The sequence below is a fragment of the Culex quinquefasciatus genome, chromosome 3 (genome assembly GCF_015732765.1).
Source record: "Culex quinquefasciatus strain JHB chromosome 3, VPISU_Cqui_1.0_pri_paternal, whole genome shotgun sequence".
Taxonomy (NCBI): Eukaryota; Metazoa; Arthropoda; class Insecta; order Diptera; family Culicidae; genus Culex; species Culex quinquefasciatus.
Window position 1 is genome coordinate 148,724,179 of NC_051863.1, and position 72,089 is coordinate 148,796,267.

The 72,089-nt window shown below is 37.8% G+C and overlaps 1 protein-coding gene and 1 long non-coding RNA gene across 2 annotated transcripts; one reads left to right on the forward strand and one right to left on the reverse strand.

Annotated features, from left to right (window-relative positions):
• Positions 1-21,426: 21,426 nt before the first annotated feature.
• Positions 21,427-22,450, reverse strand: LOC119770267. Its single transcript, XR_005278738.1, has 3 exons — positions 22,276-22,450; positions 21,940-22,219; positions 21,427-21,883 (listed from the first exon to the last, which is right to left on the reverse strand). It is a non-coding gene; the product is annotated as an uncharacterized LOC119770267 (long non-coding RNA).
• Positions 22,451-44,419: 21,969 nt separating this feature from the next.
• On the forward strand, positions 44,420-49,993 carry LOC119769297. The gene is made up of 6 exons (XM_038261272.1): positions 44,420-45,716; positions 45,816-46,006; positions 46,064-47,941; positions 48,041-49,709; positions 49,782-49,803; positions 49,891-49,993. The coding sequence occupies exons 1-6, from the start codon at positions 44,420-44,422 to the stop codon at positions 49,991-49,993; spliced, it is 5,160 nt and encodes a 1,719-aa protein (XP_038117200.1).
• The last annotated feature ends 22,096 nt before the right edge of the window (positions 49,994-72,089 follow it).

Consider the following 72,089-nt stretch of genomic DNA (forward strand, 5'->3'; position numbering starts at 1 on the left):
ATCTCGAGATATCGTGGCACCCGTAAATCAACTTGGTGTTCAGAGAAAAACGCTCAGAAAGTTAGACAGTTGGCTTTGCGCATGGCAAAATTCTGAACTTAAATCGTCTCTAACTCAGTTAAATCATGGAATATCTTTATGAAACTTTCAGGAGTGATTGAAAATCATCTTTTAAGTGGATTTAATAAATTTTCTATAATATGAAATTGTGTGATTTTCTACATGTATGTACCTCCTTAATCTAAACAATTAACAATTTCTAAGCCGTATTATCAAGTTTCAGAATTATTTTTTTACAATTATTGTCGCTCACTTATTTACTTCGTTTATGATGTTTCAGATGTAACCAACAATCCGTAATTGAAATCACCAAATGTAGTGCGGTGACCAGTTATGCGCGGTGTACCGCCGTAAATATTAATGTCCATCGATTAGTCCGCACGCCGCCCGGTCGGCACAACTTAAACCGCGGCACCTGTCATCCTCGGAGACCTACCGACAGCCCTGTCACCACCACTATCCATCCATGCATCCTTCCTAATATTTACTACCAGCTCCAGCACGGTAAAATATTTCTAATTTGAGTTGATCTTTAGTTAGGTTATTGATAAATTCACAAAACTATAATGATTTATTCGAAAAAAAACAATCTCAAAACATTTTTTTTGTGTTTCTTAAGTTCTATCCAAATTTATAATCTTGAAAATAACTAATTTGACATGATTTTTTAAACTTTTTTGCTGTGTTGCACCCTGATGTCAAAACTATCGCAGTGCGTGCGTGAATGCTGCTGCTTCCACACTATCGCGAGCGGTCCACAGGCCGGTTGGTTACATGAATGCCAGCTGCTTGTTTATTTATGAGAATGTTATGTAAATATTTGACGAGCTGCAGATAGCTCATCAAACAAGCAATAATAACAATAACAATAATCATCGTTCCGATCCGCCCAAACAGGCACCGACCATTGGTTTATGTCCACGCACTGGATGAAACTAGCACAACTTCACTATCATCAGCAACTCTCCCACATCATTCTGGCGATTGTTTGCATCAGTAATTGTGCGTGAGTTGGTGTAGTTGTTGTACAGTGACTTAATTGTTTATTTGCTGAAATATTTTGTTTAACCATTCATAAGTTGAGATATTTTGAGCACCTTTTTATAATAAAACTTTAAATACAATTATGCAAATATTCCTTTAAGTCTTTAATTCATCTTGTTTACATTCAAATGCAAAAGTGACATACGACAAGATAGCACGATCACGTCGAGCTCAAGTCAGACCTCTACTAGACTCAAATCAACAGCATCATCATCGTTGCAGTTTTACAGCTTCCCGATGCTGCTGATGATAGTTTGAATAGATGTTCAAGCTAGTTCCAGGACCACGCTTGGACAACTTTTGGTAAACAATTTCTAGCTCGATAGGATCCGTGTCCAGAAGACTGTCTGCATCCAGCCTAGTGGAATTAATTTGAAATATACTGTAAGAATCGCTGGTTGCATCAAAATATAGACTGCAGTGAGATTTGGCACCCCTTGTTTAAAAACAATTGTTCAATTTCTGGATCAATTCAACCATACAACAATATTTCTCAGATATTTTTTTATATAAATATCTTTGAAAACACGCAGCCTCATCGCCATTACATGGCGATACGTTCCCTCACTCCTAACCATTACCAGCGGTAGGTTATTTTTTGTCCTATACTCAAAACGGTTTCAAATGGTTTCGCCATTAAAATTTACACTCCACCAGCGATAATTATTCATTCCCGGTTTGACACAATGAGCCGTTCCCAGTGAAATATAACCGTGCTGAATAGAACGGAGCAAAAAAAAAAAAAATAATTGTAAAACCCACTTGAGGAACAAAGTGCCATTCCGATTTCTGGATTCTGTCATTCTTGGTTAATATTGAGTAGAAAAAAGCATCGCACGCTTCATTTAACGCAATTCAAAGCCAGCTCAAAACAGCTACGAACCTTCAATCACGAGGGAAACAAAATGATTGATTGACACCAACCACCGCACACTGAGAAACTGATCGCGAGAGAGAGAGGGAGACTGTTGGGGCTAACGACGAAAGTGGACCTCTAGGGCCCTTGACACTGCTGCCGATGAGGTGGGGTCCATTAATGCGCGATTCTATTGAGTTTCATTTTTTCAGTGGGTCAGCCGTGAAGTCCACATGCAAGTTGTGTTGAGAGAGTGCAAAATAATAATTCTTAGTTCATCAATTTTGACCTGGCAGGAATGAACAAAATTGTAGGAGCAAATGTACTTACAAATGTAAGATCCAAAGGCTTTATTTTTATGGTTGTTTAACTTGGTTTATTTACTTTAATTGAAATGTATATACAAAATTATTCATTTAAGATTAAGTAAACCTCTTAATACTCCAAGGAACCTTCCACCCCAGGGCTCGAACTGACGACCTTTGGATTGCGAGTCCAACCGCCGCCAGCGATTCCACCGGAGCAAGCTTGGTTTAGTGTGTTATTTGTCATTTTATAGCAGGGAGACGACTCCCACAACTGGAATGATTTAACGGCCTAACAACAACCAAGGTTGGACCCAACGTTTTACTTCTCCATCCGATGGAAGGTTGCAGCAGATGGGAATCGAACCCATGATAATCCGCTTACAAAACGAGCAGCCACGCCTCCTCCTGTGCGTGTGTTTGCTCTTGTAACAGGGTTCTATGAAATTTCAATAATTAATTTTTGCCTGTAAAAATTGCGGCTCTACAAATAAATTACAGGCTCAATTATAACGAGCTTCGAAAAAAAAAAACTTCACTCGACAGTTTATCGACAGCAACCGGGCCTAGGGGGTACATTAATTGCAACTGCCACTTTCGACAGCATTTCACCAGGAAATGCAAATTGAGCAGAAAATCTTGTCATAAACACGTACACAAATACACGCACGTATCATGATTGCAAACACTCTTGCTTAGAATGCAATTAGTGAGCGCACACACCTAACACACAAACACACAGCCACTCATAAAGCTCACCCCAAACTGGACAGACTCTGATGGAGTGATCAATTTGTTGAGGAGATATTTACGTTGCATCGTGCGCACACTTACTCACAAACACGTGGCCTACGGCGGTGGTGGCGGTTGAAGAGCAGGAATTTAATTTAGCTTTCTTTACAGAGTAAACATGTCTGGCTGAACGCCCTGCTGCAACGATGCGTTGAATGTCAGTAAGTATCATTTTCATGACATGATTTTCATTAAAAAAAATCTATTTTTCAAAAACGTGTGTAATTTTGAATGTACAAAACATTTTTTTTCGTATTCAAAGCTAAGAAAAAAAATTTCCATCATCCACTTTTTTCCAAATTTACTATAAAACCCTAAAAGATAGGTTCATTTCTTTAACCTATCACCAAGTGAGACTTTTGGATAATCACACACTCACACCCTTCAAAATAGGGTGAGCTTTTCGACACTTTATAGGATGTCAATCAATCAGATCTAATGCATTATTTATTATCCTTATCCCTTCCGTCCGGCGGGTGTGTGCTCTCCGGGCATGTGTTTGTGTGTACCATTCGATAATGGTGCCCGAGTGAGAGGACGTGTGAGTGTGTTTGTGTGCTTTGTGCACCTTGGAGTAGGAAAAGGAAGCATTTTCTTTCTTTTCGTCTTGTTTTCTTTTTCATTGGCATTTAGGACACCTGAGAAAGCATTTTGGCTGTTGTTCATTTTTACACCTTGCAGCTGTCGAGTTTTGGAATGCATCAAATAACTAAATTAATAACAAATAGTTTAAAAAAAAAACTTATGGCTAGGGGGTGACAAAACTCGAGAAATTCAATTGCCCAGGAATCGAAAGTTGAGTTTTGCGATTTCCGATTTGCGAAATTATTAACAAATTATAAACAAATTTTGCATAAATTAAATATCATATATGTGCATAAATTTAATATCATTAAATCATAGTAATTCAACACAATAAATTGTTTGTGGAATGCTTTTTATAGTTGAAAAAACATTCAAAATCTGCTATTACAAGTTAACAAAAATTGTTCGTTGGAACTTAACGCTGAATCATTATTTTATAGATTATCCAAACTCTCATTCAATGATTTTTCCTGAGTTTAATGAATCTATCTGTGTCGTAGTTGGTCGCAGTAGGGGAAAGTGGGGCAAGTGTAACAAGCTAAGGAAATGCTCGTTAAAACCCGTCAAAAACGTTAAAAATCTGTCGGATTCTTTAATAATCATCTTATTCCAGTTCTTGACTAAGACTTTGATAGAATGAGTTTTTAAAAAATCCTGTTTTTTAATGTAAAAAATTGATTTTAGAAATTTTGATTTTCCGTACGTTCTACTCAACTAGTGGGGCAAGATGAACAACCCGTTGGGGCAAGAGGAACAATGCATGAAACAACATGTTAATTTGCTAACAATGGAACTGTTATCACTTGGATACATCAGATTAGAATGTATTCGAAACGTTTCTTTCATTTTTAGATCAAATAATAATATTTTGCTAAAAATTAAATCGTTTTCACGAAAAAAAATTTTGTTTTATTGAAAAAAGGAAATTTTCATAATATCACTGTATTTTGCATGGACAATTTTTTTTACAATTGTTTATCAGTTTTTAAATACTGTTATGTATTTACTTCTCAATAAAATATGTTGTTGCAGCGATTCGTATTTTTTCCATACTAAAAATCCATATGGTACACTTGCCCCACCTGAACAAGATTTTTTAAAAGCTCTCAACAAATTAACCAAAAGTTAAATTATACTTTATAATAGGTTGAAATCATTACTAGGGGCACTACTGATCTAGGAAAAATAGCAGTTTGATAAAATAAGCCTTAAAACGAACCCTAAGCCTTATTTTGTACATTCTAAATATTATAAGAAAACAAAGGTTTTGAAAAAAAACTTCATTAAATCTTATGTCCCGTGGCGTTTACGTCGGTTTGGTAGTTATGTGTAAGTAGAATCAGTTGATTGCAATGCTGGCAACAATTCCTCATACTGGAAATAATCAATATTGTAAAAATTACGGCCGTACGAGCGATTGTTCCCCTTGTCCCATATGGTCGTCTTGCCCCACCTTCCCCTATTTGCATTATGACCGATTTAGAACAGAACAACAAAGTGATTGCAGCAGGTTGAGATAATTTTATACAATATAATTCAGACTTTGGTGAAGGGATAATTGGCTGCCTATTAAAGTTTTTTAAGTTAAGCAGTTCTCTGAGATTTCGGTCATTTGTTTTTTTTTTTTTGTATTTTTTTAATCCGGCTGAAACTTTCTTGGTGCCTTCGGTATGGCCAAAGAAGCCATTTGGCATAATTAGTTTGTCGATATAATTTTTCATACAAATTCAGCAGCAGTCCACACAAAAATATATATGAAAATTAAAAAAAAAACTGTATCTTTTGAAGAAATTTTTTGATCGATTCGGTGTCTTCGGCAAAGTTGTAGATATTGATATGGATTACACTGAAAAAATAATACATGGTATTTTTTTGATGATTTTTATTTCACTTTTTGTTACTAAGACTTGATTTGCAAAAAACATTTTTTTTGTATTTTTTTTATTTTTTTATATGTTTGAGAGGACATCAAATGCCATCGTTTCAGAAATTTTCAGAATATACAAACAATCTTTGACCGACTTATGATTTTTTGAATTAAAACTTGTTTTCAAATAAGCGAAATATCGGTCGCAAACATTTTTCAACTGATTTTTTGCTGTTAAATTGAATTTGCAATTAGAAAATGTTGCAGTGAAATTTTGATGAAGTGCACCGTTTTAAAGTTAAAGCCATTTTAATGCAACTTTTTTTGAAAATAGTCGTAGCTGAGAAAATTCTCTATATTTTGCATTTTTGTGCTCTGTTGATACGACCGTTAGTTGCTGAGATATTGCCATGCAAAGATTTAAAAACTAGAAAATTGTTGTTTCCTAAGTCTCACCCAAACAACCCACAATTTTCTAATGTCGATATCTCAACAACTAATGGACTGATTTTCAATGTTAAAATATGAAACACCGTGAAATTTTCCAATCATTTTGAATACAATATTTATTTCTTTTTTCAGTCAAGACTATCATTTGAAAAAGTCCAAACATTGAAAATGTTGTTTTCGGTAAGATCGGAAAATTTGTTAAATGTTTCATATTTTAACATTGAAAATCAGACTATTAGTTGCTGAGTATAAAAAAAATGTACCGGATTAAAAAAAACTAAAATTAAATAAAAATAAAGATCGATTTCGTAAAGAATTTATCAAATGTGAAAATAAGCTTTTCCTCTGTGTTGCCTAATCAGCTCCGATTTATGAACTGATGATATCTAAGCAACTTGTTATGATTTTCATTATCATTAAAACATTAATGAAATTTTCTGCTCTCTTCGTTTGAAGTATTAAAAAAATAAAATAAAAATTGATTTGTTATGTTTGTCAAGCTTTAAATCATAGAATCACTGTATACCATGAATTGGTGATAATCTAAACTTTTATCCAAAAAAGGACGTTAGGTTTTAGATAGGTAGCTGAAAAGATTTTTTTGCTCTGTGGTTTGACTTGGATTTATAATGATTTATAATTTATAATAATTTAAAATGGATTTATAATGATTATAATGTAATCCAATGTGATTCAAATTTAATAAGTCTTTTATGTTAATATTTTTTGCTTTATTAATTTTGTTTTATATTACTTGACCAGAAAAACTTAAAAAAAAATGAAAATGCAGAAAAAAAAACAAAAAAAATGATAACAAATAAAATGATACCAGTCAATGTAATATTATATGAATGGTAAAGGAGATTTTAGAGCAATAAATTTTCAAATCGGAGTACTGATTTTGATGTCCTGTTCATGATTTAACCGAAATCAATGAAATAATGAAATAATGAAAAAAAGCGCTAAGCATTTTGTGGATGTGCAAACTAAAATTTTAACAATTTTCCCAAGTATCCAAATCCCTAGTCCAAATTATACTGCTTTAAACTCTTATCAATTACTTACTTCAGCTTCAGAAAACTCCAGCTGTTTATGTATTTCCCCAACCAAATCTGAATTTTCAGACCAGAATTTGATTATTTTTTTTTTAATTTCGGGAATTCCCGGGATAAAATAGAAAAAAAATGTGGGTAAAATTCTTGATCGATTTGGCGCCTACAGCAGATTGTATGTTCTGATGAGGACAGTACAGAAAAAAGTAGAATGATAAAACATCCGATTTTGTGTTAGTTAGTGCGTCCATCCCGCGAATTCCCGAGTCCCGGGATTTTTTTAATTATTTTATCCCGCGAATTCCAAAACACAAAATCGGACTTCTACTTTCTTTTTTTCTGTACTGTCCTCATCAGAACATAAATTCTGCGCCAAATCGATCAAGAATTTTACCCACAATTTTGAATATTCACAAACCGATATTTTTTTAAACAAATAATGTTTCAATAAAAAAAAGAAAATGATAGGTTGTAACATAGCAAAAAATTAAAAAAATCTAGAAAATTACTAAGATTTTTTTACAAAAATTTATGCTATTACACTGACCTACAAAAATGTGCAAATCGTCGCCGTCGTGCTGACTTGTCGTACGTGCATTTTGGGCCAAAATGAGCAAAGAATGCCATTTTGTGCAGCTCACAATGTCTCATCTTTTGACCTTCACAGATCCCCAAAATTCGATTTCAATCCTGAGATATTCAACGAAATCCGAAAAAACTCCGTGCATTTTTGTCACTTTACTTATGGAAATAGTTCAATCTTGTCGTGCTATCTTGTCACTCCCCGAAAATTGATGTAAATGCGACAACTGGTCAAAGGGATTGCAGGACAGAATGCGTTTGACGCACGTACAATTTAGAATACCGTGAACATTTGTAATTATAACTCGGGACTCCAGCAACCAACTTCAACCAAACTTTGGGACAATGCACAGAATGGTCAGCCAAACAAAACGTGTTTGTTATTGTTTACATTGCGTGCTTTCGTTTTTGTTGATTCAAGGTCAAACATTAAAACGCGTTTTCCTCGGAACGTCAAAATGGCGGGTGCGACAAGATAGCACGACGACGTCGAAATATGACTGCGTAAGCTCAACTCAAGTGAAGCATAAACTTTGGGGTCCCCAGAAATATGTGCTCTTTGAATGTTTCAAAACATTTAGACAAGACTGAATGGCTTTTCTCCAAAGTTTGTACAATCTAGAATTTGCATTCAATATGTAGGAGAGCTGAAAAGCACTAATTCTCCATACAAACTTTTTAGAAAAGCCATTCAGCCTGGTCTATATATTTTTGAAAAATTCAAAGTATTTCCGGGACCTCAAAGTGCATGGTTCCCCTCGAGTTTGGCCTCTGCAGATATTTTGTTGGTCGGTGTTATTTTTAACCAGAAATGAAGAAAAAACAGCAGTTATGGACAATGTCTTATATTTTTTTCTTTTTAAATTTGACTTGTAGAATGGACATATTTTCAATGAGAACAGAAATACAGTTTTCTTTATATTTGCCTGCTCGGGACATTCCAGTCTGTTGCAGCTACACTTTTCCGCACCAACTTCAAATGGTCATCCATATTGTGAGGAAACTCTATGAACATACGACCTACCACCCTCGCTGCACACCTCTTTGGCACTTTGGCGGCGAACGAATATCCCGACATCCCCGTCGTGTAGAGAGGTGTGTTTACTCCCGGGTAGAGTTTCGCAGGGATTGAAAATCGTCGCGGCGCGTCACTCCAACCTGGTGCCTCGCACACCACATCGTCATCGATATCCAGCCGTCGTTTTTATGAAGTGAGAAAGGTCAACGTGCTGACCTGGCCGGGGCAGCGTTATCGATTTCCGAGACTTGCGTTGGTCCTGGCGGAAAATGCAACGGTGAACATTATTACCCGCTGCATTTGGCCACACGGACTGTGTGCATTCTTTGAAAGCTTGGGTTGGGTGCGAAGGGGGTGGAGAAATGTGCGCTTGCTGCGTGGGGTTTTGTAGATGCAGTCCTTTTCAGCGGAGCAGGGAGTCTGCAACCAAATAACTTAAAAAAATGAAAAACGTACAGAACTTTGAAGATATAAGCAACGGCCTTAGTACTTAGCTCATAAAATGTTCTTTATGTGGGTAATGGGGTTGAACAAAATTAATGGTTTCATTTAATTTGTTGTATGAATATGTAAATTATTTCTTATTTAAATATTTTTCATACATTTTTCTTCTTGAACAAATATTTGTGAATTTTGAAAATGTTGTTCCGATAGTCCTGCTAGAATATCCTTTCCATCCTTTGCAGACAGTATAGTGCTAGACCACTTCCACCCATCGCTATCCTTGGAGAGCGGAATGTTTACAGAATAATGTACAATCTGGCTTGTTTACGTACATCAATCAATCAATTTATCGACAACGAGACGAGTTGTGTGCTGTGCTGTGTAAGTGTATGCTTGTACGAGTACTTCAAAACACCCATACACGTGTGCAAGCATACTCCATCCACGTCAGGAAGCATTCTTTGGCTGCATAAATCGAGAATAGTCTGGAAAATCTGTTCAACCAGTTTGAAAAGGAGCAAAATTGATTTTCAAAAATATGCTCAACAACAAAGGCCAAATCCCCCCCCCACCCTTTCTACCGCTTTCATTGTGAAAGAGAGGATCATCACAAATTCATGATTACAGAGGCCCAAAGTTGTCGAATTTGAAAACGGAAAATTTATCGGTTCTGGCATTTTGCGCTGAAAAATCTCGAGGCACCACTTGAGGCGATCCCCTCCATCGTCGTCGCTTGCGAAGCCGGGAGGAAGTTTTCAATTACTTTAAAAGATTGAAAATCAGGATATTTATGGTACTTTTGAACATCCTTCCGTGGCGGGGCTTTGGGGGTAGCGTTTTGGCCACTTTACAAAAGAACGGGACGGCACTCCCGGTACCAGTTTCGCTGACTACAACAGAGGACGGGTGTGTGTAAGGGTAAAATTTCCATCACAAGAGGGCTGTTGTGGTGGGTGGATGATCATAGATTTTCACCCCCGCGGGAGGTTGTCACCCTCGTCATGAGGGGGGACCGATAAAAAAGTGTTGCGAATTGGGGGAGGGTCAAGTGAAGGAGTAAAGCGGATTTATGAAAAGAAAAAAATTCGCTTGTAAAAAAACTGCCTCTTGTATTTTTAACATTCTATTTTGAAAAAAATCATTTTACATTCTTTCAAAGCGTCAATATCATTTTTGAAACATGATGATTAAAATTCGATTCTACAATGGCTAAATCTTGGGCTAGTTTTGAATAGGTCCTAAACGCCTTTTTGTTAAGTTTACGATCAATCTATTTTAAAAAAAGTTCATTTGCACATTCCTTCCATTCTACATTGAAAAAAAAAATAATTGACCATATATTTCAGAGAAAAACAAAATCATTTTTGTAGGTCGTGATGGCTCTTACGACGTATTTGAGAAGGTCAAATTTGGAAGAAGTGAAACGAAATTTGAGATATATTTGCGAATTTTCTTACAATGAATCAACTTTTTTAAGCATGTGCAGAAACAGTCAGACTTTCTTACAATCAAATCCATATTTTTTTTGTATTTTTTCTATTCTTTTAATAGTGAGCAGTTGTTTCAAATAAACATCACAGCTATTTTTATGAGTGTTCCCATTCACTCAAACATAATTTTTTGTTTATAATACTAGAATTTGCCTCATTTTTTCAAACCTTTTTAATAAGAAAAAAAAACTTTTTTCCAAAAATATTCCGAGAAATTTTCCATTCTACCAAACAGGAGCAGTTTTTTTAAAATCCTAAATGTTTTGTGTTTTTTTCCGGTTTTTAAAACAACACATTTTTGTTTGTTGATATATTATTTGAAGGGCAGGAAGATTAATTGAAAACTGTTTTTAGTTGATTAGACTTCTGATTCTATTAACAGTTTTTTTTGAAAAAAAAAAATCTTTTGCCCTTGATTTTTCGGGACAACTATGAAAGTTAACTTAACTACATTAACTTTGAAAAATATTTCACGGCGTCTTTTTCAGGGGGGTAGTATTTTTTGAGAAATAGCAAGAAAACTGTCATATACATATGAAAGTGTGGAACATCCCCGTTCATTTGCGGGGCGAACGAAAATCTTTGGTCGGGAAAAATCAAAGTTATCCTCATTTGAAGTTTTTGAACTTTTTTCCTATGGGGCCAAATTTCGTCTATTTCAATTTAGTATTGTTATAAGTCTACATGGACATGATTTATGGTTCAGATCATATGATTTCTTATGGAAAATGATGCAAGGAACATTTTTCCTGAAGCACGCAAAGTGATTGAAAATAAGGGAAAAAAGTTATAAAGGTTTTATTGAAAATTTGGGAGATTTTCTAATAAAATTGCACAAAAATCACAATGTTTTTGATATTCAGATCATTATTTCGATGAATTCTTTTTTGAGAAATATTTCTGGACCCATTGAGTATATAAATCACTACAGAAAAGTGTAATTGGTTGGGTTTAAGCTCAACTGTATGTCACATTTATGAATTTTGGATTTCACCGAATCAACATATTTTTGTGTGTTTTGGTTGTAAAATGTACCGTTTACATTAAATTTTCACTTTTTTTTGTGAGTACATGGTCCACATGATATGTTTTGTATCTTATTGAGACATGCAGTGTAAATACAATCACAGGGTTTCTATTTCTATGCCTTTTGTTAATTTGTATTTCCATTTGGGCTATATTATTTGTATTGAAACTACAGAGTTGAACTTGCAATTATTGGTAATAACATAAGTATTGCGTAAAAATCATTAAAAAGTTTAAATGTATGTAAATCTATTAATTTAATCTCAAATAATTGAGCTTAACATACTAAACAAATCTGGCATCCAAATTTGAAACAACGAACAATACAACAATTAAATTGTTTTGCTAAAAAACACACAAATAATTGATCACAGTGGCAGTGCGTGGCCGAATGGTTACGCTGTCCGCTTTGTAAGCGGATGATTCTGGGTTCGATTCCCATCTGCTCCAACCTTCCATCGGATGAGGAAGTAAAATGTCGGTCCCGGCCTTGGTTGTTGTTAGGCCGTTAAGTTATTCCAGGTGTAGGAGTCGTCTCCATGCCATAAGTACAAACAACACACCAAACCAAGCCTACTCCGGTGGAATCGCTGGCGGCGGTTGGACCCGCAATCCAAAGGTCGTCTGTTCAAACACTGGAGTAGAAAGAGGTTTGGGTGCTCTCCCCATTCAAGCTTTCGGACTCCTAGGTTCGAGCAGAAACTTGCAATAGAGACCACAAAAGACCTGGGGTCGTTAATGTGGATGGTTTGATTTGATTTTGATTTACAATATTATCACCTGACCTCAATGTAAGTACGAGATCTCTTGTGAGGTTTAATAAGACTAATTCAAATGTTAAAATCTAATGGAAACGGTACATTTTATAACAAAAACAAACAAAAATATGTTGATTCGGTTGAAATCCAAAATTCATAAAAGTGGCTTACAGTTGAGCATAAACCTAACCAATTACACTTTCCTGTAGTGATTTATATACTCAATGGGCCCAGAAACATTTTTCAAAAAAGAATTAATCAAAATAATGATCTGAATATCAAAAACATTGCGGTTTTTGGGAAAGAGGTGTGCAATTTTATCAGAAAATCTCCCAAATTTCCAACAAAACCTTTATAACTTTTTTCCCTTATTTTCAATCACTTTGCGTGCTTCAGGAAAAATGTTCCTTGCATCATTTCCCATAAGAAATCATATGATCTGAACCATAAATCATGCCCATGTAGACTTATAACAATACTAAATTGAAATAGACGAAATTTGGCCCCATAGGAAAAAAGTTCAAAAACATCAAATGAGGATAACTTTGATTTTTCCCGACCAAAGATTTTCGTTCGCCCCGCAAATGAACGGGGATGTTCCACACTTTCATATGTCTATGACAGTTTTCTTGCTATTTCTCAAAAAATACTCCCCTCCTGAAAAAGACGCCGTGATTTGCAACGGCCTTATTATTGACAGTTGGAATATTTAAATATAGTTTTTTTTTATTGCAAAGCAGTTCAAAAAATAAGAAAGATATTCTCTTTTTAAACATTTGAATTTTTTTTTTTTCAATTTATCCACAATGGTTTTTCAAGTTCATTCGAAAAAGGTTTTCAACAAACCTCTGACATCGGCTCCTTTACCCGGTAAAATTTTGTAAATTTATTTTCAACTTAAAGCAGAAAATGATTGCCAAAAATAAAAAAAAATAATTGAAAAAAAAAACTTTTTCCATCGATTGTATACCAATGAGAACACAATTTTATCGTATAGGGACCATCCATAAACCACGTGGACACTTTTTTGGGAATCTCGTACCCCCCCCCCCCCTTCGTGGACAATTGTCCATACAAAAAAAAACTTTTGTATGGAGCGTGTCAATCGCCATACCCCCTAAAGTGTCCACGTGGTTTATGGATGATCCCATATTATTCTATTACATTAAAGTCTTGGTTCGAATTTCCGAATTATTTCGCATTTTGAATGCCAAAACTGTGTTATTTGTTAAATTCTAACCAAAATTTTTATTTAAAGTTTGTTTGAACGCTGTAGATAATGCCAAACAATTAAATCTAATAATATTATAAGTTTACAAAAATTGTAAAATATTTCAAAAACATTTCACTGAAATATTTCATAGGTGTCCGAAGCACCGGGAAGGCAAAGTAGAAATTTATGGTTTGAATTTCCTTAAATTCTAGCAAAAATTTCATATAAAATTTCGATTGTTTGAGTCCTAAAGAATGTCATTCACTATTATTTCAGACCAAATTTGTGCGATTCATAAGCAAAATCGAGTGTCAAGAATTCAAAGCAAAAGTTTTCGGATTTCGAATCAGCTTTCATCCGTGTCTGGGATTCGAAGCACAACAACGCATTTTGATTTTGAAATTCTGTGCCAAAATTGTTTGAAAAGTCAAATTTAGCATGCATTCTCTTAAAACTGATATTTCTACTTTTTCAACATGTTACTTGATTTTTAGCCAGCTATGAAAAAATGATATGCTACTAAGTGTCCGGATTTTGAATCATGACGTTATATCAAGAAAGTTACTTTGATGCTTTAAAAAATGACTGCAGATTGGATTCTTACATTTATTCGAATTGTTTCAAGCCAACAACGAGCAACCATTTTGACAGATTCGACATTGTTTTTATTTTTCAAGCTTTCTTAATCGTTGTTTATGCAACAAGTTTTTTTTTCGACAAGATCCAACGATTTTTGCAATTCCGAAAAAAATCCTTTTGAGTGGAGTCAAATGTCCATGTATTTAGTTAATCCACATTCAAAAAAAAAAATGTTGAAAAGTATTACTTTTCAAAACAAGTGCTGAAAAGTTTAACACTCAGAATCCATATTAGTGCTCGAAAGTAGAAATTTTCAATATTTGTTTTGAAAAGTGTTTCCAGAGTCAGATGTTATTTTGGTAAAGAAAATTAAGCTGTTTCGTCTTTCGAGAATGAGAGGAAAAGTTACATGTTTCATGATTTGAAGTGTAAATACATCTATTTTTGAAAAGTTCATTATTTTTTTGATATATTATCTCTTTATGAAAAACTTGAGAAAAAACAAGTACTATCAAAATATAATAAGCGAGTTTTTTTAACATTTCAAATACCGTCAGTGGGGGTGACTTTTTATCATAATCAAGTTTTCAATCATCACTTTTGTCTTTTTGCTAATGCTTGATAAATTGCATTTTGCTTTAAAAAAATTACGTTATAATTTTGCTTCATGTTTGTTTCAACTTTTCTCATCGTCAAAGAAAATATAATAAATACAAAATATTCCCAATTGTTCTGAACACGTGAAACGCCACATGTTTTGACAATCCTGAAAAAGTAAGGAAGAAAAACCATCAAGCTGGCAGCAAGCATGAAAAGGCCGCAAATCTCCTCGAAAATCCCTCGGTGTTACTCTACTTTGACTTCTCCACCGTCCAGCATTCCAACCAACGCAAGAAACACCGTCACCTTTTTTTTCTGTTCACGATTTTTTTTTCTACCGACACGAAGTGTGGTACGACAACTAAACATCCACTGGGCGAGATCTGTCTCTGTTGAGCCAATTTTTTTCAGACAGAAAAGAAAAACTTCATGGAAATTTGGTCACTTTAAATTTTGAACATGATAAAATTGTATATTTAAAAAAACAAAAATTTTAAATTGAATCCAAAATTTTTCACAATGTATCTGTATTTTAGCGTGCACAAGTTGATGAGCAAAAAAAATTACTAATTCTCGCTCACTTTTTCCTTGACTGATTCTCCAAAAACCCACAAAAAAAGAAAACTAAACCAAAACGTTTGTTGCAAACGGAGCCATATTTCATTTCCTCTCCGCCGAAGGATTAGAAACGCCTGGGCAGAATCGTTCAACAGGATATAAAAGTGATGCAAACAATGCGAAAAGCGTTCTGCTGAATTGACTATTTCCTGGGCTCATCTCGGAGACCGGGAAACTCGGGCAAAGTACATCGGGCCTAGGCTTGTTGAGGGAAAATAGCTCCATAAGCCGCCATCAGCAGCAGCAGCATCAACAGAGTGCTGACTGGTTCGCTTTCACCCGCAGAGGCCAAAGTGCTGATGATTTCACCCCGTCCCCCCCCCCCCCCCTACCCCTTGGCCCAAGAAATGTTCGTTTTTTGTGCGTTGTTTTCCACTTTTTCACCCCTCACACTGAGTGTGTGCTGACTGCTGGTGCTGCGTGGGTGGTGTAATTTATGCTTTTCTTCTTGTCTTACTCGCTACGACGAGCCTTCTTTTTTTTTGGCTTGGGAGGGATGGACACGTGGCCAAGCTGGGGAAGTCTTGAGATTTAGATCCGGTGTTGCTGCTCCTTTTTTTTCGTCACAAAACGACTTTGGATGGGATCTTTTTTTGGTATTTTTCAACGTTAAATGTCCCATATGCAAAAACAGCAAGAATTTCCTCCAGTTTTCTAAATCAAAGTACAGGATGTTGCAGGTTTTTTAGAAAAAGTACAACATTTTTAACCAAACTCCACCAATAACCCAAAACTAATGAAAATGGGGCAGTTAAGCTTATTAGATTTTTTTGATTAACGTGATGAAACTGCTTTGAGATGATATGAAGGTTTTCCAATGTTTTTATTCTCATAAAATTCACCAGGATTGGCAAAACAATGTATTTTGCTATGGACTTCTCGAAAATTAGGAATATATGCTATTGTTTTATTGTATTCAAATTATATTTGGGTCATTCTTCACCGATTCGTTTTTTATTCCGTCATCTCTCTTCGATATCTGTGAAACTTTGCTGTAAGGGGTAATTTTGATCCCTAATCACGAAACATAGTTCCTTTTTTCAATATCTTGTGACGGAAGGGCGATACAACCAATATGTGGATTAATGAACTTAAAAGATTTTCATGTATTTTTTACGAGTTATCAAAATTTTACAATTTTGTTTTCAGAAAGTGATGACTTTGACCATTATTGACCAGTTTTTTGAAATTTGAATCCCTAAATTTCAATTGTGTACTTAAGAATGTATTTTTTTTTTAAAGAATAGCAAATTTTGTCTCAAAATTACCCGTTTAGACTTTTTGTGGCTCAATAATTACTAGTATGAGAGGTTTTGTAATAATAACTACTTTGTGAGTAGGCGGATAATGACCCATTTGCAATTTTTATTGTTTCTTTTATTAAAAAGAAGATTTGTAAAAAACTCGATTTTGACTACATTAACCCCTTTCGATTTATTTGATTTTTTTAAATGTTTGGGTAAACAAAAATGCCAATATGTTGAGCTACCGTAAACTTGATAGCCGGGTTGAAATTTATAGGATCATTTTTTGGCAGTTAGAAAAAATCGACTTAAAAAGAAACGGAACAAGTTTTCAAAGTACCTCATGAAGAAGTTTTCCTCAAATTAACAAAAGTAGGGGAAATATACCCTTTCTCAGCCTTTTTCTATTATCGGCCTATCAGCACTTTGATCATGATTTACAGCTTTCATAAAGTGTTTTTGACTGTTCCAAAGTAATAAATAGCTCAAATAAAAGTGAGCAAGCAACTCTTCTTTGTTGATACATCTGAAAATGTTGATTTAATAGCGCAAAACTGCAAAAGTGATGAGAATTTGTCGAACGGCTTAGAGTGATTAAAATGGGTATATTTGCCCTATTAAAAGTTAGTTAAGTATGATTCGAAAACATTAGGATAAAACGGAACGGAATCGACGTAAACACCTTATAATGTAGCCCTCTTAAACCTTGCGGTTTCGTCAACGGATCCACAGGCGTTTATCGTTCTTTTTGCGACAAGACTCCGCCTCCCGAGTCTCCTAAGTGTCAAGGTATGGCACGGGGAGAGGGCACCGAAAACCTTTATAAACACTTAGAATTTTTTTTGCGTCCGCCTCGGGATTCGAACCGGTGACCTCTGGATTGTGAGTCCAGTGCGCGGTCCGATTGATCCACACAGGCAGACATAAAAAAGGATTATTAAAATACACTCAAAATGTCACACAAAAATATCTTCAAATTCATAGGATTTTTTTATTGAATAAGATTCTTAGTAAATTTGCTGCGTAAATGATTTTGGTGGCTGAAAAATAAATGTTCATTATGGAAAATTGATCTCTAATGAATTTAAGAAATCTTGGATCTCTTTATATACTTAACTTTAATAAATGTTGCTTTTTCGAGTGTGTGAATTTATATTAGATGGATTTTTGGCTTGCAGTCGATGGGAGCAGCTCAAACACTTATTTGTGTACTTTATTCGACGAAATAAAAATTAGGTTTTGGTTATTCCGTTAATTTTTGTATGGAGCAGTTCCACCTCAAATCATGAATTTTTCTGGTACTTTTGTACCCGCCCCCTCCAATTTCAATGAAACTTTGTAGACATGTTATCCTTGGCCTATATAAGCCATTGCTGTGTATATGGAGTAGGATGTAACAAAAATGATTTTTTGGCGGGCATTCAAGGGTTTTTTTTTTTCGGTGCACAGTGGGGAAAAACGGGTGAAAAAACGGATCTTTTGATGCCGTCAGTTTCTGCCTATCGAAAGAAAAATTTTAATGTAAATAATTACGACGAATTGGTTGGTGGTACTCTCATTAGCGGCAAATGACGGGAAGTGGTCCATTTTACCCCACTTAGCCTTTTTTGAGGTGTTTTTCTCGAATATCTTCAGCTGCCGTAGATTGCCGCACTTCTAAAGTATCTTATTTTTTTTGTAAAAAAATAACAGCACGGGCCCATTTTACCCCATTTACCCCCTTTACCCCCCTTTTTATGTGTTTGTGTCTAATATCTTGAAATGACATAATTTGCTATAGTTTAAACGTATATTATTATATGTAGAAAATCACGAGGAATCGATTGCTGGTGTTCTAATAAGCGGCAAACGACGGAAAAGGCCCATTTTGCCCCATCTACCCCATTTTATGTATTTTCTTTAAATATTTTGAATTGGCGTGGTTTCCCAAAGTTAAAAAAAAAATATTTCATACAGAAAATCACGTATAACCTATTGGTGGCGTTCTCATAAAACGGCAAACGACGAGAAGAGTCTATTTTGCCCCATTTACCCCGTTTCTTCGTTCTTAAACGTTTCTTTAGTATATTGAATTGCCGTGGTTTTCTAAATGTTATTTAATGCAGAAAATCAAGAGGAATCGATTGAGAACACTCTAATTTGAGGCAAATGGTGACATGGGCAAATTTTGCCCCATTTACTCCCTCTTGAGATGTTTTTCGTGAATATCTTGAACGTACTATGTATTGTACAATAACATTCTTGTAAACTTTATTAGAAATCACGACACTTTCAATATATTGACTAAAAACACATGAAATGGGGCAAAATAGGACCTTGTCGCCATTTTCCGTAAGTTCCACGCGATATTTTGTATAAAATAACTTTTTCATAACTTTGGGAAACCACGGCAATTCAAGATATTAAAATAAATACATAAAATGGGGTAAATGGGGCAAAACGAGCCTTTGCCGTAGTTTGCCGTTTATGAGAACACCAGCAATCGATTCCTTATGATTTTCTTCAGAAAATAATTTGCGTTTAAACTGTAGGAAATAATATCATTTCAAGAAATTGATGAAAAACACAATTAAAGGGGTTAAATGGGGCAAAATAGGCCCTTGCCGTCATTTGCCACCAATGAGAGTGTCATCAATCGTTTTCTCGTGATTTTTTACATAAATTAGTATATTTTCAAAGTATAAAATCAACGGCAATTCAAGATATTAACGAAAAACACATAAAATGGGGTAACTGGGGCAAAATGGGCCCTTGCTTTCATTTGCCGCCATTGAGAGTGTCACCAATCGATTTCTCGTGATTTTTGTTATTGTTATAGCAACCTGAAGCTCGGTATAGACCTTCAAAGTTTGCATTTTTTTTTTTTCAAAAAATCAGCCCTGGCAATAAAGATATGCGTCGCGCCTCGTGACGCCCTAGACGCCATTTGATTTTGCTGGGGTCAATTTTTCGAAAAAATTACAAACTTTGAAGGTCTTCTCCGAGCTCCTGTTACGTCCAATCAAGCTCATATTTTGGCTTTGGGCTCATTACGCCTACCGGAATAAACACTTGAATGCCCACCAAAAAGTCTTTTTTTGTTACGCTCTAATATGGAGCCATTTGTACTCGAAAATAACATTTGAGGAAGGCTTAAGTTGTTTAAATATTATTGTTTATTGTAATTTAAATATTACTGTATCTCGAAGCCGTTGCATCGTATCAAAAGGTCGTCAAAGACAAACTTGTAGGAAATTGGACGGGCTTTCTGAAAAAATACACTTAAATAAAAATACACGCAACTTACATGAGATTTTTTGATTCTAAAGTTGAAAAGCTAAATTTAAAGATGATTTCACGTTTTTTTTTCGTTCAGTCTTTTTTCAAAATAGACTAAAATGTTACCAAAAGACTGACGAAAAATGCAGGATGGTAGGTCTCTCCTTAACAAAATATAAAAATCATTTACTAAAACTGTTTTTTTTTTAAAGTGGTCTAGAAGTCAAAATTTTAAAAAAATCGAACGCAGGAATCGATTTTCCATACAGTTTTTTATAAAAGTTTCCATATAGACCATTGCCTATGTCCAATCATTGTGAAGACAAAGCAGTTTTAAAAATAATTTCTATATGACAGACTTCATTTTTTAGTCTCGAAAATATTTTCAACGGATAGTTCATCCAATTTCGCTATCCAGGTTTCTCCCACACCTTAAAAAATATTCTTTTTTCAATTATAAGCAATGTAATTTAGCTTTATCACTAAGCCCATACATCCAATTGAAATCCTGTCAAAGACTAACTTACGGGAAAAAACATTAAAAATGTTTTTTTTAAGTGCTACCCATTTGGCCCTCTATTTTAACTTTAACAATGTTCATGTTGAATTACTTTGGAAACAGTTAAAAAATGTTTTTTTTTTTGTATTTAGTGCCAATATTTGATATCGTTTTCTAGGTACACGGAAAAAATCAATTCTCGTAATCGTGAATTAAGTTCACGAATGTAAGAACCACGAAGGAGTTTATTCATAAGTATGGCGCACTTGCACTATAAACGTGAATATATTTCTTCGTGGTTCTTCGTTTTTTTTTTCTGTGTAAGTACAGTTTTTGTCCTCCATGATCTAGAGTAGACCCTTTTCTCTCCATTCTCCTTACTGCTCCTTATCTATTGCTGGAATTTTCACACCGAGGAAACAAAATTATCTTGATTATCCGGGAAGTCGCTCTCATTCTCACCCAAAATCACCCGGAACTTCTCAATGGGTTTTTTTTTGGCTTCTCTATCGGCATCCGATGTGATGTGAGTGCGGTGTGGTTTCTTTCCCCATGTCCTTCAACACGTGCCCGGAAGATTTTCCATCGGCGAGATTACACAGAAAAAAAAAATCGGGTAAATTTACATCATTTATGATGTACCAAAAGTGCACGTCATTAATGATGCGAATTTACATCTAATTTATTGTAAATTTAAATGTCATCCGATGTAAATGTGCCGAACAAACAGCCTTTTGAAAACATGTAAATTTCCGATGAAATATACGTAAATTTACCCAAGGTGAAATTTTTTTTACCCCGTTGAATCTAGGATTTGATGTAATTTTCAAAAGCATTGCGATTTTTAATTGCACGTTTGCATCATAGAAACACAAGGTTACGGTATTGTATTGGATTAATTTAAACACAATCCGAAACAAAAGCGTGCAAAGTGCTTGTCAACAATACAAGTTAAAGCTTTTGAGAAACACACCAAAATCTAAATCCAACGGGATAAAATGTAAAGTGATAAAAGTTTCTGTTGCCCCTCAAACAAATGTGAGCTTACTCTAACTGAATAGTTTTTCGCATATCTATTATCAGAGTATTTATAAATAACAAACAGGGGAACAGCATGTAATTCCATCAGGCAGGTTGGCCTATCACTACTTTGACGTCCAATTACAGCAAAAAGGTGTTTTCAACTAAAATCGTGTAATAAAAAGCTCAGAGATTAAAAGTTTCGAAAAATAATTTGTTTGAATAGTGAAAAACAGCAAATTGAATGGAAATCGGAAAGAATCCTTACCCTGCAAAAACATGCATGAACATTTCCCCTACTTCTTCAACTTACGGTTTAAATCGAAACGTCATCTGCTGACCGTAATTCAACCTGGCAGGATTATCGTGGTGGCCATGCTGCCAACTTGTATCTAAATGAGCGTATGAGCGATGAGTCGTTTCCACGAGCTGTGAATGGCAGTATCGTTCGATGCTGGCTCCGCTTCAACCTCTCGTTGCGTGGACGAAATCTTGGTAACGTCTTTGTATGTCTCCGGAGGTTCTAAAAAAACAAATCCAAAGGTTAAAAATGTGCTAATGGAAGCCTGACAAACTTACCCCAAACTGTCAGAAAAGAACCGAGCTGCCGGTCAAATGGAAGCCTGCGGGTCGTAGTGCATGCGTTTTTGCTCCATTCCGGCCAATCGACTCAACTTGTAATACCAGAAGGCACGTCTCGAACCGAAACAGGAACTGGCACGAAGACGGCCGGACCACTTCTCCAGAAGTTGATCGTAAGAAGTTCATAATTGCAAACTCTGGTAGGAACTTCCGTCGACGATTTACCCGACCATCCAACTAATGATTAATCTCGTCGATGACCTATTTCAATAAGCACCTGTAGAATTCAAGGATTAACAAAAAAAAAACGCTTACTCAAGCCAAACAACTTACCAAAAAAAAGTCGAAAATTAATTTCACAACTCTGTGATGTGTGAAAACGAAAGATACCGCAGGAGTAGGCACTTGTTTTTGTTTCTTACTCTTCCTTGGACAGCAACGCCTTGATTTTCCCTGGAATCGAGACCCCACACTATCCGGAATCAATTTTTAAGTTTCACGTGATAAATCCCAGTTTTTCGTCTGCAGTACTGGCGTAAACAAAAACAAAACGCTCGACAAACTCGCGATCGCAGTAGGCAGCGCACAAAACTAAAAAGGAAAACCAAAACAAATCCTACACCAAGTCATACACGCTGGAAGAGAAACGGGCGGATTTGTACACTGTCAAGAAGTTATTAATTTTTTATACACGTTTAAGCATTAAATTAAACTTTTTTATAGAGCTATCTAAGCCCGATCTCACACACACTAGCACACCATTTGTTTTGCTGGCCGGTACAAAATTTAACCTCACTTTTTTTCGTGTACGCACACTCGATTGATGTGTTTACATTGTTTCAATTAAAATTACAAAAGTGTTACTAACTTAAACTGCAAATTTATTGATCTGTAACAAACGTGTAATATTCGCTCGACCCACCCCACAGTGGCCGGTTACAGAACTATATTATCCAAGACATGAACCGTTCTTGTACGTAACACGTTTCTGAAAGAATACCGAATAAGTGATGAGTTTAAACTAAATTTAGTGAGAAATTTTTCCACAACGTGTCACAATTTTAATTAATTCTCCTGCAACGTGCCAAGTTTGTTTATTTTCGTTTTTGATGTTACATTCAGTTATGTTTGTAGTTTTCAGTTCAAGCTGATTTTTCTTTTATAAATTCCTGCAAATAAGAACCGTTTTTGTAAATTTATAGTGACTAAAAAGAAATAAAAAGCTAAGCGTGCAATTTCGATCTTTGGTAAGTTCTTGGAAGACTTTTATACTTCTTAAAATAGATGCAATACTGACCTAAACTAAAACCAACAGCTTATGCTGGCCGAAAACAATGTGGACGCTATGTTCGAGTCAGTTTTCTGCAACTCCACGGCATTTCCGTGTTCGGTGAATCACTCTCGGGCACCGGTGTTCACCTGTTTGGAGTGTACCGTGACATTATCGATACGCGTGAGCGAGGACATTACCAAAAAGAATAAGAGCCCTAACTAAACATGCTGCATAAAGACTAGTTTTGGTCAAGCCACTACTAGCTGCTTCGCCAACACAATCCAGGTAATTGTCCACGAGAAGCTTAACAAGGACTCGTGTTCCAGCTGTCCGAAAACGTCCTCCAAGCCTGCCAGGACCCAAGAAAGTTCAAGTTTGACGGCGCAACTGCATTGCTTCTGGACTGAGGTATTCCCTGGAGTAACTCGTCGTCCCCCAAGACAACAACCATCGCAGAAAAGTCAAAATAACACTTGCTGGAAACCATTTCCACCTGGACAAAAACATTTGATGATTGAAACTGAATCAAATTAGTGTTTCCACATACCTGTTTTGGTGTTGATTCTTAACGATGGCACTTCCAAGTAATGCTAAAGACGTTTTTGGATCGGCAGCGAGTGGTCTCCCGTTGTAAACAAACCAACTTTAGCTAATAGAACCGGATCAGCAGCGAATGGACAACATCCTTAATCCCGGCGTTAAGAAACAAGCAAGTGCACTTCAGCTTCCGGAACCTATTTTGAAAAAGAATGGTGAGAATTTAATTTTTTTTCCGGCTTTATTTTTGACCATACCTTTTGAAATAAGCAGATCCAGAAACATTTCTTGAAGACTTCTGGACTTGTGCTGACAAAGTTATTTCTGCAACATCCAAATCAAATTTTCACTTTCAATATCATTTTAACCATATTTCTTCACCGATTTTCTCTTGTTCTCTGTTTCTTATTTCCTTCACATGCAATCGGAAATAGGAATCGGTTTCTGAACACCGACCAAAAGTGTCCCCACCATCGGTAAAGATTGCCAATTTTACCATAACAGTGGTCCGCCGGAAAGAATCTTACATTTCCGAGCAACCGAACTGACCCGCGGCAGCACAAACTTGTTTTGATTTTGCTAACTGTCAAACACAAAAGCAAGGAAAATTTTGGGATTTTACACTATTTTAGCATTTACATGAAACGTTTTTAAATGTTTTTCACAGTTTACATGTTTTTCATCCATTCAAATTTGTAGATTTTCGCAAGCATTTTTTTCATTTACGTGAGATTCACCGGTTACGTACAATCTCATTTTACATGATGGGTGTTTATGTGGCATTCAACCATTTACATCGGATTTCAAATTTACATGAAGCGAGTTTACGTCTAAAACAAGGTTTCCGTGTCGGGTAATTTTACACTTTTTTTTCTGTGTAGATTGGTGCTTGCAACTCAGCAAATTAGAATAAGATAAAACCCAGAATTTTGCGAATTTCCAAGCGACTTGAGAAAAGTCGAGGCTCTTCACAGAGATTAGTTCAGGGCTGAGGGGATGTGGATCACCACAAGTGGTGGAGGGTGTGAAATACGTTTGTCTCTGATGTGGTTTGCCATCTTGATGGAAATCATGGTGCTACTTGAGGCAGAATGTTCCGTATCTCTAAAGGGACACATTTCTTGGATGCAAATTCGTGCGAAAAAGTTCACTTGAAGTGCCCTACAGCAAACTATTTGTTTCATCTCTGGAAACTTACCAATCCTGCTCTCGGTGACAAAGCTTCAACCCCAAATTGGCTTTTACATTTGCAACATAAATTGCACGCGTGAGTCAACTATTTTTGATTAGTGCCGGTGTTGGGTAAATGGGTTCTGTTCATTATAGGTCGCCCTCGTATATGCATGTTTTGCATTTAAATGCAACACGCAATTTTGATGCAAATGAGAAATACGCGAGCAGTGGTGAATTAAAACAGTGTTTTCCCTATGTTTTGTTTGGCATTGTGAGTGATCAATAGGGTGACATGAAAAATTGAAAAAAAAATCTTAAGAGAAACCCCTGGCTCAATTCTTTAGTTAAGAATATGTAACTGTGCCAATGTTTAGCCAAGTCGGTCAAGGTTTATTAGTTGCTATCAATCGTTGAAGTTAGTATGAAAAAAAAAAGTAATTGTATTGGAAAAAGCAAACAAATTCCACCAAAAGTTGGCGTTAAATGTGTCAGTTAATGTCAAGTGTGAGATTCCTATGTAAAATTGTATGAAAAAACAACTTTGTCGAAAACTGCAAAAAGATTCGAGTTAACCCTGAAGAGTTAATAGTGATTTAAAAAAGACGTTTTTGTATGAATAGATTCTGAGTTTGAACTACACCTTATCAATTAGTTATAAAAATACATTCTGAAATCAGATTTTGAAACATAGCAACATAACAAAAATTAAAAATGAGTAATAGAAATAAGTCTTTTGAAGGAAAATGTAAATTTTAATGTGGAAAACAGCTTCAATAGATTTTTTTTCAAGTATCCAAGTAAGTTTGAAACTTATTTTCATAACAAGCAAGAATCCAATGTACCCCTTAGCTGCTTCTGTTATTAGAACGCCGCCGTCAAATGCGCAACCTTTATTCTGAATCAAGAAATAATGCGAAAGTAATTGGATCATTAATTGGGATTCGAATCAATATGAGTCACGCCTAATTGGCTAAGTCGACCTAATTTGGCCCATTAGCCACGGGGAGGGTCAAGGGAGAGGTTGTTGCATGCCGGAGAGAAGTCGCAGAGTTGTTGTGGGTGTGCTGTTTTGACTGGTTTGTAAGTAGATTTATTATGATTTGCCTTGTTTATATTCAGTTGATACCAATTGTTAAAAAAAACTCCACTTGATTTTGAATAAGCAACAATGACAAAATCTAAAAAATGTCAAGAGAGCAATTCATTATCCAACCAAAAAACTAGATTCTAAATAATAACACACACTTTTGTGAAATGGAAATTGCCACATTTCGCACCCAAACGCAGCGAGTGTCTATTTTAGGTTTTAAAGCTTCTGGCTGACAGATTTATGGTGGAATTAATACACCATAATGCGACTATGATGGTGATATCGGCGTGACTTTTCTTTGTGTCATTTTGTTTGGAGAAACAGAGTGAGAGCAGTTATTTTAGGCCATAACCAATATCGTAAAACCACTTTGGTTGCCGCCGTCGCCGCCCCTTTGCTTTTGGCGCGTGTTATTTGCTTGGCTCGCGTCATAATCCCGCGTATATATACCGTACAAGATGTCAACAAAACATAAACAAAGTTTACAACATAATTTTAAGTTGTAGAACAAACAAGATTAGGCGTGGAAAAGAAACACCAAGAAGAGCTCTGGCCAAGATTGCGAATGTGGCGAAAGTATGCCACTTTCGGCCAAGCGCGATGATCCATTTCGAGTGACACTTATGCTTTTATGGGAGTTTAATATTTCAAAATGTCACCGGAATGGGGCAATCTGCAATCTGTTGATGGTATCTGCTTTGAGCCGTTAAGGTTTTTGCTTGGAACGTGATTAGAGCTATCCCTTGCTTTGTTTTTTTTTGCAATACAATATCTGAAAATGGAAAATTTCAGTTTAATTTGATTGTTATTCAAGTACTGAACATTAAATCAAATATTTTATCAAAAATATTATATAATACCCAACAAATTACAAAAGCAAATAAAACATTGTTTTTTCAGTGTTATTATTAAAGGGGAATTTGTAGATTGCCAAATAACATTTTGGTTGGTGGAAAATACTACCTAACTCAGGAAAAAAAGGCTAAACCATAATCAAATACTGTACATTTATTATTGTCCATCTCAAAAATACCAAAAAATACCTCTGAAATTTAGTCAGCGTTTGAAGTTTGTAAATTGCCTCTTTTAGCATTAAAATGGCTGTAACTTTTAACATTAAGTCCAAGTTGGCTGTTTAGAAAACGGAAAAGAATGGCTTTTTAAGTTCTCCAAACATCACTTTTCTATAAAACTTAACTTTGAATTGCTTTGTTCAAAAAACTGATTTTTGAAAGTGCACTCAGATGCATTCTCTAAATTCTAAATTTGGTCGTAGAAGGCGTGGATTGTAAGATAAAATATTGGTGTTTTCGACAAAGGTGCTTAGATTGGCAAGCTCAACAAACACAAAAATATTCCCAACAATATTCTTGCAAAGGTAAAATTTAAAAAAAACACCCTAATTGTTAACCACACTTATTTTCAATCAAGCCCAAAAGTTGCCCCTTCTCATTTCCTACAACTCTTCTCAAGACACCAAATCTCCAGAACTGCACAGAAAAAAAAATGATGATAATATTCATCATGAAATGGTGACAGATTTTGTTGCAAAAAAATGATAAATTTTACCCCAGAAAATGATGAATTATCATCAGTTTTTGATGAATATCCTCCAGGTTCACATTTTGACACATTTTTTATCTAATATAACTCAAAAAAGAGGTAATATTCAACCTACCACATTTTCAAAATTCCAAAATTCATTTTTTTGAAAGGAAATGGAAATGGTGTAAAAATGTGAACCTGATGAATATTTATTTATTTATTTGTCAACACCTCCATCAATATGATGCACAGTCTACTTTCTTAAAAAACTATGAACTTATTCTAGATTTGAACACATTTTTAGATACAATAAAATCAAAACATGAATGAACGTCATTAAACTTTCTCAAACAAACATCTAATGGGTTGTGATGGCCATATCCCAAGTAACATTTTTTCCAGGAGTTCCAGAAAAGCTCTTCAAGATAGCTTCAGCATAGCAGTTTGGACCGCGGTAGGATAAAACTATCTTCAAGTACTCTTCCAATCTCCTGAAGAAGTTTTGAAGAGAATTTTATCCTACCGCGGTCCAAACTGCTATGCTGTACCTATCATGAAGAGCTCTTGTAGAACTCCTGGAAAAAAATGTTACTTGGGATATCATCATTTTCGGGGGTAAATAAGTGCCCATTTTTGCCCAATATAAAAAAATATATTTTTGAAAAGCTAAGGAAATTCTCTATATATTGCTTTTTTGAACTTTGTTGATACGACCCTTAGTTACTGAGATATTGCCATGCAAAGATTTAAAAACAGGAAAATTGAAGTTTTCCAATAAGTCTCACCAAAAAACCCACAATTTTCTAATGTCGATATCTCAGAAAATAATGGTCCGATATTCAATATTAAATTATGAAACATTCATAAAATTCTAATCTTTTCAAAATCAAGAATAATATTTGAAGAGGACATAATGTTGGATGTTTAAACCATTTGAAATATTAGTCTAAATTAAAAAGAATAAAAATATTGTTTTCGAAACGATTCGAAAATCTCACAAATGTTTCATATTTTAACATTCAAAATCGAACCATTAGTTGCTGAGAAATCGGGTGAGATTTATAAAACATCTATTTTCCTGTTTTAAAATACAGTATGTAAAAAAAGTATTTACACCCCTTGGACACTATGCACATTTTGTGATGAAACATGTAAAAAATTTAAAGTTTGACAGGAACCTAGTACTACGTTTTGTTCAGAAACTCATGCCAAACATTTTGCTACAAAAAGCTCATGAAAAGATGATTTCTATAAAAAGTTATATAACAAATACTAGGGGAACAGCATCTAATTCCAGCGTGCCTCTAATGTTGGCAGGTCAGAACTTTGACATTCAATTAAAACTAATTGTTGTGACTGGCAACATTGCGATTAGTGCGCTGACCACGGGGACGCGCTGTCTTGTTTTTGCATGCTCATTTTCATTTCTTTTATGTCGCTGTTTGTGTGCTTGGGTGAGTGGTTATTATAATTAAATAATGGCATCATTAGTGCGCTGACCACGGGGACGCGCTGTCTTGTTTTTGCATGCTCATTTTCATTTCTTTGTGTCGCTGTTTGTGTGCTTGGGTGCTTGGTTATTATATATAGGTGAAGGGATTTTATTAAATGATCATTATATTGCATTATTATATTTATTTGATTATATAACCACACTATATTTTACACTTAACACATCATACAAAACACATATGAAACTGTAAACAGGAGCGTTTGGTACGGTATGTCCACGCTTCCTTCCTCCCTGTAGATTCTGTGAAATGTGATCCGTTCTCAGAATCCTCTCTGCGGTAAACACAACGTAGTAGGGCTGGCCGCTTTAATTTTTGCAATACATTTTCGGGTGTTCTCGGATGTACTGCAATTATTAATAATGACAAGAAAAGTGCTTGGGGCGTAATCTAATCACAAGACTTTCCAGCATGCTTTCATCGGACTGGCTGCGTTTGTGTTAGATTAGATTAGATTAGATTAGATTGTTGTGACTGGCAACATTGCAGCCACCCAGACTGCTTTACCTCCGGCTCGACCCTGACAGCTGGTTCTGACAGGTCCGCGATGTCAGCTGAGCAACAACAATCACAGGGTAGAAGACCAGTGACTTTCTTGTATCGTTCTCATTCTACGTTTTAGTCTCGTCAAATAAAGACATCTTTTATTGTATTGTTTAATTAAACTCCGCGTTTCACTACCCCATCGGGTCGACTATCCCCGATGACCGGTGCCTCGCACTAGAACGTAAAAGTGGCGACGAGTAGCGTTCTTTTCGGGTGATTCCCGCGAGTGATTCGATCACCGAAAAGAAACCCACGCGAAGAGGAGCAGCACCATGGACCCGGCACCAAACAATCCAATGGCGGAGCGGCCATTTGGACTTCTTTCCCCGCATGGTGGCCTCGAGACGCTCGTGGAGCAGCGGCCAACGGACGGCCATTTTCCCGTCGCCGCGAAGTGCTTTCACCAGCCGCCACCATCAAACAACCCGCCGCTGCCGCCGTTGACCGCGTCATCAAGTGGTGCTCCCGTGTTCCCTACACGGCAGCCGAAGTGCGGAAGCTTATCCGCAGGCCTGGGACACGCCGGACAGCAGCCACCGTCCTTCAGCTATCACACGGGCGTCCCGTTCCAGCACGCCGGTGGACAAGCACTTGCCGGTCAAACGCTGCCCTCGATCTCCGATAGACTACTCCAGTGCTCCCGGCTCATCAATCAATTAGTCGAGCAGCAGCAGTTTCTTCAAGCGCTTTTCGCGACCGCAGCGTCACCTCAAAGCGCGATGGCGGCCCCGCCATCATCAACCTCCTTCCAGCCACAGCAGCTTTTCGAGGTTAGGACAAGCACGCGGCCGGAACAAGCGCCCTCAAGTCCAACCGAATCCTGCGAAGCCCATCGACATGGTCCCATGTGTGCACGTAACCGCGCCGACAGCGAGCAAGGCGTGCACCAAGACGGCGGAAAAGCGTCTCAGCAAATCCAGCAAGGGAGGAAGTGCAACAACAGTGCCGAACCAAAGCGACAACAGTGCGACGTCGAGCCCTTGGAAGCGCAAGTCTGGCTCGAGCACTCCGTCGGATCTGGCACGTCGGACGTCGACAGGAAGCAGTTAGGATGCCCAGCAGCAGCGTGTGCCTCAGCAACTAGCGATCCAACTCAGCGGCTCCCTGGTGAGTCCTCCTGTGACGTCAACGTCGGCAGCACAAAGCATCAAGGAATCGTCCTGGCCTCCATGGAACCGGCGAAGCGCCCCGGATGTGACGGCGTGGACGATGATGGTCGCTGCCGTATCGCCGAATCTTCAGCGTCGGCCGCACAGTGGACAACCGTGTCTGCTGCCAACCAAAAAGATCAACAGTGTGCGGCTTCGTGCGCGATCGATGCCGTGGTCCTGGATTGGTGGAAGCAGATCTCCACCCTCGTCCCGGTCGATCGTTCTGTGCGTGCACCATTTGTCGTGGTCGCCCGCATTCTTTTCGTCAATATCAACACAGGTCTACCAACAAGTCGCATCCTCATTTTGTCGCAACACGAACACACACACGCAAGCCAAGTGTGTGGACACCGCAGATGATTGTTCTCAGCAGTTCATCGAGCAACGCAGACGGTGGCTTGAACCAGGTGAAGTCGAGGCGTTCGTCAACCAGCCTCCGCCGTGGCCACCTCCTGCAGCGATCATCGTTGACCTTCTACATGCAGTTCCACGCAAGAAACATCACCCTCATCATCGACCTCGAAGTTCTTCAGGATGCCGCCGTCGATGATCAACGCAGATTAGGTGCCATCCGTATCTGCTCGCTCTTCTCTGCCATGAAGAGTGCGATTCCGGTTCAACCCGGAACGGCCAATTTCAAGGGGGAGATGTTGTGACTGGCAACATTGCAGCCACCCAGACTGCTTTACCTCCGGCTCGACCCTGACAGCTGGTTCTGACAGGTCCGCGATGTCAGCTGAGCAACAACAATCACAGGGTAGAAGACCAGTGACTTTCTTGTATCGTTCTCATTCTACGTTTTAGTCTCGTCAAATAAAGACATCTTTTATTGTATTGTTTAATTAAACTCCGCGTTTCACTACCCCATCGGGTCGACTATCCCCGATGACCGGTGCCTCGCACTAGAACGTAAAACTAATTAAAAGCGTTTTCAACTGAAATCGAGTGATAAATAGCTCAATAAGAAGTGAGCAAGCAAGTATCTATCAAAAGTTTTGCAAAATTAGTTGTTTGAATAGTGAAAATCAGCTAATTGGATGGAGTTAGGAGCGAATGCTTAACCTGCCAAACATACGAGAATTTCCCCTATTACGAAAATAAAAAAGGTGCAAAAAAAGTTTGTACACCTTTCGAAAAATTAACATAAATAATGTTATTTGTTGACAAATCACCATAAATCCAGTCTCCCAACTCCAAATAGGCATCCTTGACTGATTAAAAGAAGAATTTGGATTGAATATAAAGTTTACTAACTACTTAGTATAAAAGTTTATATAACTCTGGAAATTCTATATAAAACTTATCTAAACCTAATTTTGCAAACTTTTAATTCAACTAAATGACAATATATTACCATATAATTGCTAAATAAACATTTTGGAGTGGGTATAACACCGTTTTGGGGGTATTTGTATCGATAGAATAGATTTTTCGTTGAAATTTCGTACCAACCCGGAATTACGTCGTAGGAAAATCCGAAACGGTCCACAGCAAAAACGTTGTTTTGGTTTCGTTTGAGCAACCTGCCAAAAATGTATGGAATTTCGTAACTTTTGTTCTCGTGGATCAAACTTACTTTTTGCCCAGGTTTTCAAAAACGTAGGTTTTAAAGAAAACCTAGATGTTTGGGTATCAAAAGATCGGAAATTTTATGCCCTTTCCGATTCCACATAGGTTGACTTGTGAATCGTGGACCGTTTCGGATGCAGGCGGATTTTCCTACGACGTAATTCCGGGTTGGTACGAAATTCCAACGAAAAATCTATTCTATCGATACAAATACCCCCAAAACGGTATTATACCCACTCCAAAATGTTTATTTAGCAATTATATGGTAATATATTGTCATTTAGTTGAATTAAAAGTTTGCAAAATTAAGTTTAGATAAGTTTTATATAGAATTTCCAGAGTTATATAAACTTTTATACTAAGTAGTTAGAAAACTTTATATTCAATCCAAATTCTTTTTTTAATCAGTCAAGGATGCCTATTTGGAGTTGGGAGACTGGATTTATGGTGATTTGTCAACAAATAACATTATTTATGTTAATTTTTCGAAAGGTGTACATACTTTTTTGCACCTTTTTATTTTCGTAATAGTATTTGTTATATAACTTTTATAGAAATCATCTTTTCATGAGCTTTTTGTAGCAAAATGTTTGGCATGAGTTTCTGAACAAAACGTAGTACTAGGTTCCTGTCAAACTTTAATTTTTTTACATGTTTCATCACAAAATGTGCATAGTGCCCAAGGGGTGTAAATACTTTTTTTACATACTGTATTTGCATAGCAATAGCTCATCAGCTAAGGGTCATATCAACAAAGTTTAAAAAGCAAAGTATAAAGAATGTTTTAAGCTTTTCAAAAAAAAATCCGATGGAGTGCAAACATGAGCACTAATTTAAAAAAAAAAAAGAATAACTGCGACTATTTTCAAAAAAGTTACCAAAAAAATGGCTGAACATTATCAAAATTTCACTTAAGTACAAAAATTCATAACTCGGTCAAAGATTTTTTGCACAGCCTAGAAAGTTCTAAGAAAAACATGGTGTTTACTTAGAAGACAGTAAACATATAAAAAAATAGTGATTTTGGCAAATCAAGTTTTAGTGACCAAAAATGAAATAAAAAGCATGAAAAAAAAAATATCGTGTATCATACTTTTTTCAGTGTAGTCCTTATTCATACCTACAACTTTGCCGAAGAAACCAAAACGATTCAAAAATTCCTTTAAAAGATACATATTTTTGTAATTTCATGTACCATTTTTGTATGGAAAGCTGCCAAAATTTGTATGGAAACCGAAGGCAGTTTCAGCCGTATTAAAAAATACAAAAAATAAAATTAAAAATAAGATTGATTTCGTAGAGAATATCTCCTATACAAACTTTACCACTCACTAGCGACCTCAAAATATTGCGTGATTTGACTCAAAATTGGCACAGATACTTACTCTAGCCTAAGGAATCGGATATTTTTACAGTATCATCATTTTAAAGTTATTGTTCTGAAGTCAAGGCTACAAATTTTGCGAACTAAACATCAAAACATACATAGTAACTTAATTATCACAAAAGTCTTTTAAAATAAAATCAAAAAATACCCTTCCCTTAGATTCACATCTGATAATGATAAGATGATCCATTTCGCGAACAATGATCACTTTTCACACTTGCAGCTTGATGGAGTATTCTCATCTAATATCTTTTAATTGTTCGCCCCGCCTTCCCTCCAGTGACTTGCCCGCAGATAACGTACAGCATGTCGCTGTTATTAAACAATTTGTGCAAACCGTCAGTCCCGTGTGTCACACCGAAACAATCTGTTTCGTTAATTCATCGTCACACGGCCGCTTCGGTGCACGGAGAGATCGTGCAATCATAAATTATTTATGAGAAATTCGCTTATTTTATTTGTTCGCTTATCCACCGCCACATTCATCATTCGCAAATTAGCACGAATTCAGCCCCGGCGTCGCAGTCACCGTCGTCGTCGTGCTCCGACGATGGAGATCGTGGCTCGTGGCCCCATGTAGCTTGGCAACTTGGTGCAAATTGTACCTCCCCTTTCGAGGAGAGACCCAATCTTGGGCAGATACTATAGAGATGCATGCGATTGGATTAGAGGGAAGTACAAACCTTACAAACAAGTGACAATGATGTTTTTGATTGAAGATAGACGACTTCAAAACTTATTTGTTGTAAAAATTTCCTTCTTTTTATTTATTGTGTAAAAAATTACATAATTCAATTTTAAAATAATTCTTTTTCGTCCTATACAGATAAAGATATATCTTCAGAACAAATAATTTACTGTCCAATGTTTTCACATTTCACTTAAATCACGTAATATCTAGCATTCTGACAATATCTGGATTATCAAACTTATTGGCTTATTAAAAACTTCAAATGTTCAAATGACTTAGACTTACTGTCAAAAGAATCATGAACAATTTTCAAGTTATAACAGTTGGTAATAAAATTGCTTTGAGATATTCAACAATTCCATTAAAATTAAAATGAGCACGATACTAATTGATCAGCTCAAATCAACCTCATTCCAATAGCATACAATTGAGTTCTAATGCAAATCGCCTGGAGCAGTCTAGCCATCGCCAACCCACCCTCGTCTGCTTCCTTTTGCTACAAAGAGACACGACAAACGCTATGATTAGAAGGCGCAGACTCCTTCAGCTGAGACTGTAGGCTTCCTAAGTACTATGCCTTTGACTTAATGCAACTGGTGGTGATTCCAAAGTGCATTAAAGCTGCTGCTGCAGTGCAGTGCAATTGCATCAAAGTGCCCTCATCATCATCGCGCGACCGAACAATAAATTCATAATAGGGTCTGCCGTTTAAGTACAGGGGAGGGCGCACGCAGAAAATCAACCGTCGCGCAGATATCGCCCAGTTTATCGCAATTTGAAACATGATTACACCTTGGACCAACCCAACCCTGCCCTGGCCGGCACTCTCTGCATGGTGAAGCACGTCCCAGTGCTTCCCAGACTAGAACCAAATTTTGAAAATTGAAAAGGGGGATGGCAGAGACTGCGTACTAGAAACAGTGCAAAGCCTTCGAAGGCCTTATCACTTAACGAACGGAAAAATCGAGAACAAATTTCAAATTTGCCTCGTATTCAATTACATGCAGTCAGTTTGCTCAAGCATCACAAAACATCGCCAAAGAGCTCTGTAGCTCGTCAGACCCAAGCCAAGTTTGAAAAGCATGCTAACTTACGGGTGAACAGTGCATACTTCGAACGTCGTATCACTTCAATTTTAGTAAGGTCAGTTGCACAAGGTAGAACGATCTAGAACAAATTGATAATTTGATTACACTGAATTAAAAAGAGTCAGATGTCTCAAGCATAACAATCGTCAAAGAACACACAAATCATCAGACCAAAGCCAAAATTGAAAATCATGCCTCTTATGGCAGAAGCTATCAGGTAATTGATAAGCATAACAAAAGGCGTGTAGATGAAATGCGCTGAAAAAAGAAAAGCAAAAAAATCAGAAAGAGGCGCTATGGTTTAAAATAAAAGTTAGTTCATAGGAGGTCAAATTTTTATTTTTATAGCAAAACTTCATATGTCAAATAAATGTCAAAAGAGAAGAAATTTAAGACTCCCATGGGCCATCACCATAGTTTAAACAAGCCAATAATGAGCAAAGTACAATAAATATTAACGTTGGAGATATAGTAATCTTCAATATTTTTTTTATTTGCCCGAAAGGTAATTAACTTCCAAAACCAACAAAATATAATCATTTTTAATTTTGAATCCTGACAGAAATCTGATATTATTAGAAATTACAATGCACTTATTGGTAACAGCGATTTCCTTAAAACTGTGAATGAATTTCTTTCATACAAAGATATATCGAAATTTTAGTGCGTACCTTTGACCCGCAATTTTTTTTGGGACAACAGAAGGTAAAAAATAAGAAGAAGATGGATTTCAAAAACTCTTTAATAGTTAGAAAGGTAATTGGCAGTGCCGACACTAGTTAAATGGTTTCAAAGATTTCTTGAACCTGAAGTTTTATATATTTCAAATATTAGATTAAAATGGTCAAAAAGTGGCTTATCTCAAAAACTTATTTTTTTTCTTTTATTTTTATAAAAACGCTTAAAATTTACCCTAAATCATTACTTAATCCACCCTTAGGTGGTTGGTGCCTTCTTCACATTTAAAAAGTACCGTAAACCGGGGTGACTTTGATAGGATTTTAATTTATTTTTTGAATATTTTCCAACTGGTAAAGTTTTTCTTCAGGCTTTTATTTTTAAATTATATACTAGGGTAGGCCACACAAGGTCCATGCACTATTTTTGAAAAAAAAATCAATAGTGTAGTGTGGTAAAACTGTTGAAAAGTCATATTTTTTCTTAAAACTTTTATAAAAAAGTTTTTATTATAAAATTATAGATTAATATTGTATTTTAAACTGAATTCATAGCATCAATCAAATTTTTTCACATTTTGTATGAAATTTGTTCTACTGAAAATGCTTTCAAATTTGGGAATTTTATTTAATTATGTTAAAAAACATACAATTTTTATTTTTACTAACTTCGTTTACCTTCTCCTAGTGAAAAATTGTCCGAAGAATCCGAAAATGCATTCCGTTTTCCGATTTGAAATCATGTTCATTGAGGTAATCATGACACTTTGAGAATATGAAAATAATGATATACATCAACGTTTTCTTAATTATAGTTAATTTACTTTCAAACTTTTCTAAATTTAATGAACACTTACACCTTTCTCTATCGAGACCATCCATAAGCCACGTGGACACTTTTTTGAAAGTCTGTTACCCCCTCCTCCCTTCGTGAACAATTGTCCATACAAAAATTTTTTTTTGTATAGATCGTGAACAATCGCCATAGCCCCCCCCTAAAGTGTCCACGTGGTTTATGGATGGTCCCATCCAGGTCAGTATGATTCAATACAATTCCGTACATATTTTATTTGTTCTCTTCATTTTGCAAAAAAAAACTCAAACCAATCAAAGTCACCCCGGCTATCAAAGTCACCCTATTTTTTTTTTAAATTTCTAAGATCTGGCAGCCAAAAAGTGCATAAACACTTAAGTGCTTATAACTTGTGATAGGGTTGTAAAATATTCATTCTTTTGAACTCAATGGAAAGGTCTTTTGATAACCTTTGTAACGACAGGTCGCATGATAGATTTTAACTTATGATAGGGATGTCAGATCCTCAATCTTTTGAACTCGTTGGAAAAGTCTTTTCAATACCATTCTAAAAATGTATAACATGGCGGATTTTCTTACAAAAACCACCCTTTTTAACAATCTCCCGTACTTTTGTTAAAAAAGTTTTTTTAGCATAACATTTTAAGTACTTAATTAGAATCCTACTCGAAACTAGGTCTCCGAAGGCTTGATTGCAGAGGCAAACCTCTTTTTACACTTCAGCTTCCATCCACCCCAGGATCAGAACTGACGACCTTTGGATTGTTAGTCTAACTGCCTACCAGCGACCTCACCGAACCCGACGAGACGACTCCTACACCTGGACTGAGCTGACGACCAAACCTCAAAGTTAGACCGGGGCCAATATTTACTTCCCCGTCCGACGGAAATCTCGTCTCAAAATTTGCCACCAGGATCTTCTGGGATCGAACCCAGGCCGACTGGATGAGAAGCAACCACGCTTACCCCTACATCATGAGTCCCGGCTGTGTAAACATTATAATTTTTTACTTTTAATTTTACCCCAAGACGGATCGAATGAGACCAAAACAAACAAAATCGGTTAAGCCAGTGCCGAGATAATCCAGTGCAAATTTGTTCATCAACATCCCACCACACACACAGACATTTGCTCAGAATTTGATTCTGAGTCGATATGTATACGTGAATGTGGGTATTGGAGTTCATATTAAGAATTTAATTTTTCGAGTGATTTTATAGCCTATCCTTAGTCAGGTGAGGAAGGCAAAACAAGGCAAAAACCAGAATATGAGCTTTTTAGGTAAAAATTAAGTATCAGAAACAGCGGTGCGTATCTCACCCGAGCGTGCTTTTGCCCCGTACTACTCCATTTCACGCTTTTTCAAAATTAAAAAAATCCTAATAACTTTTTTACACAGTAAAAGAACAAACTATTTACAAAAACGAATTAACTTTCTATAGGTTCTAGGTTGCAATACGTCTCTTCAACAGTGAACCACTTCATGGTGCATCACGAAATGCCAGGCAACGAGCGATTAATTGCGATTTGATGAGATTGTGAACATACAAAAAAATCCTGCCGTGATGCTCACCAGACAGGGATTCACTACACCGATGGCTGGAGCCCATTCAGCCATAAGATGCGTTCCGTATGCCATGGTTCTGCTGCAGTTCCCGGCTAGCAAAAATGTAATATCTTTTTGATGAGCTCGGGCGAACCCTCTTTGAAAGTCATCCATTTGCTACAAGCATTCCGAGATTTATTGTAAATAAATTACATTCCGATGTCGTCCGATGTGTCCTTGCTCCCGTTGCCATCTTCCAGAGGCCATTCCGGTGCATAGTTTCGAAATTCTGCCGCCAGGAAGATAACGAAATGGATAGCCATAACTTTGCAATTGCATCCTCCGTCCCGGAGTCCTTTCCTCTTTGAGGTTCGTCCACTGCTGCTGGCACACCGAGATGAGCCCCCTATTATTGTCATAGCAACCCCAGCTCGGCAGGAGTTTGAAGTCCGCCCGTCCATGTGGTGACAAATGGAGCCACTCTGTCTTCTTGGTCAGTCAGAGTCTGGTCAGACCGTAGACTTGGGCCCGAGCGTTGTTTGTTTGCTTCGCTAAATGCATTGCATACGACATTGTCGTTCTCATTTATCACCTCGCCCTCGCCCAGCGGAGTCTGGGCTTTGGATGAGCGCGATACTGCTCTACGGCAAGGTATCAAATTTCTTCTGGCTTATGGACACCCGGATGAATCCTTGCCCGGCGCGACGCCTGCTGAAAGGATTGTGGAGAAGTCCTTGAGCTATGGATTACAGGGGTTCATAGGTTTTTTAAGCATTGAAATTAAAAAAAAAATACTCTTTTAATTTACAGAAAAAATAGTTTTCGATCGATTGTGATTCGACCTATCAATTCAACTATTTCTAAAATATACTAACTTGAAGTAATAAGTAACCCTGCTGCCAGTGAGCTGCAGTGTGGGAATGTGGAATAATGAATACCTGTTCCATTTTTCCTGCTATTTCACAACTATAACCGCACTATGACCAGATCCGTTTCCGAGATCGAGTCAGATGGATGGGTTATAAGAAGCTTTCCCAGAGGGCCATCCATTCCCTTTCGACTTTCTCGTCTCCCTTGCCGGAATATGATAGAACACACATTGTGAAAAATGTACTCCCGGACTGCTAGCACTGATGCCAGCACGTGGACAGGACATGACCACTCGGTTTGGTTGGCTGCACCAACATCAGACACACCTGCCTGAGCTGGACTTTGATGCAGGCGGAAGACCGGATTACACGTTCCGAAGTGGATCACCTCAATGGGATGGACCATCTTCACCACCACCACCGCACATGGACCGTGGTTGAATGCTCCTCGGTAATGGCAAGTCGACTAGACGCGTTTATCGATTCGATAATTTGTCTGATGGACGGGAAAAAAATGTGCATTCATTTTTTCTGGTGTAATATTGAAAAAAAACACTGTTTTATTTTTGTACCGGTTTATTGCGGAAAGGAAATCTTTCGCCAAATTAGCAGAGACATTTTCCTGGTTTGATTTTGCAGATATTTGCCAAAAAGTTCACTTAAACAGAGGATTTTTTTTTGCTAAAACCAGCGACATAGTTCAGCAGATTTGTTGAATCGCCATACCTCCCCCCCTAAAATGTTCACGTGGTTTATGGATGGTCCCTAACATAAATTTTCAGCATAGTTCTCTACTACTCTGTCAGAAATTACAGATGTCATTTCAACAAGCTTTTGAGCTAAGTAAAATAAAAAAAAGAATAAAATAGTGTGTAGTGTAGTGGTAGAGTGCAGTGTCACTCAATTGAAAATTAATTATCTGCTGGATTATCAAAAAACTCAACAGTTCAAACGCGTGAACTAACCAAATAGTATGAAGCGGAATTTGTTTACAAACTTCACAAATAAGCAGAACTATGCTTTGGAAACATTTTCAACAAAGTTTCGCTCGTTGAGAAACATCAATGTAACTTATAAAATCATCCAACTCCCCAGAAATTTATAGTGTTATCGTTGGGCGCAGCTTCTAGTCCAGCGAACTTTCTCCCGAAACCAGCGACACAATCTGCTGGTTGATTTTGGCACAAGCAGCTGCGATCGAAAAACTAGACGTCAGCCAAAAAAATCGCTGATTTTAGCAAAACTGATTCCCTCAACAGCAAGTTTTTAAACTAATCAATTTTTTTAGCGTGTTCAGAAAAAGAAAATTACCTGGCCAGCGAATAGGTGCACGGAAAAAATCTGATTTTTTAATTATCATATGCATTTTTTAATTTTTGAGATTTTTTGACATGTTTTAGGGGATGTATGGTCAAAAAATCTGACGCCAAGTAAAGATTTTTTGAAAAAAACCAGTGATTTTTGTAAAAAGAATAATATTTACACCCAAAAAAAATTACCTATTTGTTTTATGTAAAATTGAATTTGATTTTTTTTTTCTCTGGTTGCTGAGATACATTCAGCTGCTTAAAGAGAAGAAACATGAAAATTGAAGTTTTCCAAGTCTCACTCAAACAACACACCAATTTCTAATGTCGAAATCTCAGTAATTAATGGTCCGATCTCCAATGTTAGAACATGTGAAATTTTACAATTATTTCGAAAACAATATTTTGATTTTTTTGAATCAATACTAACATTTCAAAAGGACGTAATATTGAATGTTTGGGCCTTTTGAAATATTAGACTTGATTAAAAAAAATGTTTTCGAAAAAGTCGGAAAATTCCACGAATGTTTCATATTTTAATTTTGTAAATCGGACTATTAGTTACTGAGAAGTCGACGTTAAAAAATGGTGGGTTGTTTGGATGGAACTAAGAAAACATCAATTTTCCTGTTTTTAAACCTTAGCATGACAATTTTTCAGCAACTAAGTTCATAAATGCAAAATACAGAGAATTTAATCAGCTTTTCAAAAATATGTTTTGAAAATGTGGACAGTCATGTGCACTAATTTAAAAAAATGGAAAAATGCGACTATTTAAAAAAAAAATCCTTAAAATGGCTATAACTTGCAAATGGTGAACTTTATCCATATTTCGCTAAAGTGATTTTTTATTGCAAATTCAATTTTACATCAAAAAATGAAGTGAAAATTTTTTGTGACAGTTATTCGATTAAAAAAAATCAGTATTGGTTCAAAAAACCATAACTTGGTCATAGATTTTTTGCACATTTTTGAAATTTACATATCTGTAAAAAAATTGTTTTATTTTTGAAAATCAAGTTTTAGTGACAGAAAGTGAAATTAAAAAGCACAATTTTTTATCTGGCATCATTTTTTTCAGTATGGTCCTTATTCATCCCAAGTAACATTTTTTTCCAAGAGTTCTACAAGAGCTCTTTAAGATAGCTACAGCATAGCATGGTAGGATAAAACTCTCTTCAAGTACTCTTCCAAACTCCTGAAGAAGTTTTGAAGAGAATTTAATCCTACCGCGGTCCAAACTGCTATGCTGTAGCTATCTTGAAGAGCTCTTGTAGAACTCCTGGAAAAAAATGTTACTTGGGATACCTCGACTTTACCGAAGACACCAAATGATCAAAAAATTCCTTCAAAAGATACAGATTTTTGAATTTTCATAAATCTTTTATGTATGGACAGCTGGAAAATTTGTATGGAAAATTATGTCTGTATGTATGTATATATGTATGTATGTATGTATGTATGTATGTATGTATGTATGTGTTCGGTGATGACCCCGGGACCCCTTTCGACTACAACCCTGGACCGATCTCTCTCATCTCGTGGAGACGATTACCGTAGCTCGTCCAACGTGCTGGACTCGAGCTGGCGGCTGTGGGAGAAAGCGAGAGGTCAACGGTCATCACCGAACATCGCGAGGATCGTGCCGCTGTATCGAGATTAGGGGGAGCGGTTCTCTGCTACGATCCTCTCTGGAGAGTCGTAGTAGAGGACGTCGCACGACCCGTTTTCGCATGACGAGGAGGTTTGCCAGGACCTACAGATCTTCTGATCGTTCAGTTGTGTCTGGACCGGCAAGGACACCGGTTTGCAAGGAACCCGCGCGTGACGATTTTAATGTGTTTAGATTTAAGTCAAATATAGATTTTAAGCGTAATAAATGTGTGTTTGGTGAAGTGTTACGTGTTTTAACTGTTCATCGGAAGGCTAGAGCTTCTGGGCCATCTCTGCGTGCTGGCCGAATTACGGCTTGTTGGATCTGTAGCCTGAAAGGAGGTCGCTGAACTACAGGCTGAGTACAACGACCCCGCAGCAGAAAAGCAACCTCTGCTGGCTCAGCAACTGCGCCCGGTAGCACCAACCACACTACGCGCAAGTGGTCTTCAACCTGGTGAGTCGATGTGGGAGTGACTGCGCCCGCTGTCGAAGGCCTACTCGCTTCACCCCTTCATTCTGGTCCTTCTAGCCGGATCCTGGACCAAGGATTCCGGTTCCAGGATTGAGGACCACGGGGAGGACAAACCACGCCACGCTACGGTTCGCGCCTGCCGAACAATACACCGTGGAGTACAATACGCATCGCGCCATTGGAGTTGCGGAACAATTAAGTCTTCACGTTAACTGCACGAACAATTACCGTGGGACTTGCGCATTGTTCCTGCTGCGCGCCAAATCGATCGGCGTCGGAAGCGGACCGCGTGCCAGGATTTGGCCGGTTTTTCACGACTCTGGAGGACCTGGATCGTCATCGTCGAGCTTCACCATCATCTCGGGTCGGCCTGGAGCGTATACTGCCAGCGAGGGACACGGTTTCCCAGGTAATTAATTACGAACAAGTATATGTCCGGCCGAGGCAAGGTCTTGCAACCCACTAACACCACAATTTTCTCCGGTTCTGCGACGTGACGACGATCTACGATTTCACAACCCATCCGAACTGGTCTGGAGCACCGGTTCGCCTGCAAGCAGCAGTAGTCGGCCACGACAGGGTGTCGACCCTCGGAGTACCTGCGCGGAGGCAGTCAAGAGCACCGGTCAGGACCGTATCGGTGGCTCACCAACGACTCGTCGGCGATATCGGACATTCGCTGCTGGTGTGGACGTTGGCACTGGACACGTGTGCCACGTGGATCGCGACGACGCGCTGCTGTCGATAGGACATCGATCGGTGGCTTGTTGCGTGCTCTCATCGGAAGTCGTACGCCTGGAGAGCGCTCGGCTACGCACCGCTACGGACGGAAGCGGTCATCACGCCTGACGTCATCGTGCTACCGTTGACGAGGTCGGCGGCCATCTCAGGCACGTGGACGACAAGGATCGAGGAAGAGGTTGCAGCGATTTCTGGTCTCCCGGGTGAGTGAAAATGAGCAGTGTATGTCTCTGCCGAAGAAATACACAAATTAAAAGTATTTCATCCTCTTCGACTCGACTCATCCTTTTGCCACGCATCCCTATACGCCTGAGGGCGGTTGGTTTTTTGGAATTTCGCTACGGTTACGGCGACGCTGTTAGTTTCTCCAGGTAAACTAATAGTATATGGCCTGCCGAGGCCTCTCTCTTTTGATACTACACCTCTGCGTTTTGTACCTCTTCACCTCGCCCCCGCACACACTGATTGAGTTACTGCTGTTTGGATGTGACGTCATTGGTTCGACTGATTTTTGGATTTTGGGACGATCGCTCGCTGGCCAGCCGACGTGTTTGTTTTTAAAGGTAAAGCTACACGTATATGTCCGGCCGAAGCGTTCTCGTTTGATATTACATGCTCGTTCTATCCTCTTCGCTTGCCTGAACTTCGTTGTTGATTTCGAGTTGCTGCTGTTGACGATTGGCTACGTGTACGACTGCTTCGTTGGTACTGGTTGGGAGGTGCGGCTTACTGTTTCCACAGGTAAAGCTGGTATATGTCTTGCGAAGCAAGACCCAACCACGGAGTACTACACCCACGCATCTCTTCTTTAATTTCACCTCAAACACAACACGATGCCTCCGAAAGTGAAAGCGGACAGCGCGAAGACACCGTCGCTGAAACGGCTCAAGGCTCAGTTGAAGGACACGCAATCAACTCTTGGCGACATTGAGAAGTTCATCAAGGAGTTCAAGGACACCGCTACGGCCAGCGATGTCAGCGTTCGGTTGGAAGTTATCAATGACATCTATGAAACTTTTTGCGAAACCCTCATTGATATCACTTCTCACGACGATTTCTTTGATGCGGAAGATTTTTACGAGTCTGACCGAATGGCTTTCAACTTGAGCTACATGGAGGCCAAATCGTTCCTTCTGGAGAGGCTTAGGGAGCGCGAAGACCACACGTCGGATCAGTCTAACGTTACGCTAGGCTGCGAGAACTTGAACCATGTGCAGTTACCGCAGATCCAACTGCGGACATTCACCGGAGATGACGACGATTGGGTTAGCTTCCGAGATTTGTTTACGTCGCTCATCCACTGGCGGAACGACCTGTCCGGTGTGGAAAAGCTACAGTACCTGAGGGGTTGTTTGTTTGGCAAACCTGCGACGATGGTAGACAAGTACAAGATGAGCAACGCGGACTACCAGTTAGCTTGGGAAGATTTGCTGAACTATTATAACAACAGCAAGCAAATGAGGAAGCGTCAGATTCAGCATCTCTTCGAACTGCCAGCCATGTCCAAAGAATCTTCTGGGGAGTTGCGCGATCTCATCCAAGGATTTGAGAAGGTTGTCCAATCCTTGGACCAGATTGTACAACCAGGTGACTACAAGGACTTGCTTCTGGTGCACATGCTGACGGATCGTCTTGACCCTGTATCACGGCGAGGCTGGGAGGAGCACTCGTCTACCAAGGAGCAGGACACGGTTAAGGACATGCTGGAGTTCTTGCAGCGGCGTAGTCGTGTGCTCGAGTCGTTGCCGCCGAAGTCAACTAACGCAAAGAGTACATCCCAGCAACCACATCAACAACCGAAGTCGAAACCGTCGGTGATCAGGACTAACTACAGTACCGCTCAAGCGTCAGGAGAACGCTGCCCAGCGTGCACGGGAACACATCTTCTTCACAGATGCTCGGTGTTCCAGAGGATGACGGTTTCGGACAGGGAGTCTCTGCTGCGCACGCATTCGCTGTGTCGCAATTGTCTCAAACCTGGACATCTGGCGAGGGGTTGCCAGTCGAAGTACTCTTGCCAGAACTGTAAAGCGCGACACCACACACTTCTCTGTTTCCGCCCTCGGAAGGATCAGGTGAAGGTCGCATCAACTACCAGACGGGAGAATGCTCCCAGGGAAGAACCTCAAGGTACAGCAGGTTCAAACTCATCTCAGGTCAAGGACGCATCTGAGACAGTAGTCGCAAGCGCTGCTCAACGTTTTGCAACACATGTTTTGCTGGCAACAGCTGTCGTCGTTGTTGAGGATGACAACGGGAATCGGCTTCCAGCGCGGGCTCTGCTCGACTCGGGTTCGGAGAGCAACTTTATGTCGGAACGATTAAGCCAGCGACTACGGGTTAAAAGGAACAAGGTGGACATCTCGGTGTCCGGAATTGGACAAGCAGTCTCAAGAGTAAAGCAGCAGATTCAAGCCACGGTTCGCTCACGGATCTCAGATTTCTCTCGAGCAATGCGATTTCTAGTTCTCCCAAAGGTTACGGTCAATTTACCAACGTCGGCCATAAACACTACTGGTTGGACCATACCAGATGGTGTCGTACTGGCGGATCCGACGTTTTCGATGTCCAACGGTGTGGACATGGTACTTGGGATCGAGCATTTTTTTGACTTCTTCGCAAGCGGTCAGAAAATCTCACTGGGAGAACAGCTGCCAGCCCTGAACGAGTCGGTTTTCGGATGGGTGGTATGCGGCGGTTGCGCAGACTCACGGGAGTCTCCAAGGATTAACTGCAACGTGTCGGCGTTGGAAAAGCTGGATGCTTTGGTGGCCCGATTTTGGTCCTGCGAGGAGGTCGAGTCAGCAGCCAGTAACTACTCGCCAGAGGAAGCACGCTGCGAAGCTCTGTACGCACAGTCGGTTCAACGTGGTACAGACGGACGGTATTCGGTTGCTCTACCGAAAGCTGAAGACGCTCTGTCACGGTTAGGCGAGTCCAAGGACATCGCCGTAAGACGTCTTCACGGCACGGAACGGAGACTGGCCAGGGACGATCATCTCCGGGAACAATACGGCGCTTTCATGCACGAATATGAGCAGTTAGGACACATGACGAAGGTCACGGACACGGGCTCCGCCAAACGGTGCTACCTGCCCCATCACCCAGTGGTCAGGGAGGCTAGCACAACCACCAAGGTACGCGTGGTGTTCGACGCGAGCTGTAAGACTTCTTCTGGTGTGTCGCTCAATGAGGTTCTGCTGTGTGGACCAGTAACCCAGCAGGACTTGAGGTCGATAATCTACCGTTGTCGCGTGAAGCAGATCATGTTGGTTGCGGACGTCGAAAAGATGTTCCGGCAGATCGGAATCTGTCCGGAGGACCGTTTGTTGCAATGCGTTATATGGCGTCCAACGCCCACCGAGGCGATCTCCACGTACGAACTCAACACCGTTACGTACGGTACGAAGCCAGCTCCGTTTTTGGCAACACGGACGTTGAAACAGCTGGCCATGGATGAAAAGGAACGGTTTCCGCTCGCAGCCAAGGTCGCCTGCGAAGATATCTATATGGACGATGTGATCACCGGAACCAACAACTTGGACTCGGCGATCGACCTGCGAAACCAGCTGGACAAGATGACGGTCAGTTGTGGTTTCCGTCTGCGGAAATGGGCATGCAATCGTGCTGAAGTTCTGTATGGTGTGGAGGAGGATAACTTGGCGATTCCCTGCGCCGATGGTATCAACCTGGATCGAGATCCTTCGGTGAAGACGCTCGGGTTGACATGGTTTCCATCTACAGACGAATTCCTGCTCAAGTTCACCATCCCAGAGACGGGCCCTGATGAACCACTCACCAAGCGAACCGTTCTTTCCAAAATTGCGTCGATTTTCGATCCCCACGGTTGGTTTGGCGCAACGGTTACAACGGCAAAGGTGTTCATGCAGCAGTTGTGGACGCCGGGCATCGATGGCAAGCGTCTGGAATGGGATCAGCCATTGCCTTCGATGATGGGTGAGAACTGGCGGAAATTCGAGGAGCAATTACCGGTTCTCAGTTCGGTTCGGTTTGCAAGATGTGTCGTCATCCCTAACGCAACGTCGGTTCAGCTGCATTGCTTCTCAGACGCGTCCACCAAGGCCTACGGTGGTTGTGTTTACGTTCGTAGCGAGAACGCAAAGGGAGAAGTTATGGTTCATCTGTTGGCCTCAAAGTCGCGGGTGGCCCCGCTCAAGGTTCAGACGATTCCGAGACTGGAGCTCTGCGGAGCGGTCTTGGTTGCGCAGCTGTTCAAGGTTCTACGAGAAGCGCTCGACATTCCAGTGGACGCATATTTCTGGACGGACTCCACGTGCGTACTCTGCTGGCTTGGATCCATCCCGACCACGTGGAACGTGTTTGTTGCAAACAGGGTGTCGAAAATTCAAAACATCACGGAAGAATTTCGTTGGCAACACGTCCCAGGACTTCAAAACCCTACTGATCTAATTTCCAGAGGAATTTCTCCACAGGACATCGTGGACAACGAGTTCTGGTGGTTTGGACCGGATTGGCTGCGTTTGAGCCCAGATCACTGGCCGAATGCAGAATCTACAGCTGAAGATGAAAATGCGGAAACGGAAAGACGTCGATCGGTGACAGCAAACACTGGGTCGGTGGTACAGGAGTTCAACGATCTTTATTTTTCAAAATTCTCTTCGTACCCGAAGCTGATCCGTCAAACAGCTGTTTGGTTGCGGCTCATGAAACTTCTCCGCACTCCCAGCTCGGACCGTACATCCGGATTTCTCACCACGGCGGAACTGAAGGAGGCAGAGAACGTGCTGATTCGTCGGGTTCAGATGGAATCGTTCGCTGAGGAAATTAAGGCACTATCTGCAAGAAAAACGGTTGCTGTTAAATCACCTCTTCGTTGGTACAACCCTTACCTAGACCAAGACAACATTATTCGAGTGGGTGGGCGGTTGCAACACTCTGACGAGCCCGAGGACGCCAAGCACCCTGCTGTTCTGCCTGCGCGCCATCGCTTCACACGGTTGATTTTGCATTATTATCATCTGGGGCTGCTGCACGCTGGACCACAGCTGCTGTTGGGAACAGTTCGGCTTCGATTCTGGCCTTTGGGAGGACGGAGCGTGGCACGCACGATCGTGCATCAGTGTAAAACATGCTTCAAGGCCAAACCTACGCCGGTGCGACAATTCATGGGCGATCTGCCAGCGGTACGCGTCACGGTTGCGCGTCCGTTCTCGAAAACTGGCGTTGATTACTTTGGCCCAGTGTTCGTTCGCCCCGGACCTCGGCGAACGGCGATCAAGGCGTACGTGTGTCTGTTCGTGTGCCTGTGCACCAAGGCTGTGCACCTTGAACTCGTGTCGGACCTCTCCACGGAACGCTTTCTGCAGGCATTGCATCGGTTCACCTCGCGCAGAGGACCTGTCGCCGAGATCTGGTCTGACAATGGGACCAACTTTGTCGGAGCTCGGAACAGGCTGCACGAGTTGTTTACACTGCTGCGCGACAAACAGCACCAGGAGAAGGTCTTCAAGGACTGCGTCAACAACGAGATTCACTGGTCGTTCAGTCCACCAAGCGGTCCACATTTTGGTGGTTTATGGGAGGCGGCCGTACGCTCAGCCAAGCACCACATTCTGCGTGTCATTGGAGACGAACCTATCTCGATCGAGGACATGAACACGCTGCTCGTCCAAGTAGAAGGCTGCTTGAACTCGAGACCCATCACGCCCATGTCCGACGACCCCAACGATCTCGAGCCGCTCACACCTGCCCATTTTCTTGTTGGAACATCGTTGAAGGCGCTACCGGACCGTGATTTCACCAATCTACCTGCAAACCGTCTCAATCATTACCAACAGATCCAGCAGAAACAACAACTATTTTGGAATCGGTGGAAAAGGGAATACCTGAGCCAGCTACAAGCTCGTACGAAACGTTGGCGGTCACCTGTGCAGATAGAAGTCGGCAAGCTGGTCGTAATCGTCGACGACAATCTGCCACCCACGTGCTGGAAGCTAGCGAGGATCAGCGAAGTCCATCCAGGTGCTGATGGTGTCGTGCGTGTGGTCACCCTCAAGACTGCGACGAAGCTGATCAAAAGGCCAGTCGAGAAGATTTGTTTACTTCCACTGGACGAAGAGGAGCACAATGCCAAAAAATCGAGTGAACAATAGCTACCCCAATCCCTTCCCGTCCCTATCCCGTCGAAGAGGTCTTCTTTTGTTTTCTTTTCAGAAATGCTGCGATTTCTGGATGGGTGAGGATGTTCGGTGATGACCCCGGGACCCCTTTCGACTACAACCCTGGACCGATCTCTCTCATCTCGTGGAGACGATTACCGTAGCTCGTCCAACGTGCTGGACTCGAGCTGGCGGCTGTGGGAGAAAGCGAGAGGTCAACGGTCATCACCGAACATCGCGAGGATCGTGCCGCTGTATCGAGATTAGGGGGAGCGGTTCTCTGCTACGATCCTCTCTGGAGAGTCGTAGTAGAGGACGTCGCACGACCCGTTTTCGCATGACGAGGAGGTTTGCCAGGACCTACAGATCTTCTGATCGTTCAGTTGTGTCTGGACCGGCAAGGACACCGGTTTGCAAGGAACCCGCGCGTGACGATTTTAATGTGTTTAGATTTAAGTCAAATATAGATTTTAAGCGTAATAAATGTGTGTTTGGTGAAGTGTTACGTGTTTTAACTGTTCATCGGAAGGCTAGAGCTTCTGGGCCATCTCTGCGTGCTGGCCGAATTACGGCTTGTTGGATCTGTAGCCTGAAAGGAGGTCGCTGAACTACAGGCTGAGTACAACGACCCCGCAGCAGAAAAGCAACCTCTGCTGGCTCAGCAACTGCGCCCGGTAGCACCAACCACACTACGCGCAAGTGGTCTTCAACCTGGTGAGTCGATGTGGGAGTGACTGCGCCCGCTGTCGAAGGCCTACTCGCTTCACCCCTTCAGTATGTATGTATGTATGTATGTATGTATGTATTTGAACCCCCGTCTTGGCAGGACTTGGCCATGGCTATAATATATTTCAACTGAGATGGTTCGGTTAGTAACCACCATATATCTCAAGAACCTTTGTAGCGAATTCCTTTCTCTGGCTAACGCTTTCTGCTGTAATTGTAAAGGCATAGATCGGTAATGCAGAAGACTTGGGCCAGGCAATCCACGACTCCCTCGTCCAATTCACCAGTAACGTCATGATTCGAATTCCCGGACGCTTCGAAACCCGGACACTTCATCTTGTTTTATTAATTATTTGGATATAAGTTCGCACTATGAATGTCAAAACTGTGTCATTTGATGAATTTCAACATCAACTTTCATTTAAAGTTTGTTTGAACGTTGTAGTCAATGCCAAAACAATTAAATACAATAAAATAATAATTTTACCAAAAATGCGAAACATTTCACTTGAAATATTTCATAGGCGTTCGAAGCACCGGGAAGGCAAAGCAGAAATTTATGGTTTCGATTTCCGTAAATTTTAGCAAATTTTTATATAAACTATCGATTGTTTTGATGTTTACAGCTTATTTGAGACCTAAAGAATGCCATTCACTAACATTTCAGTCCAAATTTGTGCGATTCATAAGTAAAATCGAGTGTCCGGAATTCGAAGCAAAAGTGTCCGGATTTCGAATCAGCTTTTATCGGTGTCCGGGAATCTAAGCACAACAAGTCACTTTAATTTTAAAATTCTGATGAAAAATGGTTAGAAAAGACATAGTTTGCATGCATTTTCTTGAAACTGACTGTTTATACTACATACTGATGATGTTTCTACATTTACAACTTATTACATGATTATTTGCCAGTTATAACAAAAATGATACAGTCATGCCTCGGTTTTGCACGCCTCGGTTTTGCACTGCCCCGGTTTTGCACCGTTCAGCTGCCTCGGTTAAGCACGGCCCAGTGCTTAACTGAAGCACAGAGCTTATGGGATTTTGGCTATATGGGAGACATTGGCTATAATTCTATGAATATTCATGCAAACATCAAAAATTATAGTGTTTTGGAATCGGGATGATATCAGCTATCCATTAAAATTATAATTTCATGAAAAATTTTACAAAAATACGTATTTTTCCTGTATTTTGAAAATGCATATTTTTTCTCTAAAGAAACCAAAAATATATTGATATTGCAATATGGGTATCAAATGATCAGGTTTTTTTTTCATACATTTTGGATGTAACAATAACATTTTTAGAAAATACTCAAAACTTTCACAAAACTACGTATTTTCCAAAAAAAATACTCAAAATTTCAATTTTTACAATATGGGTATCAAACGATCGAGATTTTTTCATACATTTCGAATGTAATAGCAACATTTTTAGAAAATACTGAAAATTATCACAAAACTACGTATTTTCGAAAAAATACTCTAAATTTTAATTTTTACAATATGGGTATCAAACGATCGGGATTTTTTCATACATTTCGAATGTATTAACAACATTTTTAGAAAATACTCAAAATTTTCGCAAAACTTCGAATTTTTGAAAAAAGGTACTCAAAATTTCCGTTTTTACAATGTGGGTATCAAACGATCTTGATTTTTTCATACAATTCGAATTTAATAACAGCATTTTTTTTAAATACTCATAATTTTCACAAAACTACGTATTTTCCAAAAAAAATACTAAAAATTTCAATATTTACAATATGGGTATCAAACGATCGGGATTTTTTCATACATTTCGAATGTAATAACAACATTTTTAGAAAATACTCAAAATTTTCACAAAACTACGTATTTTCAAAAAAAAATACTCGAAATTTCAATATTTGCAATATGGGTATCAAACAATCGGGATTTTTTCATACTTTTCGAAAGTAAAAAAATTAAAATACTCAAAGTTTTCACAAAACTACATATTTTTGAAAAAAAAATACTCAAAATTTCCGGTTTTCACAAGAGGTATCAAATGTTCGGGATTTTTTTATACATTTCAAAAGTTTTAACACAAATTTGTGAAAATATCCGAATTTACACAAAACTACGTTTTTAAAAAAAAATATCCCAAATTTCAGTTTTTTTAATATGAGTATAACATGGTTGAGATTTTTTCATTAATTGTTTCTTTGTATCGTCAACGGAAATTTTAAGTATTTTTTCGAAAATACGTAGTTTTGTGAATTTTTTAAGTATTTTCTAAAAATGTTGTTATTACATTCGAAATGTATGAAAAAATCCCGATTGTTTGATACCCACATTGTAAAACCGGAAATTTTGAGTACTTTTTTTCAAAAATTCGTAGTTTTGTGAAAATTTTGAGTATTTTCTAAAAATGTTGTTATTACATTCGAAACGTATGAAAAAATCCCGATCGTTTGATACCCATTATTGCAAACATCGAAATTTTGAGTATTTTTTCGAAAATACATATTTTTGTGAAAATTTTGAGTATTTTCTAAAAATGTTGTTATTACATTCGAAATGTATGAAAAAATCCCGATCGTTTGATACCCATATTGTAAAAATATAAGTTTGAGTATTTTTTTTTAAATACGTAGTTTTGTGAAAATTTTGAGTATTTTCTAAAAATGTTGTTATTACATTTGAAATGTATGAAAAAATTCCGATCGTTTAAAACCCATATTGTAAAAATGGAAATTTTGAGTATTTTTTCGAAAATCCGTAGTTTTGTGAAAATTTTGAGTATTTTCTAAAAATGTTGTTATTACATTCGAAATGTATGAAAAAATTCCGATCGTTTGATACCCATATTGTAAAAATTGAAATTTTGAGTATTTTTTCGAAAATACGTAGTTTTGTGAAAATTTTGAGTATTTTCTAAAAATGTTATTGTTACATCCAAAATGTATGAAAAAACCCTGATTTTTTGATACCCATATTGCAATTACAATATATTGTTGGTTTCTTTAGGAAAAAAATATGCATTTTCGAAATACAGGAAAAATACGTATTTTTGTGAAAACTTTCATGAAATAATAATTTTAATGGATAGCTGACATCATCCCGATTCCAAAACACTATAATTTTTTATGTTTGCATGAATATTCATAGAATTATAGCCAATGTCTCCCATATAGCCAAAATCCCATAAGCTCTGTGCCTCGGTTATGCACGCCTCGGTTTTGCATCCCCCATATGCGGTGCTAAACCGAGGCACGTCTGTATGCTACTAAGTGTCCGGATTTCGAATCATGACGTTATATGAGATGGCCCTGGGCTGAATTGAGAAGGTATCCCAAGTAACAAGCAAAATGCCTTTACTTCTTAACAGGTTTTACAAAAGGTTTGAAATTTGCTTTTCTGTTTTATGAAAACATTGATCAAAACTTGCTGGGTTTATGATACGAAAGTTTTAAAAATATCTTTAAGAATACTTAAAGAGCATGGAACATAGTTTTATATCACACTTCATTGTTTCTCTTAAAGCTATTCCAGAGAGGTTATTTATAAGACTTTTAAGCATTGTCAAAACTGCTTTGAAACTAAATTAAAACTACTCTGTTCTATGAAAGCATATTTCCAGATTATTTGAACTTGATCTGTCAAATCACATTTTTTTTTTGTACAGTCGGTCGGTTCATAAACTTTTACCAAAATTTGTGATCCCGGTAAACAAGTGATACTTTTCGCCCGTTTCCGGCTCCAGCGCGGATGTAACGGAGTACACCTATCCGAGGGTGATCGAGTACATGCCGATTTGGTCCATTGACATGCATGGGCAGTAGATGTTTTTTTCCGGCACGTGTTGATCGAGTAACACGAGAATCATCATGGGCGCCGATTCCGTAGCTACCGTGAAGCCGACGCGCAGAATCGACAAGCTACAAATCATCAGTTAGGCCATCCGTTTGTCCGTCAGAGCCTTTCGAGGATAAGCTGGATAAGGCGTTCCGAGAAGCGGATAAATTCGTCGCGGAGTGCTAGTGTTTTAACGTTGGTCTAGAGTTGTTTATTAAAATCAGTGTTGTTGTGTCGACGGTAAATTCCTTTATGCGAGGAAAACTTATGATGATCCCAATCAAATAAATGAATAAAGAATATGAAAAAAAAGTATTTTGTTTTTTATCCAACGATGAAAAAATAACCATAAAAAACGTTTTGGGTCTACCTCCTGCTAACTAAAATTCGCATGCACTACGGTCGCAGTACTACGCCTTTTGCTCTTGGTTAAAATCGCCTTAAAGCTCACTGCAGTCTACATGTTCTTGCTTAATCTTGAACAAGAGCTTCGCAAGAAACAAAGCTCTTAAAGTTTCTTGTACAAGAGCTTCTTAAGAAAAATGGCCCTAATAACTTCTTTGAGTAAGAGAGAATAGTTTTTATGAGATCAGCCTAAGATTAGCTAAGATAACTTCAATCTCTCCTCAAGATAGGAACAAAACTGAAAATGTTACTTGGGATTAGCAGTTATATAATGGTTTGTTATGTAGTACCTTCACCACTGCGGATCAATTCAGTTATAGAACATTAACTCCATGGTGGCCGACTGGTTAGTGTCCCAGACCATCAATCCAAAGGTGTGAGTTCGAATCCCACCTGATTCTTAAAAAAAAATTGTTCATATTCAAAGTTCAATTCCTGATTCCAAATTTCAAGTGAACCGACCAGGATTTGATCCCTGAACCTTCTACTTTCGAGGCAGCCCTAGTAATATTTTAGGTTTTAAGTAGGCCATTAAAGCCCATATAGGCCGTATGAAGTTTTCCAGAACCATGATAAAACCTGTAAGTTTTAAAATGTTACTAGGGAGAAGCCGTAACCATTTAGTCACGGAGCCGGTTCAAAAATTTGTATGGAAAATTATATGGACAAACTAATGATGCAAAATGTCTTCTTTGGGCATACCGGAGGCACCACAAAAGTTTCAGCCGAATTTAAAAATACAAAACAAAATCATTCGTGTCATTCGAATAAAAAAATGCAAAAAAGTCAAATTGCGAAAACGTAGAGAATGACACTATAACAATAAGGATATCATGAAATCAAGATGCAAATTGATAAAAAAAAATCATTGAAACATGAAAACCAGAAGTGATTTCAAATTATTTTGGATAAAAATCGTAGCCGCCAAAAAACCCCCTGCAACTCTTTTGCTCAAAAGCCTTTTTGGTACCATTTTCAAATTTGACCACTGATGGTATAAACTACAAACAATAGTATTCAATTCCTAACAAATTTAGGGGGCATCATTTTTCAAAACTCTTCACCTCAAAGCTTTAGTTTTTCTCAACAAACAGATTCGGGTGGGTATATCCTGTGCTCATTCATCAAACATTTGACGTCATATCCAGCTGAATAGCGTCAATGGTAATAATGACGGAGCGCATTTAGCTGGAGACCCCTGGCTAGTTTCTCTTTTGTTCTAGCTTCCATTGAGGGGTGATGCCACACTGACCACAGGGGGTAGGTCGTCTTATGTTGAAACTTGCTAACTGAATTTATTGGAAACAAAATATTCAGGAATACTTATTTAAAGAGTTTGCTGATTTAAAAAATTAAAATTTAATTTTTTTTTAAATCTCACATATTTTATTGAATAACCTGAATACATCCAACAACCCTAACCTTGCTCCTGACCATTAGGGAGGAACCTAATTTTTCATTGCTCCACCCTTCCTCAATTATTGAATCCTTTGCTCGAATCACACATTATGGACGACGAAGGGCGTCATAGTCATACAGTGGGATCTTATTATTTTTTCACTGTTCGTATAATCGATTTATTTTTGTTGAAATATTAAAATTCTGATGGAAAAGTAGTAAAATGTAAAAAGTTGTGTTGACGTATTTTTTAAGATTCGAAATAAGTTAAAAAAGAAACGTCTGATTTCAGACTTTGCCATTAATTTGACGCAATATTTCCGACTACTGGCCAGAAACGGCATACCAAACCCACCCCATATATGTCCAACCCAGAAGTCTGAGTAAGCTTTGGCCTGGGAAAAAAGGAAGCTCACGGAAGGACATCACCGATGGATGGCATCCATAAATCATGAAACTGAATAGAACTCACATTCATTTGACACTGTCTCTTCACCAAGTCGTAGATTGGAGGGAAGACAGGGAAACGCGACGAGGGCACGGAATATAAGTATTAAATCGAAGAGATAAAATTGTCATTCTATGATAAATTATCATACAATGAGCGGCAAACACACACATTGAAGCAAAAATGTGGGGTGGGACATTATCAAAGTCAGCGTCGTCAGCAAGCTCTATTGTTTCACCAGTTGCGCACACCACTGACTGTGGGAAGAAGGGAGGGAGGTTTTTCACTTTGGTTGAGTCTTTGGAACACGTGCCGTCAGTGTCAGTGCATTGGATCATGCTTTGTGAAGGGTTGGTCGCCATGAAGTGACTGTTGCATGTGGCACCTGTCAACGGGAGAGGTGGCCAAAGCTGGGTAGAGAAAATGACGTTAGTAGGCAAGTTTCTATTAAGAGCTTTGCAAAATAGTATGTTTGTTGACAGATAATTTCATTTATAAATTGTTTTCAAAAAATGTACAAAAAACTATTAAAACCATATTTTTTAAATTACTCTCGTTTATCAATCATTTATCTTTTTACGAATATTGAAAATTCTGTTGAAATATTGTTAAAAACAAATTTATTTATCATTATTTCTAAATTGATTGAACCTCCCCACATCAACTTTTCATTTCCAACATTGTGAAACCTGTCAGTAAAGAAAGAAAAAATAAATTTTACATTGTCATGTATAATTACAAAATGTTCAGTATTTAATTAAAATGGATTTATCTTAAAACAAATAATCTAGCTTCGATTTGATTATTCTTCAAACACTACACATTTTCTGTTGAGCTTTTAGTTTGTGACAGAACACCAATCAGAATGCAACTATTTAGACTGTTTTGTATTTTTTCGATTTCTTACATAAAACTCGTTTCCGGATCTTCAACTGGGGCACAGTTGGCGAAATCAGTAGAAAATCTATTTGCCAACAATTTCAACACGATTGACGTCTGCATTTTACGTGGAAATCCGGTAATAACTTGGAAAGATTTTCTAGATAACTTTCTCACGAAACTTCCCGAAAGATTTGCTGTTACTCTACTGGGACGACTGGCGAAGGCACCAAAGAGATGTGATTTTCACGCTATTTTACTGGAACCAGTCTATAGTGTAAAACATTTCAACGAGCTTTTACAAAGCTTTCTTGAAGCTGTTCGTTGGAATCGTTACGGAAAGTTTGCTTTCGTTGGATTGGAGGAGATTACGCCTGTGCTGGAAAATCAATGGATGTTTTATCAATACTTGATGAAAACACTTGGGATTACAAATTCAGTATTGATTGTTGAGAAGAAAGGTGCTGCAGCTCCTGTTGTAATACAGTTTAACTATTTTGAAGATGAATTGATCATGCTGGATGATGTTAGGCATGTTCAAAGAATTTTAGATAAGGATTGTCTCTCAGATATTAACGGTTATACATTCAGTGCATTTTTGTTTAACAATGAACCGTTTCTTTACATATTGGGTACTGTCATACTAGGACCTCATGTACACATTATTAGTGAATTTGTAAAACACATAAATGCATCCGTTCGATACAGCCTGGAAACTCAGAAAACATTGGATGCGCAACAAATAATGCATGCATTTGCTACAGGATCAATCAACGTATTTAATATTAAGATGTATATTGATCAATTCTCAGATACCATGGACACCCATATTCAACCCGGAGTGTGCTTCATGATTCCTGAAGAACTGATTGGATCCATGTTCTTTCATTTACTGAGGCCCTTTACGAGCTCATTAATTGTAGCAATTTTATGCATTATGATTATCATCCAAGCATTCAGCATAATTTTTAACAACCTGTTTCCACGGGGGATTTTAAGTCAAGTATTCTACGGATCCCTAATACCAGGACACGACATGCATTGGATTGAGCGGTTTACACTATTCTTTTTCGCGGTGCTTCTCTTTATATTGAGTGAATCTTACATTGCGAAACTTTTCCAACTCATGTTCCAGCATCAGTACCGCACTCATTTAGAGTCCATCGAAGATCTTATTAACAAAGATCTAGTGATTTACACCCAATCCGAATTCTATTCTCAGCATGTATATGGCTTGTTTCCATCCCTTGGAAATCAGCTGCAAGTTTTAACATCATTTATCGACCCTCTTGATCACGACACATTGCTGTGCACATCGTGCGTATTCATCGAAAACTACGTGCAATCCGAGAACAACCTGGATCCGATCACAGGAGCTTTTCAATATTACGTCCTTTCCGAGAAAATTCCCATCGTCACGGAAGCGTTTACTCACTCAAGGTTACAACCATTTTCTCAACGCTTCAAAATTATTTACTCAAGGTTACTGGAGGCTGGTTTTGTGGATCACTGGGTGATGGTATTTAAAGAAATATTGCTATCAGTACCAGAGAACAGACTGCAAATTGTAGAATTCAAGCAGCTGCTTTCACTTTGGAAGCTGTTGGTGCTGGGATTTGCATGCGGTTGCGTAGCGTTTTTCATGGAAGTAGTTGCGTATTATGGCTGGCTTGAACTGGTTAGAAAATTTTCCGACTTAAAACGGATCATTATGATCCGCCAGCAAATTAAAATTATTGCCCAAACTAAGAACTGAGCAAGGTATTGGCAGTACTGTAGAAATGGAGCAAATATTCTTAAGGTGAAGTCATAATTGGACAAAAATATACGCCGCAGCTCTGAGTGTCGGATTGTCGTTCTTTATTTCTTCAAATACTAGCAAATATTTGTACTTTGCACTTTATCCATTTTAAGTATCTGAACCGTTAATAAATGATAATTCTTTTGAAATCACGACTCATGATTGAATTCCTTCATAGTTCTGCATAAAATTAAACTAAATATGTCCAAAATAACTTAGTTTTGAATGTACATAATTTAATTATCTTAATTTTTTGGTGAAATATCGCATCAATATACTGCAATTCCATTTCAAAAGAGCATAAACCGAAAAAAAATCCTCGTTTTTTGCGACAAGTCTTCGTCTTTCGGATCTCCTAAGTGTGATGGTATGACACGGGGAGAGGACACCAAGGGTTTCCAGCAAGGCCTCGGAGTGGCAAGTAATTAATAATTACTTTGATTTTTAGCTGGTAATTAGGTAATTCTTTATTTAATTAGTAATTTATGGTAATCAGAGTAATTTAATGTAGTTGATTGGTAATTTAAGTAATTTTTGAGTAATTTAAGTAATTATTTTTTTTAAATTGTACTTCTTCTACGAAACTATTTACTTTTTACATATAATCTATTATAACAGTATTTTATTAATTTCAAATAAGATTGAAACATAAAGATTAAAAAAGACTGGCTCTGTATGTAGAAGGCCTAATTTTTTCGATACAATTTTTGTTTTTGTCAGATCTTAGATTTTTTGAAAACTAATGATTGTAAAACAACTGAACTAGTGTAAAATGCCTTTTAAAACACTTTTTTCATTTAAATGTGAAGACTATGGCTTGTTATTTAAATTTTTATATTTTTTATTTTTATTTTTTTATTTCACAATTTTCATGAAGAGCCGCTGCAAATATTTGTCAAAGTTTATGTTTGGCTCGAAAAATCAGGGGTCCTTTTTTCAAACAACTTCGATAAACTTGCAATAAACTGAATACAATTTTAAATTCATAATTAATTATATTAAAACTCAAACATTGAAGTAAAACAGTACAGTATGTTGTTTTGCCTTTATGACAAACATGACTTCAATAATCTTCTTTTGCAATTGATTGATAAGGGTACGGTTGATTGAAACGTGAAACATAATGGAATTTCGAATCAGATAATGAACAGGTTAAATTGGCCATAAAACAAATATTATTGTTTATAGTAATTGAGCAACTTATTTTTTACCTGAAATGATGTCAATTTTATAATAAAATAAAACAATTCCAAATTTCAAACCAATTAATTCGCTGTAAGATATTATGTAAACATCACCCAAAGTTTCAGCGTCCTCTAGTGGGGGCATTTTTGAAGTTTGATCGCCTATAGCTATTTTCAATTAAAATTATAATTCACAATATCCAGATCGGTACAAAAAAAAAATATAATAAACAGCATAATTTTTAGAAGACCTATCGAATGAGCTATTTATAAATAATTTAGTTCAGAACCGTAGAAATGAATACTTAAATTAAAATTAAATGTTTTTTATCGTAGTGAAAAGTAATTAAGTAATTTATGTAATTAATCATTTTGGACCAGTAATTTGAGTAATTAATTGGCAGACTGGCAAGTAATAAACGCTTCTGGAAACCCTTGGAGGACACCAAGTACCCATATTTACACCCGGGGTCCCTTGGATTGTGACTCCAGTGCGTCGTCGAATTGATCCACACAGGCAGACATACTGGGCAGGCAATACTGAGATACCTGCCAGAAAGAAGAAAAAAAATAACTTTGTTATAAAAAGTTACAAAATGTTCAGTATTCACTCAAAATGGATTTATCATTAAGCAAATAATCTAGCTTCAATGTAATTATTATTTAAATACGAAACATTTTCTGGTAAGCTTTTAATTTGTGACAAACCATCAAACAGAATGCAACTATTTAGACTGTTTTGTATATTTTCAATTTTCAGCATAAAGTTCACTTTCGCATCTTCAAGTGGGTCACAGTTGGCGAAAATAGTAGAAAATTTATTCAACAACACTCTCAACACTATTGACGTTTGCATTTTACGTGGAAATTCGGCAATAACTTGGAAAGATTTTCTAGATGACTTTCTTTCGAAACTTCCCGAAAGATTTTCTGTAACTCAACTGAGGCGACTGGCGCAGGCACCAAAGAGATGTGATTTTTACGTCATTTTACTGGATCCAGTTCACGATGCAAACCATTTCAACGAGCTTGGTCAAAGCTTTCTCGAGGCCGATCGCTGGAATCGTTACGGAATGTTCGCTTTCGTTAGTTTGGAGGAAATGACGCCCGTGCTGGAGAATCTATGGATGTTTTATCGACACCTAGTGAAAACACTTATATGGCAGTTATGGTTTTTGAGAAGAATGGGGGAGCACTTCCTGTTGTGATACAGTTCAACTATTTCAAAGATGAATTGATCATGCTGGATGATATTTATGCTGCTCAAGAAAAATTACGGGCAGATTATCTCTCAGATGTCAACGGTCATACATTCAGTGCATTTTTGTACAATATTGAACCGTTTCTCTACATTGTATCGAACAATGTCATAATTGGACCACATGTACACATCATTAGTGCGTTTGTCAAACACATAAACGCTACCATTCGATGCAGTTTGCAAACCCAGATAAAATTGGATGCACACAAAGTAACGAAAGCATTTGCTACAGGATCAATCAACTTATTTAACCGTAAGATAAATGTTGGTCAATACTCAGAATTATTTCATACAAGTCAACAGCCCGGTATTTGCTTCTTGATTCCCGAAGAACTGATTGGATCTATGTTTTTCCATTTACTAAGACCCTTTTCGAGCTCATTAATGGTCGCCATTTTATGTAGTATGATTATCATTCAAGCATTCAGCACCATGTTTCACAATCTTTTTCCACGGGGGATTCTTGGCCAAGTATTCTACGGATTGCTCATACCAGGACACAAAATGCATTGGACTGAGCGGTTTTCACTACTCTTTTTAACAGTGTTTCTATTTTTGTTAAGTGAGTCTTACATTGCGAAACTTTTCCAACTCATGTTCCAACATCAGTATCGAACGCATTTGAAGTCCATCGAAGATCTTATTGACAAAGACCAAGTGATTTCCACCCAATCGGAGTTCTTTTCTCAGCATATAAGTGAATTATTTCCACCGCTTAGAAATCAGCTGAAAGTTTTAACTTCATTTATTAGCCTCGTTGAACAAGTCACATTGCTGTGCGCATCGTGCGTTTTCATCGAAAACTATGTACAATCCCAGAGCAACCTGGATCCGATCACAGGAGCTTTTAAATATTACGTCCTGCTTGAGAAAATACCCATCGTCACGGAAGCCTTTACGCACTCTAGGTTACAACCCTTTTCGCAACGATTCAACATTATCAACTCAAAGTTACTAGAAGCTGGTTTCGTAGATTACTGGGTGATTATATATAAGGATATTTTTCTATCCATTCCCGAGAGCAGACTGCAAATTGTTGAATTCAAGCAGTTGATTTCACTTTGGAAGCTGTTGGTGCTGGGATTTTCATGCGGTTGCGTAGCGTTTTTCGTGGAAGTCGTCGCATATTATGGTTGGCTAGGATTGGTTAGAAAGTTCAACGTTTTGAAACGAATAGTCATGATTCGTAAGCAAATTAAATTTATTGCCCAAACTAAGAACTGATCTGGGTCTGATTAAAATCTAAGAACTAAGCTAGATAATATCTAGTAGATATTGACGGTACTGTAGAAACGGAGCAAATATTATTAACACTTGTAGCACCAACGGGGTCAAAACTTACGCGAAGCACCAAGGGGGTCAAAAAAGTTGGAAATGCAACTTCATCCGGCTGTATCTCGGTAAAAACTCAACCGATTTGGATTATTCTTATTGCATTCGATCCGGAAGAATGTCAAGATCCAAAACAGATGCGTCTACCCTAAGTTATAATAAAAATGGTATTTCCAACTTTTTTTTTCCGATAGTTGTATGAGCCGGTGAAAATGCATTTCCAACTTTTTTGACCCCGTTGGGGCTACAAGTATTAAGGCAAAGTTATAGTTGGATATGCTATCAAAAATATACGCTGCAACCATGACAATTTGATTGTCGTTCTGATTTTCTTTAGATACCGAAGAGCAAATATTTATCTCATGCACATTTACTATAATCATTTAACTCTGCCCAAAATAAGTAAGATTTGAAAATAGTTTAAATATCTTCATTTTTGTGAAAATATTGCATCAATATACCATTAGAAATAACGGGATGAAAAAATAAAAAATAAAAGTTAAATAAATGTCATTTAGTCCCTGGTCACAAAGCCGATATTTTCAGGTTAAGTTTGATGGCACTTTTGATCACTTGGCTTTCGAAAAATTATGGAACTCGTGGTTATTAACTACTTTTTGAGTATGGCTTTACTTACTGAGGTTTTTCCAACAAAAATATTTTTATTTTCATTTTCAAATAATGGAGGAATGAAAGAAAGTAAAATTATTAAAGCCGTCATCCATAAGGTGTGTCACGGTAAAATCAGCCAAAAATAAATCACACTTAATTTTTCGACGAAAAATAGTTTTCTACACTGATTTTATTATTTGGTGGTTCATATCTAATTTTTGCAAAAATAACTTAAATGCATTCGATAGATTCCATGTCAATTAATAAAAAATATCAACTGAAAACTTAAGGTTAAATTTCCTTGCAGTTACTTCCTTCCTTGCAGTGGGAACACATTTCTTAGTTTTAATTTTGCTAGCTGAGTGCTCGTTTAAGGAAAATTAATTTTGAGAAAAAAAACCCTAGATCTATGAAACAAAAGATATATAATAAAACTTTTTTGCAAAACGAATTTTACAAAGAAAGGTTTTGTTAGAATCTTAGTGTAGTTTCAGTGTTTTTTTTTTTGCATCTGCGCTGCGAAACTTCTTTTTTTCCTGTCATTCTCAAGTGACAAGATGGCCTTTCTTTCTTAATCAAATATAACAGAACCGAAAAGTGTTACTGTTTTATACAAACGCTAAAAATTTCTATTTTTGCAAATCCACTGTGAAACTGTAACCTTTTCATGTGCTTCTGAAGAAACGAAACAGACTACTTTTCCCTACCAAAAACAACAGAATGGAAAATTAACACCTTTCAATACCAGTGCTGAAAAGTTCTACTTTTCGCCCTTCAATTTTAAATGGGATTCAACCCGTAAAAATATTTTTTTTTTCTAAAATGTATATTTTTGTGGCACTTTGGCCAGCAATGCGTTTACCAAAAACATCATTGGCGTGTAGGCCAGATCCTTGCGCATGTTTTGGTACCGTGAACCGGGGTGACATCGATAGGAATTCAATTTATTTTTGGAATATTTTCCAACTGTTAAGGTTTTTCTCAAGGGGCTGACCACACAGGTCTATGTTTTTTTCAACAGTGCTTTTGAAAACAGTTTAAAGGTGATCAAATTTTATTTTTACGTTAAATGGACCATTACTAAGGTTGCTGCTATAGCTTTTAAGAAAAAAAAATCAATGTTTCTTTTTAGTTAACTAAGTTGCTAAGCTTTTTAACAAAACACTTATAAATTGTAACTAAAATTGTAAAAAAGTTACAATTTTACCTGAAATCCGTTAAAACTAGTTTTGTTTATAATGTTATTGATTCATATTTCATTTTAAACTAAATTCGAAGCACGAATCAAAAGTTTTCACATTTTATGCAAAAAAATTCTACTGAAAATGCTTATAAGTTTGAAGATTTTGTTTGAATTATATTTAAAAAAACACATAGTATTTGTAGATGAATTTTCATAAGGTCATATCTGCATTGGAAACCCATGGCACATAGGTTGATTTGAAAATTTACCCTACATTTATTGTTTACAAACTTATTTTACCTTCACTTAATGGAAAATTGTCCAAAAAAAATCGAAAATGCATTCCGTTTTCCGATTCGAAATCATGTTCATTGAGAAAATCATGACACTTTGAGAATTAAAAAAAGTGCTATTCATCAACATTTTCTTAATAATAGTTAACTAACTATTTAAACTTTACAAAATGTTATGAAAACTTCTTCTTGAAGAACTTTTAACACTTCTCTACCATAGTTGGAATGATTCCATGGTATGCCATACGTATTTACTGCCCATGATCGCATAAATGTCACATATGCATTTTCAACAAGTTGAGAAAACGAGCTTGGAAGTTTGAGAAATATTTTCTCATTTATTTTAAAAATACAATCATTATACTAAAAATTCACTCAACATAGTTCTCAACCATGCTCTTGTTTATGCTTTTGATATGTTAGTATTCAAATTAGTCTTGATTTTTCTCTTTCAATTTGAAAAAGTATGCAGGATGGGACCTGGTATGTGAACATTTTCTACATAGTGCATCTATATGTTCGCCAACCAGCCTGATTGCAGCATGCTGCCTAGGTAACCCCAGTAGTAAACAAACTTTTCAGCAGAAAATTGAGAAAATTGGATTTTTTAAAATAAATTCATCAGTCATTTGTAAGATTTGTGTGACCGTGAAATGGATGAAAACCCTTCAAGATGGCCTGTCTGTATATTTGCTGACTATATTTAAAAGATTGGAGAATCCGAAAGGTATGTTCAGGACATAATATTTTGTAGAGGGACAGGTTTGTGAACATTATCACGATGGGACTCATATTTGAACATTTTTCAGATGGGACAAACAAATGTGTCATTGATTACTGAATTTTTGGAACAAAGTGGTAAATATTATTAGTGTAGGTTAAAGTAACACAACAAACGAAGCTATTCCAATATCTAAGTCAAAATCGACAAAAACGCATATGGAACATTTATGCGTACATGGGCAGTTTAGTACTCTTAATTTTACGAAAAAATCTCTAATTTATCAAAGTAACCCCGTTTTACGGTGTATATAACATTGAAGTTTTGAGCATCCGAGAGCTCGGTACAGCCCTTCAAAGTTTGGCATTTTTTTCGAAAAATTGGCCCAGCAAATTCAAATAACGTCTCGGACGTCGCTAGGTGCATCGTTTATATTTAATCGCACTTCCAGAAAATGAAATTCATTTGATAGCAGTCTATTTCCTTCACATTCAAACACACATCAATGACCTTGCAGATGAATGAATCGGACGGTGCATCATGGCCGTAAAATCGCACACCCCTGAAACTACTCTTGCGGAGCACTCTCATATAGAAAGAGAGACAAGCGGTATGATTAAATTTGCTTTAAATTTAATTAAAGCAAAAAAAGGATCATAAAATGGGTAATTTATGAGCCATAAATCTAATTCTAGGTCGACCCGCTGCGGCGACACAATTGTCATTCTGGAAGCAGCCGCCGCGCAGCAGAATCGCGCAAAACTGCATCCATTCTGTCTCTGTTTGTCAGTCTGACAGACTTCATCTATTTGTCTAACGAAGTGAATTGTATTTTTGTTACACGCTACTCAACTGCTGGTTAGTTTAACCTCCCGCCACCCGCATCTCATCCCATTTGTTCTATGATGCATTTTGTGATTGCTTCGTGATGCGCTTCTGACATAAAGTGGGTGGGTGGGTTGGTTGGGTGCTGCTGCTCCTCTGCTTGATTTGATCATGATGTCGAACGGTTTGTGTTTGTGGTTGGCTGCACTTGTGGAGGACCTGTCCTGGCTGACAGACAACAGCAAATCAAAAAAACAACAACAACGATGACGACGCAGACGGGCATACTCGATATATTCCGGGTTATGCATTGACTCGCAAGTATTAATTTAATATCTTTATTGCACTGCAAGTCAATTGAATAATTGATTGGGTGCACTCAGTCGTCCTTGGGATGCTGGATGATGCTCGTGTGTTGTTTGTTGATGAACAGTTGTTTAAAATTTATCTTACATAGTTTCTTTGCATTTCAAATTGAGACTACATGCCCAAAATTTGGAAAAATTAAAGAAATGCATATTTGAACAAAAAAATATTCGCTTAACTCCTATGACTGTTGCAACTGACTTAAATTACATGCCATCAAGATCACTCGTTCTGCGTTCTAGCTCCAAGTGGCCTCCAAGCACGAGTGGTTCAACTCGGCATCATCTAGTGCCTCAAATGTGTCCCTCGAGGTGAAGGCCAATATTGCAACTTTGCGAGCGTAGAGTTTCGAGTTTGACAAGTTGTAGCTGTACCTTCTACCCATATGTGTGGCACTGATGCTGCTGCTGTGAGGTGACGAAAACATATAATCGCATTTGTCAAACTAGTTTTCGCAGTGCGTTGCTTTCCGCAAACAACGCCGGGTGAGCGTTCAAATAGGAGTACGGTTTTGCTGTTCTCGAAGTTGGTGCGAGATAGTTTTGTTGAGCCCCGAGCGGTTCAGACAGTTTCCAGACAAATCTCGAGCCAAACTCGAGAACGTCATAAACTGTTGACAGGCCAGGGCACGAGTCGTTCGGTGCAATTGCGATGAAGGTGACGACGACGGCGACATTTTGTACCATTCTCGTATGAAGTTGGCGTGAGATTTTCCACTCCTAATTCTAACGCACTGTTCCAATAGGTAGAGAACACATATCTAGAACTAGGTAGCTAATATTAGATGGCGACTTTGATCATGGAATAGTTGCAAGTACACAGAAAAAAATAATGTAAATTTGGAAGCTTTAATTTTGGAAGATTGAATATTACCTCTTTTATGATGTAATTTTACCTCAATTTAGACGGAAAAAGTTACATTACAACAGAAAAGTGGTAAAATTACACATTTCTAGAGGTAAAATTACACCTTTTTTATGACATAAAAGATGTACCCCTTCCCAGATGTAATATTACCATGATTTTTTTTTCTGTGTAGGTTCACAACGGTAGTTTAAAAGTATAGATTTTTTACTAAAAAAAAATACTGTTTTTTCAAACATAATTAATAGAAACGATTGTGAAAAACAAGGGTGTCCTCTTCAGGAACAGAGAAAGAATTTCTTTTTGTGAAAAGCTTCATTGAAAATCTATCCGATACCCACCGTGCACATTTCAACTCGCTTCTCGTTGGAGTTGTCGCTTTTGATGTATTGCACTTTGCTTCGAATAAATTAGATAAATCAAATCACATAAATCATAATTTACAGTTTAGTGTGATTAATTTGCACGGCCCCATCTGATTGGAAAAAGTAGCATAAAGTTGGGTGTGATATTTTTCCTTATTTTGTGTTGACAACTTTTATTGTGTACAATCAAAACAAAAAACAAAAAACAAAAAACAAAAACAAAAACAAAAAAACAAAACACAAAAAACAAAAAACAAAAAACAAAAAACAAAAAAACAAAAAACAAAAAACAAAAAAACAAAAAACAAAAAACAAAAAACAAAAAACAAAAAACAAAAAACAAAAAACAAAAAACAAAAAACAAAAAAGTGATTTCTACAGTAATTTACATAGCTGTTCATATTCACAATTTAATTAATAATTTACATAGCATTCATATTCAGTTACAGTCCACACTCGATTATCGGAAGGCATCAGTAAAATTTTACTTCGGATAAGGCTGGTACAAACTTCTTTTTAAGTTTTTGTCATTTTCATTGTTACTGCTGGTTCTTGCAGATAAATTTCTATGGTTAGCGAAAAGAAGGCTTTGCAACAGCCTAGTTAAGTTTTCTCATTTAAAATTTGTTTTTTTAGTGTAAAAAAATATGTTACTCGTGCACTTGTTTACGTTGTTGCACTTGTAGGGGAAAGTGGGGCAAGTGTAACAAGCTAAGGAAATGCTCGTTATAACCCCTTAAAAAGTTAAAAAATCTGTCGGATTTTATTATAATCATCTTATTCTAGGTCTTGACTAAGACTTTGTTAGAACAAGTTTTTAAAAAATCCTGTTTTTTAATGTTAAAAATTGATTTTAAAATTTTTGATTTTCCGTACGTTCTACTCAACTAGTGGGGCAAGACGAACAACCCGTTGGGGCAAGAGGAACAATGCATGAAGAAACATGTTAATTTGCTAACAATCGAACTGTTATCACTTAGATACATCAGATTAGAATGTATTTGAAAGGTTTCTTCCATTTTTAAATTAAATAATAATATTTTACTTTAAATTTTATCGTTTTTACGAAAAAAAAATTACTACGATGATAAATAGTAAATTTTCATAATATCACTATATTTTGTATGGACATTTTTTTTTAACAATTGTTTATCAGTTTTTAAGTACTTTCATGTATTTATTTCCCAATAAAATATATTGTTGCAGCAATTCGTAATTTTTTCCATACTAAAAATCCATATGGTACACTTGCCCCACCTGAACAAGATTTTTTAAAAGCCCTCAACAAAAATAACCAAAAGTTAAATCATACTTTGTAATAAGTGCATGTCATTGGTAGGGACACTACTGATCTAGGAAAAATAACTCTTTGATAAAATTAGCCTTAAAACGAACCCTAAGCCTTATTTTGTACTTTCCAAATATTATAAGAAAACAAAGGTTTTGAAAAAAAAAACTTCATTAAATCTTATGCCCCGTGGCGTTTACGTCGTTTTGGCGGTTATGTGGTAGTAGAACCAGCTAATTGCATTGCTAGCAACAATTCCTCATACTGGAAATAATCAAAATTGTAAAAATTACGGCCGTACGAGTGATTGTTCCTCTTGCCCCATATGGTCGTCTTGCCCCACCTTCCCCTAATTGCAGAACATTTGAAGGCATATTCGGAACCTAAACATTCTTCATAATATTGATTTAGGATAGCAAGTAGCTTTTTGTGATGAAATTTGACCACACGCAACGATGAAATTACTATGGTTGGAAAGTGAAAAAATATCGTTTTTTGATTTTTGAACTGAAAAAAAGAGGATTAATGTGTGTACGCTAAATATCAGAAATAAGTGAGTTGAATTAATAGCCAGCTGTAAATTTTTTGGTAGTTTACAGTATTACTGCCAGGACTCGTGGTGTAGTGGTAAGCGTGGTTGCCTCTCACCCAGTCGGCCTATGTTCGATCCCAGAGGGTCCCGGTGGCATTTTCGAGACTAGATTTGTCTGATCACGCCTTTCGTCGGACGGGAAGTAAATGTTGGTCCCGGTCCCTCAGAGGTTAGGTCGATAGCTCAGTCCAGATGTAGGAGTCGTCTCCCTGGGTCCTGTCTCGGTGGAGTCGCTGGCAGGCAGTTGGACTGACAATCCAAAGGTCGTCAGTTCGAATCCCGGGGTGGATGGAAGCTTAGGTGTAAAAAGAGGTTTGCAATTGCCTCAACAATCAAGCCTTCGGACACTTAGTTTCGAGTAGGAATCTCGCAATCGAGAACGCCAAGGCAATGCTGTAGAGCAAAAAATTTACCGAGTACGGTAAAAAATCTGAGTGTGGCGTTTGAAAAAAAAAACCATACAAATCTTCCAAGATTGTCTAACTGGGTCAAAACTTTTCAGATGTGTTTCATAATTTATCAAAAGTAATATTTCATACCAACAGCCATAACAATAATTAAATAAATAATGGCAAACGACGCAAAGTGATTTTGCAGACGGAGTTGCTCCCCAGGCCCATAAATCATCCCCGGAGAATGGCCATTGCTGGCAGAGGTTCAAGTTGGCCAAATTGTCGTCTTCGTCGGCGGCGGATGCATCCATTGGCCTCTTCCAATTGCACTGATTGCCATTTGGGAGATGAGTGACTAATAAACGAAATAGAAACGGATCCTCCGCTCCGAATCGTCGTGGGAAAATTCGAGCCAGTGTGGAAGTCCACGGCCATACTCGGGGAGATGATAATAAATTTTCCCTACATACCCCATTAAGCTTAATCGCTGATGCTTTACTTTCATTACGTCGATTAGGTTATGTGCAGCGATTTGGGGGCCAAAGCACGGCTCGGAAAGTGAAGGAAAAAAGTTTTGCGAGTGTACAAAAGTGTACCTTTGCAGGCTTTTTTATCACGCTGGTATTTACGTGGGGGAGGACTTTGTCTATCGTGGGCCAACCAAATCAGGTACTCAATTTGGGCCTCCCCGTAGAGATTTATGGGCTCCGTTACGGGTGCTGGTCCGCGCGACGAAGGTGTTGTGTGAGCGCGTTACTTGTAGGAGTCTTTGAGGTTTTTGACAGCACAGTTGATTGAATGCATTAATTTTTTTGTTTCTAAACATTTATAAACTTTTTGTTTCTAAACATTAAATTATTGAATATAGACAATATGTTTTATCTGGTTCATCAGACCCCAATTTCCCAACAAACCAAACAAGGTCCCACAAATCGCGCGGCGTGCAACCACCTTTTGCAGATCGGAAAGCTCGTCCCCCCTGCAAGATTGATAAATTAACCCGATTCTGTAAAACCTTTTCCGCACTGAAAGCGTTTTGCTGTTTTGTGCGCGGAAAATAAAAAGGGGAAATGAGTGAAAACGATTTTTCTCCATTTTCCCTCCCTTTCATTCTGGGCCAAATTTTCCCTTTGCTGAGTAGTGTTGTTTTGTAAGCTGCTTTTAATTTATTCACGCAGATCTTTCAATTTGGGTAAATAAATTAGGCAAACGACGATCATTTGTTTTGCAGAGGGTGGGCTGATTTGCCGGAATGGTTGGCGGTTGGCAAAGTAGATTTAGCAGGAAGCTCCGAAGAGTCGTTCTCTTTTGGTAAATGTGATTGGTTTGTGGGATTGAGTGTGATTGAGCAGAATTGGCTGGAAAGTTCCGTTCAATGGAGGCTAGAAACTTGTTGTTTTGTTTATTGAATTCAGTTCTATGAAAAATGATTAGTGAAACGTTGCTTGGGTTACGATCTTTGGTGCCTGAAGTAGGAGTCGGAGTTGAAATCGTCAAAACTCGAATAGCTGGAGTCGGAGCCGGAGTCGAAAATTTCTGATAAACACGTAATCGTAATTAGAGTTCTCTAAAATTCAACAAAAACTATGAACATTTTTACTATTCAG

Bases quoted from the DNA above. Each gene is read 5' to 3' on its own strand.
- LOC119769297 (XM_038261272.1), top strand. From the start codon at position 44,420: ATGCCTCCGAAAGTGAAAGCGGACAGCGCGAAGACACCGTCGCTGAAA. The intron at 49,710-49,781 runs GTGAACAATAGC...TTTTCTTTTCAG, and splicing joins GCACAATGCCAAAAAATCGA to AAATGCTGCGATTTCTGGAT. The intron at 49,804-49,890 runs GTGAGGATGTTC...CGATTACCGTAG, and splicing joins ATGCTGCGATTTCTGGATGG to CTCGTCCAACGTGCTGGACT.